Below are 72,089 nucleotides of genomic sequence, written 5' to 3' on the forward strand. Positions count from 1 at the left end.
ACTTTCGTAGTTGACCTTTTAAACTTACATGCTTTTCAGGCTAGACTAGTAGATCTCTTAGCATAGGAGTCTTCCTCTTTTAAGCTCATCTCTTTTGGCGACTATTCGAGCATTCAAGACCAGGAGCTGTGAAGACTTTCCCTTGTTTATTCAATTCAAGACTTCGGTACTTTAAGACAATCGTTCTGTCTTTTGAATATTAACTATTCTGGGTATACCCCGTGTTCTGTAATAACTATTATACTTCTTCTCTTATTAATGTTATTGGTTGTGTTAGAACTTGCTACTGTGTGCAATTGTGCTTATCTGTACATCCCGTATATTTCGCTTTAGCGGGGTGTTACAGTAGATCTGGTAAGACTGTCAGTGGGCCCCGCCATTTGTCAGTCTTCTTTCTTTAGACTTCAGTGTTCGACTTCAGTGAGAATGTATTCAGTGGGAATGTATTCAGTGGGATGATCTTTGACTGGAGTGAAGTCCAATGAACCAATCTGGTGGAATCCAGATTCCTGTACAAGTAAGCAGTTCACTAGCCTTATATTATTTCTGGACAAATCTTCAGTGGAGCTCCAGTTTTACGATATTATCAATATTAGATCTTCATACAATTAAGTCATATAGCTTATAATTTTCAATATTTACGGTTCAAAGTGTTATATTTTGCAAGTTGTAGTACAATAATCATAGGTTTGTTACTGTCATTATTAACAGAGATATGTTGATGGAATTGTTTGTTATTCCACAAGGCACATGCGAATATTTTGAAACCAGTTGTACTCATAATGCGATATTATTATGAAAGATAATTAAGAATTAAAATATAAACATAACTGTGATCCTGTACTTGACATTCAAGTATATGTATTTGATCATGATGCGGACCCATAACATGCATAGGTTTATTTTTAATCAACTGTCCTATGATAATTAGATAACAATTAGGATTATTTTTATTTTCTTTGATAACAATTGAGACTCTTAATTTGAGTGACAACTGTAACTTTAAACATTAATACACAAAACTAATATATAAAAAATGAAAAAGTTATGTACCTTTTTGATTGAAATATAGAATGAATCTTGATTAAAGTTCATATTGATCTGAATTTAGTATTCAAGTAACCTTCTGTATAAATCGTGTTTTGTTCTGTGATCGGCCCATGTTCTGTGATTTGTATTGTGTTTAGGATAATGATGTTGTATATCATCATACGTTATTATGTTTGGGATATGTATCTATAGTTCAAATTATGTTTATAATGAATATTAAACTAAATATTAATATTTATAATTTATAAAAATCAAGTTGATGGCTAAAAATATATATAAATTAAGTATTCAAGGATAAAAAGTGTAAATTATTAATGGAAAACAAAAATGTGTAAATTAATTAGACTTTTTCTACAAATTAATATAAATACTAATATAATAATATATTCGGATATGATTATTAGGATTTTTAATTTGTAGTTAATCTAAATGATGATATAAGCGAGAATCAATTTGATAAAATTGGGGGATTTAATTGGTTAATAAGTACTTAGTTCAACTGTCATATAATATATATTAAGATAACTATGTAATTCTACATGAAAATTGAAAAGGGAAGTGATAGTCGTACCATTTATTTTGATGGATGTACCACAACTGTGCATTATTGACTTGTACAATTAGCTATATAATTTGTACATTATAGTACATCCATCAAAAATGATGGTACAAATATCATTAAGAAAAGCAAAACTACGAAAATTGTGCCAAAAGCCTCGTTTCTAGTCTTCCTAATTTTCGAGGAAATTCCTCAAGTTCTCATATTATAAAAAATCCCTAGTATTGAATTAAAATATAAGGTGAAGATTCAAATATAATTTTTAAATTTTATTTTTGTTTTTACGGGTTAAAATATTTTCAACTTCACCCCCTTATGTTTAATTGAGAGAATCTCTTTCGCTCGGAATTGTGCCAAAAGCCATAACATAAAATCATCTCATGAAAACTTTTTATTATTATTCAAATTGACTTTTAGCCCATCTATCCATGGTGAAGTCCCTAGGCGGCTAGGCGAATGGTAACACAAAGAATTCAATTCGAGCCACTTTGAAATTACCTTCTAAAACTTGTGAGCCGGTGAACAGTAAACAAATAGATGGTTTCCTGGTTCTTCTTCAGATCTATGTATTATCAGATTATAAATGAAAGAATCTATAACAATAAGGGGGATGGAGTGGAATACGGGGAAGGGGTTTCACCGCGTGGGGCGCACGGTAACACCGCCGTCGGCAGGGGCGGATGCACAAGGTTTAGCATCGGGGGTATGGCCCCCAATAACTTCTCAATATATCCTATTACATGTAACTATTTATATATTATCAAAGGATTAGTTTTTGGATTGTAACTATCTTTGACCGAATGTCTATAGTAGGAAAAAACTAAAGTTGTGTGTATTGTATGTAAGCAACTTGAAAAAATGTTTATTGTATGTAAGAAAACATATGTGGCAACCATATACAGGTGTCACTTGTCAGATTTTAATTGGTTGAAACGAAATTGTTACATACAATAAACATTATTTCGAATTATTTACATACAATACACACAACTTTAGTTATTTCATACTATAGACATTCGTTCAAAGTTTCTTACATTCCACGAAACTAATCCCTATTATCAAGTCTTATTTCACTGTTTAATATTAGCTTCCCACCAGCTAAAAATATTGATGCCCACTTCTCAATACATATATGTTAACTTATGACTTGGTTTCGGCTATGTTTTAAATATAACTTTTAAAGAGATTCAATATCAAAGTTTATAACTTGAACTTAACCAAATCAAATTGAAAGAGTGTAGACTTTATCATGGTTGCCAATGAGTTAGTTTATTACTTTATATTTTATTTTAGTTAAAAAAAAAAAGCAAATATAGAGCACAAATAACTATGTAACTTAAGTTTTCTCATGCATGCCTTTTTTAGGAGTTAATAGACAACAACATGCTTAGGAGTTGATTCGACCTGACCCGTTTTGACATGCTAAAAATTGGTACGCTCGACCCGCTACCAAACCCTCTTGGTACATGCCCCCGTGATAGAATTTTCTGGATCCGCCACTGGCAGCCGGTTTAACAATGGAGAACGAGTGTCAAACTCGGAGAACTTCACTGTGTTGGGGAAAAGAAAAAGGGAGGAGGAGATTGATGGATGGAGATAGTGGGGGCCCCACTACTGTTAAAAAAAACCACCTCCATTTTGACTTTTTACCATTTATTAAAAGGAAAAAAATTAGAGAATGATGATGTGGAAATTGAGAAAAGTTCGATAAAAGTGACGTCAATGATTTGAGAAAGTTTGAAGAAACTTGAGGTGGAAGGTTTTTAATAATTAGTGATGATGTTGAAAAATGATAAAGATTGAGGAAGGGATGACCACTCCCTCGCCTTAAAAAAAAAGATAAACTTGTCAATATAGAAAATAGAATTAGTCCAACTGGTAAAGTTTGTCTTATACGAATAGTCTAAAATTTAGTTTATGACATGAGTAAATTTTTAACTATTTGACATGTGTGAGTAAATTTATAATTATTTAAGCTAAATTCAAAGTAAATTAAAGTAGAATTATTGTTATAAAAAATTGGAAAACAAAATCCCAAAAATTTACCATCACAGCGTACTGCAATTAAAGTTGGACCATAAAATTTTGTTTCATATAAGTTGTGAACAGTTGTAATTAAAAAATGAAGATGTCCTTTTCTGAAGTATGTTCGTTATACATGTGATATGAATTCCCGTGTCTCAAGCGAAAATAATTGAAGGTGTCCCTTTACGAAGGCGTAGGTTTTCCGTGAAACTGACCATCTTTGATATTTTAAGGAGATTGATGATGCTTATTTAAATGCAAAACTAAGCAATATGTCAAAATTGCCTCAAATTCATTTAAATTTGTTAATGACGGCGAACCAATATATAAATTCTTTTAACTAGCAAAACTAAGCAATATGCAAAATTGCCTCAAATTCATTTAAATTTGTTAATGACGGCGTACCAATATATAAATTCTTTTAACTAGCAAAATATTATATTAAAATTAAAACTATTCTTATTTAACTACCTCAAATATGGCTATGATAAGATTTCTATGTGTATACCCATAGAAGATGTCAAGTCAGTCTTTTAGTCCAACAGTGTAGTTTCATTCATTTTATCAACAAAATAATAACAATAATAATAAAAAATTATTATTATAATACAGTTATATTAATACAGTTAACACCCTTCAAATAATCATCATCGAAATAATCATCATCGGTTACTTGCTTGTCATGTGGAACGACGGTTGTAACGGCGGATGAGTGAAGACAAGGTGGTGACAGCTTGTTTTCTTAGGGTGGGGGGAGAGCTTCCCCGCTCCTCCCCTCCCCTCCCTGATTTTTCTTCTCCTCCCCTCCCCTCCCCGAAACCTAGGAGCACTTCACCATCTCTCTCCTCCCCTCCCCACCCTTTTCTATTTAATTTCATTTCTATTTATTTTTAAAACTAAAACATTTTATTTAATAAACTAAAACTAATACAACTTAAAAACACAAATAAAACACAAATACAACTAAGGCGTCGGCCATCCGTACTGCTCACAAAGGGCGCGTTTCTGCGCCAAAACCATCTACAACATCGGCCCGCTGAGGTGATCGTGTGGCCTGATCATGAAGTCCATATCATTCTGTCGCTGCTGACTCTAGACCATCCGTGTCATCTCCTCTTCCCGTTTCCTCCTAGCCTCCTCCGCCGCCATATAGCTATCCATCATCGCCTTCTGCATCTGCATCTTCTCCTCCCGAGCTCGTTTTTTATCCTCATTGTCGCATTTCAACTCCACGACCATCTTCAAGAACTCCTCAGATGTAGTAGAGGCGGAAGGAGTAGTCTGCTTACCCTTAGCTTTACGGCGGGGTGGCACTGGTCTAGCCTGATGTACTGGTGCATCATCCATGTCGTTCCCTCCCTCCTCTTCTTGGTCCAAGTGGTCCTCATTCAAGTCAATATGGACCGATGGCTCCCCTGATGAACGTACATGGACAGACCCTTCCGTTCTTGCCCTTTTGCTACCCGACTCCTCACAAATCCCCTCCAAAGTAAGAACCTCCGACCATTTCGGTCCTCCCCTCAAAACCTGCCACGCCTCTACATGCGGAAACCCGGACTTGTTATTGTATTTCCGCATATACAATGTCACGGCCGCCTTAAACACGTCCTCGTCACTTTGGCCACTCAACATCTTACTTTTCTTCACATTGTAAATACCACAAAAACCCGACACCTTATGCTTCAAATCCTTCCATTTCGACCGACACATTTCAGGAGTACGTCCCGACTCACGGTTCAAGTGTGAGTCCATCTGAAACTTCACCTTCTTCCAAAACGAACCCGCCGTTTGGGCGTTTCCGACGTATGGATCCTCAGAAACGTTTAACCAAGCTTTTGCCAAACACGCCTCTTCATCCTTCCCCCAATTTCGACACTCTCTTTTACCTTTAACCGAGACTTGGGTCTCGGGTATTGCTTCCTCTTCTTCCTCCTCGACCTCTTCTTTTTCTTCTTCTTCTTCTCCTTCTTGTTCTTCTTCTTGAACCTGTTGATTTTGACTCGCGAAGCGTGATGATGAACCACCCGCGAAACCCGAAAACCCGGCTTGATTGTCATTTGCGAAATTCATAAACCCGGTATTAATTTGTTGTACGGATTCGAAAAACAATGGATCCATTCCACTCAAGAAATCATCAACGGGTTGTGGCGTATACACATTTTCGGCCGTGTTTCTTTGCGAAGGAGGAGGTGGCATAACATCGCGATTGTTTGGCGGTGGTGGGTTTCTGCGTTTTTTCGGAAGATTTGAGAAATTAGGTTCTTTTTGTTTCTTCCCCCTATTCATTTTTGATGGTTTAAATTGATGATTTAGATTGAGAAAAAAAAAATTAAGAAAAAGAAAGGAAATGGCGTGCGCAGAACAGAAAGAAGAAGAAAAAAAAATGAAAGAAGAAGAAAAGAGAAAGAAAGAAGAAAGAGAGAGAGAGAAACGTTGGAGTGGGCCACCTTTTTTTTTTTTTTTCTAACGGTCAAATCGAGCGGCACAGGAACCGACACCGTGGTGCCCAAAGTGCTCCCCTCCCTACCGGTACCGGTAGGTCGGGGTGGTGTTCACACCGGTACCGGTCCGGTACCAGTTCCATGCCTAACCACTTCGTCCTCCCTTATGTCTATGGAAGAAAAATAACCATCTATTTGGATTATCAATAGGTGTTTAAATATCGACTTGTGGGCATTTTTAATTAGGAAAAACTTAAATTTATAAGATTTGTTAAAATTTTTCATAAAATGCTATGATTTTTTTATAATAATGATTTTGTTACACAAATTTGATGCCATATAATTATTTACCCTATTTTTCAGAGCTATTGGATTATTAAAAATTTAAGGGTTAATTTTGCTGAACAAGTGATGGTGATAAAATGCGAAATTATTTTAACAGCTTTGTAGATAGCTATTTATCTATCAAAATTTAATAATATGATATAATCAATACAGATTACAAAGAAAGAAACATGCTCGAGTAGAATCATTAATTATTTTTATTGTATGTAAAGAGGTAAAATTAAATATTACTATAAATTATCCTGTTTGTATATAGATTTGATGTTTTAAATGAAATTTCTTGTTTTGATTTTAATGTATTTTGATGTATTTTTAGCATTAAATCATGTAAATGAAAAGAAATAGAAATTTAAGTGGACTAAAAAACTCTTTTCATATAACGATGGTTTAAAAGAAATAAATTAAAAATTGTGTGGCTTTTATGACCATAATCGCTTTAATTAACTATGAAGACAGGTAAAATTGTGTTAATAAAAAAATATCCAAGTTTTTTTTTCTTTGTATTTTAAAGTACTTTTATCATAACATATAGTTTTTTGCTAAATTGTCTTAAATGAAAAAGGATATAAAATTGGGTGGCCTAAAATTCTCTTTTAACAAATGGATGGCCTAGAAGAAAACAATTAAATCTTTAGGTGGTCTATGTGGTTATTATCCCTAATTTTTTTTATAATTGAACACATATTAATAAAATAGTAAATATTCTAGGCACAACTAAAACAATGAAATTTCTTGTCTTCACATCCAAGTTGACCATTCTTCGGTCCTTATTACTTAATCTGCCTTATCCTATGCTACAACAGTTTAAACGGTGGCAAAGATAATAGGTTGACCTTTTTTGATGATGGCCTCAACTACTACTGATGTCTCGGTAGGAACGTGAGGTCGGGCCATCAGGGATATTGTTATCAATGGACTTAAGGAACAAAGACATCGTACTTTTTCATCTACTAAAATGATCTTTATCAAACAAGAATGGTCTATTAGAAGAACCATTATCAATAAAGAAAGACATAATGCTTTTAGAAATATATCATGTGGTCGATTTGTAAGTTTAGTACTCATTTTGTAAATAATGAGTGTTTAAGGGGAGATATAAAATAGACAAGTATGTATATAAAGCCCGTAACAAATGTGTTTTGTAATCTTTCACCCATTCTTAATTCCAATCATCCACCTTTCACTCTAATTCTATCTCAATACACACTTGTAACCGCCATTTGACATATACACAAATTCGCCATTAAAACACACACGAGCTCGATTCTTGTATTCTGTTTGTTTTCAAATGCCTTACTACAAAAAATAATAAGAATCTAGTCAAGTTAATTCGTGGCCCTGTTATGATACCATTTGATCGAGGTCTAGTTGATTCAAAAAAGTCAAGTATAATGAACACAGATTAGTTGTAAAGAGACAATGAATACAACTTAATTCAATCTTACAACTCTTTTAAGAACAATTTTAACAATTTAGGAATAAAACTTTAAGTACTTAAACATAATTGAATAAACCAAGTAAAACAAAAAAGAGAAAGAAACTTCAACACATGATGTAATTTTTCAATGTAACTCTTTATTAAGAACATATCTATACAAAGATGATTACTAGAATGTGTGGATGGAAAACGACAAGAATTTCCTCATGTGATTCGCATGTGGGGGTGTCAACAAACTTTTATAATCTTATTAGTGAAAAGGGTCGCTACTATGGGGATGGCTATTGTGATTTTCTCACAGGAATGATGATTTGTGCAAAAACTGCAGGGGCGATTTTTGTGCTTACCCCAATCATTATCATAATACTAGACTTGATGTGTATTACTCGTATTTTGAAGTTGATTCTGGAGTCAAGAGTATCTAGAAAATAGTTTTCTAGTTAATTGAGGTAGAGATTTATAAATAAAGGTTGAGTCGAACTTGAATCTAGTTTTGAGCTCCGAGTTTAGTAATTGAGTCCAATTCGAGTTTTGAGCTCCGAGTTTACCAATTGAATCAAGGTTGACCTTGGAAAAAGTTGACTCGATTCGACTACACTCCTATCTTTAAGATGCAACAATCTAATATATTTTTTGTAATAGGGATAGAATTCAAAAGACAAGGTACTTTATGGAGAGAATGAAGAGATTATTCATTTTTTATTTTATTTTTTTGCTTTATTTTTTTCTTTTTTCTTTTTCAATTTTTTTCATTCACTCTTCAATTAATTAATTCCAAATAAAAATTTTATAAAACTTCTAAAAGAAATTTTTTTTCAAAGGGCGTATCCGTAAGCTATAGACAAAGTTTGTCAGTATATGGCGGAGCCATGATGTCTAAGGGCGATGCCCATTAGGTAGATCACCGCATCACCGATCACATCCTATGACCTAGCATCTCCTATGACCTATGAATTCCACCAGATACCCCTTATTAATATCCTTAAGAGCGAAGCCTTTACTATACCCTTCTACGTATAACTCACTAACTTAGATTAGAATTTATATTTTATTTTATTTTTTTTTATTTTGGAATGTGTTAATTAATAAAAGAACTAAAGAAGTAAAAAAATCAAAAATTAATAAAAAAACAAGCTAAAAAATCAAAATTAAATCGTCTTTCTCTTCTCTACTAACAACCTTCTCTCAATATGTCTACGCTATATATATATATATATATATTTATATATAAAGCTAATGGAAGGAACCCTAACCCCGGTACCTCAATTGTATACCCATCGACTCACCCCGTATGAGCCATATGATGCCGATACAATACCTTCATCCGAATTGCCACATGATCTGGGCACCCCGAAGGATCGAACCCGCATATTTAAACTTCACATATGGGTCTAGGCTTCATTGATAATGGGTACTTTAAAGGAATTATTTTTGTGCCAAGCGGGGATCTTACCGGAGACTTTAAGGTCATCAAGCGTTTTCCTTACCCCTAGGCTAGTTCCTTGTTGGTTACGATATATATATATATATATATATGAATTTAAGGTTGTTAGATACCTAAGCTTAGGTGTGAAATACTCACTGATTATTTATTTAATCCATAAAAATCATAGGGGTCATGTAATTTAATTAAAACTCAACAAATATTAAAAAATTAGTATTTGAGGGGTTTCACACCTAAGTTTAGGTGTTAGACACCCTTATTTTGAGAGCCTATTTTTTTTAAAGACCGTGAGAACTTTTAAATTATGTATTGGATCACATATTTTTTTCATTAACATGTGAAATGTTATAAAAACATATATTGCAGAAGAAATTTTTTTTTCAAAACCTTATATATAGTCATTTGTGTACATATGAATGAAAACGTGAATATATTCATTCACAAACTCACATAAGGCTACTTTGAAGGTTTTTTTAAAAAGTTTCTTCTACAACAAACTTTTTTATATCATATCACATGTGAATGACCCAAAAAAAAACATGTGATCCAATAGATAATTTGAGAGTTTTCATGGTTCTTGCAAAACAAAATGGTTCCCAAAATAAGGAAAATATATATATATATATATATATATATATTGAATATATTCATACATAAAGTTTATTATGAATCTATGAAATCAAATTTTGGGATTGCAAAAATAAAAAGTGAACCAAAAGAAAATTGGAAAATGACACAAAATAGCTTTTTTCTTTTTTCATTTCTTTTTTTTTAAGTTTAATTTCCTTTGTCCTGATTCGACAGCGGGAGGTTTATCATATGTTGTTTTCTTTTTTAAAAAGTTGAATTTGGTTTGAATTTCGTGTCGCGATTCGACAGTGGGAGATATATCATATATACGTTGTCTTAACCGATTCCACGCTAGAGAGCCCCCTCCAAGTAGAAATGTCTATTCAAATACTTGATGGGGAAAAACCCTACTAATCCACCCGAAGGCATGACGATTAATAAACGTAAACCTTGTCCCTTAGACTTGAACCTGGGTATATATATATCCAAATCAAACTCTCACAAAGACAGTTCTTATATCTTATTTAAGACTTGAACACAAGACCTATTGAATAGAGAATGAAATTTTAACGAAGGTAATGTTCAAAGACGAGACAAACTAGCTAGTAACATATATAATACCAAAAAATTGTCAAGTAAAAGTATGTGAAATGTCATTTATTTTTTTCTGACTTGTTATGTGCGCGCAGAGTTAAAATCACCAACTTCTCGGGAATCAAATTATCTTTCCATACATCCCAATGATAGTAGTATCCTTAATATTAATTATGACAATTTCTCTTCAATAAATCCATATTAAGAAGGTAGTTCGAATATCAACTTTAATACATAGGTGTCGACATACAAAAGTTTGCTTCTGTTTTTACTTTACTTTTCCACCTATAGCTGGCTACGAAATTCAAAATGACATAACCCAAAGGACTAATTGTAAACACACTGGTGGGTGCATGTAGGCTGCAGTGACGTGGGACAAGAAAAATATGAATTGGAAAAAGACAATTCATAAAGTCCGTCCATCTAAAATAGTATGAGATTCTTGTTTGATTTGGTCGGATTTAAAATTGGATAATAATGAAAATAAATAGAATATGTCACGGGCTAGCTAGCTAGCGAATTAAGCACAATTGTCGCCCTAGCTAACTTCTAAGTTAATTTTCACACTATGTGCCCACTCCATTGTTTGGGATTTATGGTGCGACTACGAGCAATAATCTTATTGTATTAATTAACTTATACTCTGAATCGGTAATTTAAAAAGGGCTGACCTGTCCCCAATCTAATGGTTGATTAATGATAGATTGTGGTAGAATTAGTGATTGAAAAGTGGTTTGAGATAATTTTTTCTTATTTTGCGTTGTCATGGTAACGAGTGGAGTTGTGGTGGTTGGAACGACCAGTATGAATTAATGTTAGTGTTCTCGGTAGAAGCCTTGTGAAATAACAAGTATGGATAAGTGGTTTCACCCGCTTTGTCATTGTAGACATAGGTCAAGGATTCTATTCCCATGTGCATCGTGCAAGGCTGAACATCCCTTTCTATCTTAGATATAGTAGAACCTCGAAGCAGCCTCCCTACACCGTTGTAGTAGGAGTGGGCTATCTACAATCTACATCTTAACCTCCCACATACATGCACAATCGAAGTATTGAGAACCAAAACCCTTAAAATATGACATTGAGTACTTAGTTTTAGTTAGGTGTTCATATCATTTGGTCCATGATTCTATCTCATTTAGTTTCTCACTACTTTCTTAATTACTTGTAGTAGTATTATTTGGTAGCGACACATGGTTTTGTACTTTGTTAATTTTGTATTTTGAGAAACTAGTTTTATATGTTTCATATTTGACCTTTTGAGAATAAAAACTATTAATTATTGGAGAGGTTGCATATATGATACGGGATGGTCCCAGCAGCCATCGATCAATCGAATGAAGCTCATACAATCAATATGGATGCAATCATCAACTTATTTTATATCCAAGTTGATAGGATCTTATTTCTTATAATTTACTATGACGGTACTCACGCGATGCGGTGGTGGTAGTGGTGGTCTGTGACAGTAGCGGTGGTGGTGGAGTTGGCGGTGGCGACGGCAGCGATATATGTAATGGAGGCGACGGTGGTGATTCAAGTTCTCACGTCTATGGATAAGTGATAAACACTTGACTGCTAAATTGTTAGGGATCAACGAGTGATTTGTACACACTTGCTAGTTAGTGATTTATTCTTTTGTTCCGATAAGTTTACGCAATGAAGTAAGTGATCTCTACAAGCTCTGGTTCGAATTAGTTGAACATTATTAGCATGTAAATAAACATTGTATTCGCTAACTGTACGTATACGAGTATAAATTATTGATATGTTTCTACTTATTGGGATTTCTATCCTAACAGGATTTCCTAGAAAGATAGTGTTTTGCATGAACTCATGAAGTTATGTTTTTGGAGGCCCAGAGCCCATGTTTTATCCCCATATAACAATTGGGCCGGCCTTGGCTAGTTTGTAAATTGTAATTTAAAAGTTTGCTTATCATGCTTTTGTTTTAAGAAGATAGATATGCATGCGTATGCGTTGATTATATTTTTAATATAAATTCAGCAGTTGATATAGTAGCCATAAGGTAGCATGATATTCCCAACTAGTAAGTCAGAGTTTTATTATTTGTTCATGATGATATATCGTGAATGCTAGTCAATTAATTCATTTATTTTTTAGTTATTTACCGTATTGCAAACGTCATTATATATTTATATTGTGTTTATGTATGGATAAAGTCCTTTGTATTATCTTTTATTATACTAAAACACAGTTGCTCTAATAACATATTAACCAATCATATCTCTCGATTTCTTAAAATTCTCAATTTTGACTTTTATTGACTTTTAATTATATAAAAAACTAATAAGTTCTATCGAATTGGAGATAACTATTCCATTAATAATATATCATAAAAATATAAATATCTAATTTAATATATTTAATTTTATTATAAACACTATAAATGTTGACCATCTATATTATACTTTTTACACATTTTTTTTAACACTTTGTAACCTCACTAAATACTTAACTTATAATTATTACATTTCATAAATTTCATGGTAATTTTGTTATAGATTCTCACCATTTAATTAAGTAATAAATTTTCAACATACCATTTATATGTTTTTCCATAAACTATTAAATCTAAATATTAACTTATATTTTTTGGTTTAAATTGAAAAGTATCTTAAGATGGTAATAAGCAAAAAATGTCAAATAAAAAAAATACAGACAAATAATGTTAAAAAAAATACAAAAGATGAAATATAATATACCCATTTAATTTTTTATTATTACATTCTTTTAATTTCATTTTATCTATATTTTTTATATTTAAGTTTACATATTTAACAAGACAACTTATCTTGAATATGTTATAAACAACTCGTGTATTTGACACGGGCTTAAATCTAGTATAAACTATAAACTCAACAATGTCAACTAAACTAGTTTAACATGTATCCTAGAAAACGTAGTTTAGTAAATTTCAGACTTCGTCTTATTTAAAATTATTCTAATTTGTTTTATTTATTTTAGACAAAACTTTTTTGTAGTTAAGTAATGTTTCAAGAATCTGTAAGACTTTCACACTTTAGTTGGAATTATGAATTTACTTTTGAGGTTTTGCCAGTTGTCATGCATGAGTCATGACCTCTGAACTTTAGACATTTACACTTACAATATATGTTGGTTAGACTTTGAGGCTTCTCGCGACTAAGCATACGTAATGTGAGCAACACCCATCTCACAATCCACAGACTCAGTGTGTACATTTAATAAATTTCAGTGGGCAAACTTAAAAAAAATTTCTAAGCATATACGGTGCGGATTACAGCGGTTGATAACTTTAACCTAATCTATAAATGTTTACATTATCCGTTCTTTTAGTTAAACGAACATAAAATCTTGTCTTGTACGTTCATATATTTATTTATTTACTATAATAATAATAATAATAATAATAATAATAATAATAATAATAAAAAGATCTGTCAATCCATTGACAAACGGTTCGTCATATGCTATTAACAAAAAGAATATCTTGTTGGGCCCGGCGTAGTGAGTCCTGTTTTCAGTGATAGATTGGGCCCGGCGTAGTGAGTCACTGAGTCCTGTATATGTAGTTTGTTGACTTCTATAAGGGTGATGCTTGAGTTTTGCTCTTTTAGATATGTATATTAGTGTACTTCAAATATTGTTTTTAACTTTTATAGGTGCTCTCTACTTTCTATGTTTCTAGTAATATATGGTTGTCTACTTGTCTGTTTTCTCAATTTTCATACTAGTTTTTAGAAATAGAAGATGTCTTTGCAAGAGTAACATGAATGATCAGAAGACAATCTTCCATCCATGTTTCAATTGTTATTAGAATAATGAAAATGTAGCACTGGCAATGGTGGCAAGTATTACAAGAGTAACAAGTTCAACGGGACGGCTTTATTCAAGATGATCATGGGGTCTAATGGACATGAAAATGGCAGCATATTGCCTGAGCATCCGGTCACTGCAACGATCCTCTTCCGTCACACGATTCATCGTCTGCCGCACCCTTGTCACATACCGTCTCCACCCCAACTGTATGTTCACTGCAGCCCAAGTCCTCCAATTGGATGAGTAATATCTCACTGTCCGCTTCAACCTCTCATTTGCAAATTTGTAACGGAAATGATCAGTTACATAGCGGAGATGATTGGCATCAAGCCCAAACGCTTCCGTAGGCTCCAAACAAGTAAAGGTAGCAGAAGATGCAGGAAGCCGGTTTATAAAGGGTCTCCTCAGGCACCAGGATAAAAGCTCATCGCCTAAGTAGCCTCCTGGGTCTAGTATACTTGTTGCAACCACTCCTTTACTTAAATTTTGGCTACTTTTTACGCGTCCTTGAACTATAAACACCATTCTTTGAACTGGATCCCCTTCTCGTATGATCTAGATTTCACAAACGCAAATTATCAATATTAATCCATTTCAACAAGTTATTGTTATGATTTTCCGGGCCATTGATAAGAATAGGATTCGTGATACCTTTTCATCCTTTGAGAATACTAGTGGTTTAACACGATCACAAATGTTGTCCAGTATTAAGTTGTCTAAATTGTGGAACAATGGCACCTGTGAAACATAAAATGCAGATTATGAACATTTAATTCTTCTCATGGAAGTCTTAGGATGTCAATCAGGTTGGGTAACAGGTCATCCGATTGGGTCAGATTGACAGATCCGAAAACACTTATTTATCCATTTTGTTAATTTGATGACCTAAGGTGTTATATATGTTTAAAACCAATCTAATACGAGTATATTATAAGCATTTCAGCGTTTTTATATAAAGTACTTTATAAGGCTTTCTTTTTTTTTTAAAAATTTTTTTAACTCATTTGGCCCGTCAACCCATTGACCCGTTTGCCCTGTTTTTTCCCTGTTAAATCATTTAGCTTAGTCTATTCACTTGTTATACATTATTCATAACTTTAATTAATACACATATATAAGTAAATTGGCCGAAAGTGCCCTATTTTAACTTACCATCCGGACCAGATCCAGGCAGAGAAAACGTTTGATATCACGTCGAAGGCCTTCTGGCAGGTCTTTAATCAATTCCATTTCATCTGCACCTCCCATCACCGCCCAATTTTGACGTTCATAATGACGAACTCTCTGTCTAAGAAGCGATGGTAATTGTCTCCTCTTCATCCACCATTCCATATCTCGACATCTAAGTTGCATTTTTCTCTTTTTTGCCATAACAGCATGCAAGAATACCTTCATTATGGTAAAACAAGTCGTCAAAGTTAGAAAATTATTCAATCCACACCCTTTTTAGTAGTGTGTCATTAAGTCGTAACATGACAGGATCCTAATGGACCAAAAACCCAAACTTAGCGCGAACACCAAACTAACTTAAACCAGTTTGGTTCAGGTTCTGCAAGACTGCAATGGTTCTGTCTCGAACCAGAGAACTTAACCGTTAATAGCCAGTACTAATACGGTCTGGCTGCTTAAACGAGTTTTGTAAACCTTTACATATAAATGACATTGAGTGTTTACCTGAATATTACCGATCAATAACGTGAAGAGCATCAAGCCGCTTAACACAACACAAATACTAAAGATCACTTCCACCCAGTGACTAGTGGGTTCAAGATCATTTCCAAATGTACTAAGGCTCATAAGACCCCAAAAGATGGGATAAAGAACTTTAACCGTGAGCGAGTTGCTAGATATAACTGGAAGTGCCCATCTGTAAATGCCATAGTGGTATGGCCCGTTCACTTCTAAACACAACGGCTTTGTAACTATACCCATAGTGGTGTTTCCTGCACAACGATTACTGAATGTCCCCTGTGGCAACTTAAACTGGTAGCAAACCTCATCGGCACAAGACAAAGCTAGATTACAAACACTTTTCCTATTACATTGTTGCCTTAGGCACAAAACCACTCGTTGTATCGCCAAAACATACCAACATCCACCCGCAACCTATTGCAACAAACAAACTGGTTAAAAAGTTACAGAAGTTTTTTTTTTAACAATTTAACCAAAGTTAGACAATTTAATCATGTAAAAATCAGTTTAAAGGCTAAAAGGCAATTTTCTTTAAATTTAAAAATCAAGTCACTATTAAGCCTATCTATACTCCTTTATAAAGATTATGCACTCCCCTCAAAATAAAAATAGTTACTCATATGTCACATACGAAATTACTAAATTGCCCCTTAATAAAAACTCATTATGGAAAGAGTTTTATAAATTACCAACTTTGCCCTTAATGAATTAATTTATACCATAAACCCTTATTTTAATACTTAAAACTTTAAGCTCTTATCTTCTAAAAATTTCTACCTACACCACTTGACACTACCACCACCACGAATAGTACCATCACCGACACCACTAGACCGTCTTTTCCACCACCGCCGCCGCATTGCGCGGGTACCATGCTCGTTTATATTTATAAACATGAACTTTTATACATCAAACTAGAAAAACTAAAAAAATAATGTTGAGATATATAATGGTGAAGGTTACATGGCCTGTTTAAAGTACAGAATTATACAGATTAAACTGTTAAAACCAGTATCTTTGTGCAAATGGAAACCTAGACTTGATAATTATACCTTTTTAAATGTGTGGAATTGTTTACTAAGGTATGCACATTTATTTCTGTTCAATGGCTATTCGTATGAATACGAAACGAGATAAAAGTTGTACTTACATGAGAAGCGATAAAGTAGGCGATGAGATTAAGTGCAAAACCCCACCAAATGGTGCCAAAGATGTAGCCAGTGACTTTTGCCATCCTTCTCATTAGCGAGATCGAGTGGTAGACTTTGGGTAAGAATTGGAAAACGAAAAGCAGCAAAAGGGTGGTCATTATTGCCTTTATGCGCTCTTCACGTATTAACCGTGGCACCACTAGCCAAAACACTGCCTGAGAATACAAGTACAATTAAGATTCTTTCGTTAGCGCATTCAAATGAAAGACACGACTATATAATAACCATTTTGTGCATAACGCGTGTATTAAAATCTTCTGAACCGCATTTGTGGTCTCTCACATTTGAAGCATCACATCCCTCTTACTAAAATGTCTTTTGGTAACAGATTTCAATTGGGACCATGAAAATTTCTATTGTGACTGAACCTGTAGCGACAACATTTGTCGCCGCTATAGTCCTCATGTCACCGCATTAGACCTGGTCAAAGAGAGTGGACCCTTTAGATCTTTGTGGATCGGTCAAAGGCCGCTATATATAGTCCTCATGTCACCGCATTGGACATGGTCAAAGAGAGTCCTTTTAGAGTTTTAGATCTTTGTGACCATCTTAGGTCGCGGCTATAGTCCTCATGTCACTGCTTATGTTATTTGTGGATTGGTCAAAGGCCTATAAGGGCAACATACATCGCCCCATTAGACCTAGTATACTACATATTATATTATTCTCAAAGTTTAGCAAGCTAATCTGTGAGTATTTTATTGATTAATCAAAACTACTTTATCCTTATTCTGAGAGAGGTTTTGAATATCTAGCCAATTCAAATCAACTTTAATTTTTTTTTCCTTTTGAAATGGACATATAGCAAAGGTTTTGTCAAATAAGTTTTTTTAAAAGAATTATGAAACCAATTAATCCGTATTTATACGGACAAAAGCAGTATTTATAATTATGATTTAAAGAGCTAGAAAGGGTGAGTCCGGCAATGTTGATGTTTGGCATCATAAATAGTTAGAGATGTCTGACATAATATAGTAACAAAGCATCCAATGCCGTTTTATATGAGTTTTGGGTCTTAATATTTTAATGGTGTATGAGGGAGATTAAGATCCATGTCTTACTCCTATTAAGACTACTTTCAGGTTCTATTTGAATAAGAAATAAAAGAACCTCTAGCCTTACAAGGTATTTGAGTAGTCCATAACTTCTGTCCAGAAGCAAAATTGTTAACTACTTACCCAATTTTAGGTGGTATTTTCTGAAATGATATGTTTCACACTTATAATAAACTATTGCTCAGTGTGTTCATTTGTACTATTTTATACTCGAGTCATTTTTGGTGAATAAGATGAATTTTAGTGTACAGTCAAGGTACCCCCGTATGGAGTAAAAATGTTGGGTAATGTCTACGTCAACATGGCACATCAAGACAAAACGATATAATCATGTAGCAGGTTTGGTCATGCAAGCAAAACTGATTGCTTTAATCAAATATATGTATTTACTATTTTTACTTACATCATATTTATATATATACTAAAAACCAACTGGTTTTTTACAAGTTTCTATACACATGGTACAACTATAAATACATGCAACTTTAAACTCTTTACCTTTTAAACCCCTGAAGATTTTACCTTTTACATTTAAGTTCATCACCTTTTACTACTTCACATTTTAACTCCCTAAAGTTTTCTCTTTACTTTTTAACCCCCAAATTTAAGCTCATCATCTTTTACTACTTTACATTTTAACTTCCTAAAGTTTTCTCTTTACTTTTTAACCCTCAAAGTTTTTTCCTTTTACAGTTTAGCCCATCAACTTTTACGTCTTTACCATTTAACCCCCTAAAGTTTTTATCTTTTACATTTTAGCCTATCAATAAAATGCTTTATTGTTATAATGTCAAATAAATGTTTGTTGGTGACTTTATCAAATTTGTACCAAAACATTGTCATCTGAAAAGATAATCTACTTGAGTCTCGCCGCAAGGTGTGTAATATAATCTGCGGCAATGTGTTTAAGCATAATGAATCATTGTCCACAACGTTACTATAAAAGCTCCGCGGCAACGCCCAGGTGTTTATTTCTAGTGCATAATACTAATGACAAAGAATTCGCACGTACGATTTTTATTTTATTTTTTCCTTTCAATATCATTAGATATTACAAAAACTATCAGGGCCCCTTTTTTTGTTGCCTAGGTTACACTTTCGGAATGCTCATACGGGAAAGTTGACTCCTGGGTCTGGAACCTGGGGGTTGCTCTGAGAAACTCTTTCTTTCTCGTCCACTCAGGGGGTACGGACACACCTGCGCGGAACCTTTTATTCTCATCTAAATTTCTTTGAGGGCTCCTCATAGTGAATCTTTCACTTTCTTTCAATTTTGTCAAATTAGTTTTACTTCATTACTTTGAAAACTAATATATCTCTACTAAGGTTTACTTTTTTTTTTTTCTTTTTTTTAATTATTTGTTAAATTGAAGAACTAGCTACCAATGAAAAAACGAAGACGGCGGGCTTAAGGTGTCATTTTTGTTCTAAATATTCAAGAGCAAATCGACAAAACCAATGGGAGCTCAGGGGCATAATAATGTTGAGCTTCATCACCATATATTGAGATACATAAAATATATATATAAATTTTTTAAACTAGCTAGCTAATTTATATACATCTTTAAACACGATATCTTGCCTACTTTTAGAAGTAATGCGTATCAACTTAGGTTCTTTTAGGAGCCTAATATGTCCAAAACATACTTCACAAGTGTTACTAATAGACAAAGTCTTATCTTCACTAATCCATTCTTCAAATACCTATATATGTTATTCAAGAAAAAATCTCAATCACATGTACTATATTTAATTATTATTTTAATATTCTTATATGTTATGATATGATAGATGACTGATGATGTTATATATGTGAAACATTTTGATGTGAATCATCATTGTAGGTTGAGATGTCAACTTATTTGTTTTTGTTCATCTCGTTGTTGAACTATTTTATATATTACAAAATATTATTTAACATCAATGTTTACACTATTAATTTTTTTATTTTTACTTCTAAAGTATCTTCATTTATCATTAATTCATCAATATATTTGGGTAACAACGATAAGAACACTTAAAAAACATCATTTTGATGCATTAAAAGTCCATATAACTAACATAGTGCATAACTAATTATCATTATTTAAGTGTTTAACAACACATTGATCCGTCAAAATCAAAAAAATCACGTTTTTTGGTGGATGCATCATTTTGAAGAATATGCATCCAAGATGGATGCACAAAACAAAAAACATGATTTTCTTGATTTTGACAGGCCAATGTGTTGTTATACACTTAAATAATAATAATTAGTTAAGCACTATGTTAGTTTTATGGACTTTTAATGTATCAAAATGATGTTTTTTAAGTGTTCTCACCGTTCTTATTTTAAGATTGTTCTTATTTGATTGTCCCCCTATATATATATATATAGGGATGGGAATATAAGGCTGTCGGGTATCTAAATTTAGGTGTGAAACACTCACATATTGTTTTTTTAATCTATAAAAATCATGGGGGCCCATCTATTTATTCATTAAACAAGATATAATAAAATATTAGTATGTAAGGGATTTCACACTTAAACTTAGGTGCCGGACAACCTTATATTCCCTTTTCCCTATATATATTGTATATATGTATAACAATTACTCTCAAGTTTGGTCAAATAGTCATAGAACATAATATGTTGTGATCTTTACACCATTAAGTTTTGATAATACATAATTAAATGTGTTTTGTATTGTTGTACTGTACAACACAATATAATATATTTGATGGTGTATCGTTAAAAATTGATGGTGTACAGATCACCGCCTATATGGTTATCGTGTAATTTTTGTACCCTAGCTATTAATATGTTTCTACTGTGTTCGTTCACTTGTACATCTTTTTATTTTGAAGACATTTTTGGTGAAGCTATAGTTCAGCGTACTGTAAAAATACTACGGGTGGAGTACATTGATTGGTTAGAATATTAATATCTACGTCAACATGACATGCATAATGACAAAGCGAGCAGCAATTGGTATGGTCATCAGTATCACCAACAAATATTCAAAAACTTTGGTGTAAAATTAGAATTAAAAGTTTGAATTCTGATTCAAAAAAACCACAGATCTTTTTTTTTTTAACAACAATATTATATGTATTAACAAAAACTTCGGCTAGATACTGAAGTTAAAAAATATTAAATCAAATGTTTAGGACTAATGCGCCATATATAATGACTACGACAACTTAATCTTATTACACCGAGAAGACAACCATAAAAAGGATAAAGAAATAATCAAGTTAATTAAAAACGTTTTCACTGGTCTCCACCTCATTCTCAAATACGATGTTGTTTTGATGCTTCCACAAAACCATAGATATTCTAATAATGTGACGTACGTATCACATGTAAACTTAAACTAGTTAAAGTATTGATTTCAGAAACATCCCTGAAAAAAAAAAAGATATCCCATCCGGCCATCCCCATGCACAATATGACAATATGATATCATTCAAGTATTTAACCCTTTAATTACCAAAATAATGCTTTTTGCTTTCTATGGTAAGGATAATAAGAAAATCTATAAAGAAATAATATAAAAATATATAAAAAGACAATGATAGATGACAACATACATATATATACACACAGATCTGAATAAACTTGTATCTATTTTTAGATTTTGCAGTACTATTTTGGAAATTGAATGTGATTTTAAATTTAATTAGAAATATTTCAAAAAAAAAATGTTCTGCCATAGAAGTTGTGTGAATAAACAAATTTTTACTTTCTATATAAAAAACCCATGAATTATATTAAAAAAATTAAAACTATTTTTTTCTTTTTAAAAAAAAGGTGAATTTCGCTGAAAACTTTGTGTCGTGATTCGACAGCAAGAGTTCTAGCATACGTTGTCTTAACTGGATCTGTGCTAGAGAGCTCCCTCGAAATAGAATGTCTATTTCAAATACCTGATGAGGGGGAAAACCCTCTACTAATCCGCCCGTTGACACGACGATTAATAGGGAGTAAACTCTGCCCCTCACACTTGAACCTAGGTAAACCCAATTCAAGCCCTCATAAAAGGACTTCCTTATGTTCTCATCAATGCTTAAACTCAAGACCTCATGAATGGGGATGGTCTTTCAACCATTGAACTAATGCTCAATGATGTTACAATTAAATATTTAATGCACGTTAATAAAGCTATTATTAGCAACACTTCTATGAATTACTACTACCAACTATTTTATATAGTCTTATTAACTTTAACTATTCTATATATAGGTAAAACTTAATTTGTTTTCCTCTCGAAAGAGGAGTGAACTTAGGGTTGCAAAGTTAATTAGATGATCGAGCGGTTGAGCTTAATTCAGTGCATCACAAAACATCATTAATTAAGCGGACGAAAGCTAATCTCAAACGTTGACCGTTCCCTATGTTGATTGCATAACTAGCTAAAACCAGCTGAGTACTACGTAACAGTGTTACAATAGTCGATTTATATATATAAGCTCGATCGATCGATTGGAGAAAACAGTGAAAGCTTAAATGAGTTCAGGTCGAGTTCAAATTCAAATAACGTTTAAATATATGTATCTATTTCAACTTGTTATATATAAGAATTTCAACTTAAATAATGTTACAAGGATTTAACTTGTTAGATTTCCATCTTTTACTCCATACTGATCATTAAATTCTACTCTTACAACTAATATAATCAAAAGATGTACAATCAAACGGATCAAAATATTTTAGTTAGTTATAACATGATTAGTCATGTTATTGTTGTGTCAAAAAATTAATTTTTTTTAGATATATCATCACAACCTCTCACAAAATATCCGAGATAACCTAGAGTATTATGTTAGGATTTTGATCGTTAAATTGTACGTATTGTTAATTTGCATGTGAAATTCGACATAATAGTAACAATAATAAATCAATAATTGTAATCGTGAGTGTTACCTGTGGGACCGGTAATATGACAAATGCATCGTACCAAAAACCTTTGATTGACCTCAAATAATGCGAAGAGATAGCCTTTGGATCCCAAACAAGCTTTCCACATCCAACCACAAGTGACTCACGTGACACGTAAGCAACCCTAAACTGCAACCACATGTGTATCAAATGAACTCCATCAACCAACGTCCGTAACACTGCCACCACAGCAGCTAATGCACCATCCATGTATAGACATGGGAACCCACCACGTCCTATTGATAAAGTGTAGAAAAACAATGGGTCGACAGCTAAAGCCAGCCCACGTGCCAATAATATGAATCTGTTCCATCTTTGGACTTTTTTACTCCTTGGATCGTAGACGCGGCTCAGGAAAGTACTGGCTGAGCCGCGCCTGCGATCCTCTGTGAGGGACCGGTTTGGTACTATTTTGGAACCTGGTCGGTCCCTTATGGGAATGAGGGAGGAGCCTGCTGAGGCTTCCCATAAGGGCTGATGGGCGTGGTCGCAGCTGGTGGAGTGGAAAGCAGGCACTCCTACTTGCGTGCAAGCGTAGCATTCGGTTGTGTTGGAAATGGGGTTGTTTTCGTCGATTTCAAGCTCGTCGGAGCAGACGGGAGTAGTGGTGTTCCGGGGATGGAAGATGGAAAAGAAGGAAGGCATTTGTGAAGGTGAGTAAGGGTAACCATGGAAAGGGGGAAATGGTGGAAGATGGTAAGCTAGAGAATATAGCTAGAGAATAATGAAAGAGAGATATATATGTACGTATTATGTGTATGGTGATAAAGTGATGAGTTTGAAGTAAGGGCCGACTTTCTAATTTCGATATGTATAAATTGAATGTATGGCATTTATGATATGTCGATCTCATTCATTATGATACATTTAAATTTCTCTTTCCAAATTTTCTAACGGCAAAATTTTTACAATATTTATATCAAAAATAATCTGTAAAAAATGTTATATAAAAATTTAAACACCGTAGTTAAGATTTATAAAAATATTTTACTTTTTTATATCAATTAAATTTTTGAATTTTATTGTAATGCATAACTAATTTAATTATGGACTTTAGTAAGTCTGAGCATTTGCGGCGTCAATTTTAATATATTTAATAAATTTCAAATTCTTAAACAATCTTTAAAAAAAAAATAGAATTCTTTAATTCAGCATAATATTTACCGTTTTTATGTATAATTCCAAGCATATATTAGAATTTTGCAATTACTTTTAGTTCATGTCCAATAAAAAATAAACTCATATACTACTATTCGCATATTTGCATGATGCATCGACAACGATGGTAGTGGTGATCTTTTGTGATAGCAACGGCGGTGGCAGCGGCGACGGTGGTGCTTATTGGTGTAAAATTAATTAATTGATGTAAAATGGATAATGTAGTTATTTTATAAGTTGAAGTATTGATGTTGTAATATATTTTATCAAGGATGTTATAGGCTGATTTGAGAAAAATATTTAAATTAATTACTAAAAAAGAAGGGTAGCCGGTAAACTAGAAACATTAGCTGCTTTTTTTTAGAATATAGGAAGGGTATAGTATAACTCTTTTATTAAGGACTATGCATGGATTTCTACTTTGAATTATATGAAGTTTAATTTTAAAGACATTATGAAAAAGATATCAATTTATGAAAAAAGATTGAGTTGTGTTAGTTAGCCCGGCTTCAATCAGGACATTTTTACTAAAATTTTAAAAGCAATAAAAATCTAAAAAAAATGTATATAATTTTTGTTATTGATATACTATAGCTCGGCTGAAGATACTAAATTGATTAACACAATAATTTATATATATTAGTACCTATTGCATTAATAAAATATAAAAAGACATTTATGATATTATATAAAAAAGAATTTATTTTGTTTCTAATAAAATAAATAAATTTGTAGACATCATAAATAAAATAAAACATTTTGAAAATATTTAATGGGCTATTTATCTTTAAAATTTTATTAATTAGATATGACATTATAAATAAAATAAAAACATTTTAAAAAATTTTGTAGACATGCCACATCATAATTTTTTCTTAAAATAGTTTAAAAAACAATCTTTTTTTATTATATATAAAGATAAAGATAAAGATTTATTTTAGTGATAGTTTGTAATTACTATAAGAGTAGAAGTTATTGTTGGGAAAAAGTGCATTTTTCCACCACTTTGGACATCAATAAATATATGATCGTGTAACATATATCGTGAACCGTTTAGTGGGTTTTGTAGTCTCTGGCCAAGGCTACGTAACAAACTAAGATGCGTCCAAATTGGGTTAAAGGTGAATGAGATATCGAGTCTCAAAGTTGTGTGTTTGATGCATAAGTTGGAGTTAGAAAACTTTGTCCCACATTGGTGTGGGATATAAACTTTCACTAGTTTATAAGTGGAAGTTTCTAAGCTATGTCAAGATCTTGTGCTGTGTTTTACTCTGGCTCCTACCCCCGCGCAGGGGGGTTGCAGAAAACGGGTTTTTGAGTCAAAATTCTCTGAACCAATGCGTGTACGCACGACCTGCGGACACGAATGCAGCTCGAAAAATTGGGGCCCACGCGGGGCTCCTTTTTGCTGCGATCCGAGATAAACCCGACCCGGGTTTTGACCCGTTTAAGAAAGATCTAGAATAAGCTTATGGCATGCTTCTAACTCTGAAATTGATATCATAATTATCAGTCTTGTAACTGATAAATTAACTCACCATTATAGCTGCTTTATGGTCAGTTTTAATTAGCTTCTTTATGATATCAGTTACAGATTTGTGTGTATATAAGGACCTATCAGGTTTTGAAAGAAACACATAACAACACACAATTTCGTAGCACATACACACTGCTCTATCTTTTCATATTCGTTCTCGTAGCAATATCCATCCCTGTGTTCCGTTCTTATTTCAGGCAAGTGATCAACGTCCGGCAGTACGCTGCTTTAACCAGTGTACCCTGGGAACAGACGACGAATCTGTTTAAAGGAATTGTGTCAAACACAAGCCCGGTTCTTCTTTATTGTTATTACGTTTCTTTGTCTTGCAGGAACCTTTTCAGTTTGCTTCTTTTATTTAGTTCTTCCATTCTGTTCTTAGTTTTATTGTTTCATATTTTCGTTCATATTGTTATTTTCTAAAGGAATTACGTATATTATTATACTGTATTTCCAACCGTTATAATTTTGTCTATATCAATTAGTGAGTATAAATGCTATCACGTACATATGTGTTGTAATATATATGTGTGTACATATGTAATACATTTGCTCATATTCGGTGTATAATTAATTGTACATATATACTTCGCTCTCAACTTTCATATTGTGCGCATACATAATTGACCTAAACACATACTATTCCAATAAAAGATTACAATCAGACTAAATTCATTTTTTTTCCATCTAAGATAATGAGTAAGGGGTAATGACTATGGATACGGACAACCTGACTACTATTTCCTGCATGACGACTAATTAATGGTAAAACTTGGTGCAGACTCATTCCATTTCGACCCTGCAGGTTGGCTTTAGATCAGGTTATAAATAAACAACTAACTTGAATTTTTCTTAAATCATTAATTGCCAATGGGTTGGTGACCCGTTGGTAAAAATCAAACAGGGTTCGAATCTCACATTTTACATTTATAGAAGTGGATTATTAGGGAGGTTTTCATCTCAGGCATGTGTTATTCAAGCTCCACATACTACTCAATTGGATGTTACTTTGTGTCTCAAATGTTAACTACTTATTATTAACTACTAACTACTAACTCCCTGTAAAAAAAATTATAAATAGATAAACACAGTTTTTCTGTAATAAGTTGTCCAAAGAGGCAAAGATGACGAGTCTTTATTTCATTAATTGATCTCAAATAAAATCATTAATTCATTAATACATCACATAATCCATAATTTATCTTAAGAATGATTTGTTTATAGACAAATCTTGATTTGTACTCATTCCGTAGTCACAAATAATGAAGTACGTGTACATACGTAACGGGTCAATCCATTGGGAAGCTCAACACTTGCTTACAAAAATTTATAAAGATATAAGGGTCACACGAATGAGAGAACGTGAGATAGAGTCGTATGCAAATGGATGAAAGAGACCAACATTTCGTCCAACCTACAAAACAACTTGCTCTCTTACTGAAATCCATAAACATTATTATGGGCTATCATATCGTTAAGAGAAAATAACATATTTATTCATTTCTGAATTGAACTTGGTACTTTTAGTTCATAGGGTGAAAAAAATAGTAAAAAAAATCCTAAACTTAGTACTCTCTTTTCATTTTTCGTACCCGCAACTAATAGCGTTAAGTTTTAATTTCTCCGTTAAGGTTATCCACATTCGTTAGTTTTTTGTTCAGTTTTCATCCTTCTCATTTTTTTAAACTTTTTTTTATTTCATTTTGATAGTTTTAAAACTACCCAACGGTGTATAAATCATATTTGACTGAAGGGTAAAAAACAAATTACAATTTTCAACATCCATCTAGATTTTAAACATAATAAAAAAAATAGGTAATGATGTATTAGTTTAGAAAATACAATATACTAACAGAAGCATTAGTATAAATGTGGTTTGGTTTGATAAATTGTAAAGTTCAATAATCAAAAATGTTAGAAAATAATATATGTACATATGTTTAATAAGATATGACAATAACAACTATAATATTAATTTTAATAATAACTAAAAGTATGAATATTTATTGTTTATTAATGATATCTTAAAAAATAAAAGTTTAAATAAATATATCCTAAAAGAGATATGCGTCATATAAATATAGTGTCATGCGTCATTTAAAAGAAAACTCAATCGTATTTTAGTGGTTAATAGAGTTGACCTATTATGTGTTTGATTTTATTTAATTGTGTTATTTGTAACTTTATTTCAATGTCTTTTTCGATAAATCGTCATGCGTTCATAGATTTTTGTACTTTTAATTTTTTGTATTATTAGATATTGGCTCTACTCAATCAATAATTTATTTTAAGATTTGTTACCTATCCTTTTATGATTTCTACACTGCAGCAGTTTTAAATTTATCAAAATGTTGAGGTCGTGATATTTTATTAATTTAGTGTGTGATATTATTATATCGATAAATTAATAAATTATCAATTTAAAGAGATTCATGTATGACGAACTTGGAAATGCGGTAGCTTTGAACCGGCCACTCAAAAAGAAACATTACAAAGCGGTAACAACACTTGAAAGCAATCCTCCTAAAAATGAATCTAATTATGTGATCACGACACTTCATATAATCAAAAGATGAAATTAAAAAAAATAAAATAGATTATTGTTGTCATCGTATTTTAAAGTTTTCATAAAAGTTATTAAACTAATTATTAAGAAGACATATTGTATTTCATATATATTATGTTATGTTATATTATATGAGTTTGTTAATAACAACTTTTAAGGTTGTCAACATTAACTATTTTGATGTATTAAAATTTTATTTTGTTATCCAAAAATTTAGAGTGTAGTTTTTTAATATAAAATATTACTTTTTGAGTATGTAATAAGTTGTTAATGATAACTTTTAGGATAGTCATTATCAATTTCCATCTTATTTTATCTATATATGAAAAATATTAATTACAACCCTTAGAGTTGATACTCGTTCCGATCCTCAAAATAGCTAGACTCAGCAGACAGGTATTTTTTCTTGCCAGATTCTCGGCAGACAGGTATGGTTTTTTTAAACAATTCTCATTTCCCGTCTTGCACATCTTTGTGGCCGGAGGTCCCTATGGAAACAGTCTCTACATATGTGTAGAGGTAAGACTATCTACAACTTACCTCCCCCGTATCCCGTGCAGGGATTGGGTTGTGTTGTTGTTGTTGTTGTTGTTGTGAGAGTTGATAACAATATATTAAATACTTAAAACACATCCATTATATACTAAAATTCACTTCCTAAATTTTCTAGGAGCAAGATATAAATTTTAATGTAACGAATTAGTTGACAATCTTAAAAGCTGTAATCTATAAACTACTATAAGTGGAGTTGCCGTTCATAAAAAATAAAAAATAAAAAATAAAAAAAATGGAGTTATGCAAATTGCCAATCGAATTCTGAATTTGGACCACTTTGTGCTTGTAGTACTTGCAAAATAGTACGGAGTAGTTGACGGCAACGGGTCCATTTTAAAAAGCCAACACAATAATCTATATTTTAAACAGCCAACATAATAGCTATTGGGGTGTTAGCCTAGTGGTCAGGGGGTTTTCCACAAAGTAGTTTCCTCCTGAGGGGTCTCAAGTTTGAATCCTGCTACATGCAAATGTGGTGAGGGGGCCTTAGCAATGCTATACTCATCTAACACATGAGGAGCAAACCCTTTAGGACATTGTCAGGAGATAAACCGGCGTGGGCGCATCCGCGTGAGAGGTGTTAGCCATTTATCCGTTACTGCCTTTCAAAAAAAAAAAACAGTCAACATAATAATCTACATTTTATTGAAGGAAAATGATAAACCATTTTAGAAATTAGTTTAAAAATCTTTTTAAAATTAAATTAATGTGATATATGGTATCTACTTATTCTTTTTTCTAATTTTGTCTCATAATTTTTTCATATGTTATCATTAAATAGTTATGAGATTTTTAAGTTATTTTGTTAGAAAAATTAATCATTTTTCTTTGATTGGAAATAGTATAGTAGCTAGGTTTTTCATTAGACCATATTTATCTTGGATTAAAGTTAGGAAATACCTATATTATGTAATACAACTATATACAACTTTTACCTTTAAATATAATAAAAGTACAAAATCATTTATTGACCAGTCATAATTTTCCAATCTTTAAAATTAAAAATTTATGATATCATTATAATTTATTTATAAATTAAAATTCATAATAATCATTATCCAAATATTTTATTATTTTAGTATTTATATTAATATTTGTGGAAAAAGTCTACTAATTTACACTCTTTTTATTTTCTATCAATAATTTAGACTTTTTAACCTTAAATAGTTAATTTATATTTTATTATAATTTGTAACTATCAACTTGAGAAGATTTTTTTAAAATTTTCATCATTTAGTTAATTAAAATTTTTTTAACATATGAAATATTGTATACAGAAAATATTCAAAAAATGAAATACAATACATGTGTTCAATATTCTAAAATTATATCCTTTTAAATTTGTTTTTAAATAACATTTAAATTTATATAGTTAATAATTTATATTAGTTAAAATGCTATAAACAATCCGTTTATTTGACACAAATAAATGTAGTACACTAAAAAAAATACATACTATTCCATGATAATCGTGATTATAATATTTCGAATTTTCGATAGATGCAAAAACATATAGTTACAAACTTACAATATGGATTAATACACTAACAAATTTTTAAATGGTGTTGTTTCTATATGTAATTAAGATAATTTAACTTAAAGCCTTAAAGATAGGGTAAGCAAAGTTCGGTTTGGGTCGGTTTTTGGTTAAAACCAAAAACCAAACCAAACCTTTCAGTTTTTGAAAACCATAAACCGTTGGATTCGGTTTTTGCTCGGTTTGGTTTCGGTTCGGTTGCGGTTTTTAATCTTTCCTAAATATAGTTGATGAATGGTCTTCGATGTTTGTTTACAGATTGGTCGAATACATTTCTAAGGCAGGGGCGGTACTAAAGGGGGGGGGGGGGCAAGGGGGTCCAATGCCCCCCTCTAAATTTAAATTTTGTCATTTATTTTTAAATTTTTCATAAATTTTTAAAAAATTTCTATAGGTTTTTAACATTTTGCCCCCTTTGGAATTTTTTCCTGGTACCGCCTCTGTTCTAAGGTTATATTTCTAATGGTTTTAATTAATAATTTTGCTATATTATCAAGTAAACATTGACTCTTAGGTTATTTGCTAATTTTAAACACCCCCCTGTATATTGCTAATTTTTGCGTACAGTTATCTAAACTTTCAAAGTAATGTCTTGTTACAAATTTGTTATATCATTACAGTAATTCCAATAAACCAACCATTATAAAACACATATATTGATGGTTTTATAAATATATGGCCAAAATAATTTGATATAATAAAAAATGTAAAATAAAATGAAATGAAATATATATGCTTGCTGTTCGGTTCGGTTTTTCCGGTCGGTTTTTGCATACAAAACCGAAAACCGAAACCGAACCGATCCGTTCGGTTTTTAGAAAACCAAAACCAAACCCATTGGTTTCATTTGGTTTCGGTTTTCTCGGTATAATTTTTTTAATTTTTTTCGGTTTTCCGGTTCGGTTTTTTTCACCCACACTTAAAGGATGTTCAGTGGCGGCTTAAGGTTTTTAGAGGCCTCAAACGAGATTAATTTTGGGGACCTAGTTCATTACCATATAAACTAAAGTAAAAAAAAAAAAAGTAGTCCGTCTTTTGTTATTGAACTACAAGTAATAAAAAAATATGCAGATGTTGATGCAAAAATCAAAAAGGCGTTACTGCAATGCAAATTATATAATGATACTTAATCCAAAATTCAAACACTAAGTCTAATATACAAGATTTTGAGGCCTTGAAAATTTGGGGGCCTAAAGCGATCGCCTAATCCTATAGTACTGTTGAGCCACCTCTGGGATGTTAGGTAGGCATTGGCTTCATTTTGCACATTTCTAATGATTGTTGGGGACACATAGTTATGGAAGTTAATTTGATTGTGACCGATCAGTTAGTATTTAATATATCATAATTTCTTGTTAAATCACGTTTTCAAAGTCTTCATATGAACAACACCTCGCTTCTTATTATAAGGTATAGCAACCTTTAATTTCTTGTTGCGTTTATGGTTCAGTACGTTATATCCCGTATAACCAACTGCACCACATATTTTAGCATTCGATCAATTCAAATAAAAAAATTGATTTTAAAATATTCATCTTATAAGGACAACAGCTCTTGTGTGGGCTCGAGAGCTTATGGGCTATTGGGCCACGATGATGACCTATTCTATAACCTCTTCTAACTTCTAGAAATGCTTGGAGCAATTTCAATTGTCCATCGATCATTTCAGGAATATATGTTGCTCTTAATCTGTATATATATGAAAATATATTGTGATATACAAAAACAAATCTTTTATTATACTAAAGCACAATTGCTCTAATAACTTATCGACCAATCATATCTCTCGATTTCTTAATGTTGACTATTGTTTTCAATTTTGACTTTAATTTACACCTTTTGGTTTTTCATCATAAATTTACACTTTTTACCCGATAACTTTAATATAATAATTAAATAAAAATAGCTAATATATATCAAATAGAATAATATATAATCTTTATCTAATAAAATAATAAGTAATATATATCCAATAATATGTTATATCATATATATATATATATATTTAATTAATTAAAAATAAATTAAACTTAATGTAAATATATTAAAATTTTAATAGTAAAAACAATTGAACTAATGACTTATTGACCAATCATATCGCTTGATTTCATCAAATTGACTCTCGTTGATATCATCGTTTAGTTGTTTACATCATTTTATAAAATTAATATAAAACAATTAACTAAAATAATTATTTTTACAATGTTATTAAAATTGGTTTCTATCTACAAAGTCCAGTTTCACACACGAATAATTGTACATTGCAGTATCTCGAGTTAAGTCGAGAAGGGGCTTTAAGCTGTTAATATGTGACAAAGATGAGAAGACAAGAAACACTATAACAAATTTCGTTCATGATAGAAGTCTTTCAAATGATGAAGGAGGGTATATGTTTCTAATTTTCTTTTATTACATTAGTTTTCTTTCTTTTATCTTAACATTATTGACATTTGAATTGAATACTTAGTATCTACTTATATCTTCAACTCTGAACTTATAAGCTTTTATGAGTTACATGTAATAATATTTAATATTAATAATGTCGGAAGTCTCGTGTCCAGTGTTGGACACGGGTCTAAAATCTAGCTGGATTACTATTGTATATAGGTTCGCGATTGTTTTCATAAATCAAAGGCATTTCTTTAGATGCATACTGTATACACAAAATTTGAAAACGAACGAAATGAATAATAGGTCCATAAGGAATATATATTTAAATAAATGACAAAAACAATGGATCACATTAACAAAGTTATTACGTCGACGCCTATGATCGAGCCTACGACTATCGATCGGTGTATCACATCAGCTATTAAAATCGAAAATAATAACTAGACTCTAAATGGTATGACTAAAATATCACATAAAATTTTAATACTAACACATGACAAACTAGTTTTAATGAACTTCCATCATTAATTTGTCGTTCTAAAGTTGTTTTTAGGCCTTTTAATTTGAAACCTATTAATCATTACACTTGAGAATAGTCACATTTTGTGCAATAACCGTGTACGTGTGCATCCTTTTTCAACTCTTGAAATTAACAAAAGTAATTATGTAAGTTCAGACCAATATATAGCATAATCAATGTAAAAAATAAAGGAAAATATTAACAATAACTAATTACATGTTTGAAAATTTATACATTATATATTAAAAATCATTTTCTAAATTTTCTAATAAGAAAGTATAAATTTTAATGTATTAAATTATTTAAATTTTATAATAAGAAAGTACAAATTTTAATGTATTAAATTATCTAGGGTGGTCGTTAATAAAACCCAAAAATAAAATCTAACTACTAAGAAGAATTAATAGTTTAATATTACACTATCAATTTCATCAGCGTGTATACTTTTAAATTTTTTTAAAATTTTTAACAGCACCTCAACGGCTCAATCACCCTGTGTACGTGGTGATGGCTTCAACATACATACTACTCGATTCATAGACGATACATGTAACCTCAACCATTATTGAAATATTTAGGTAGTATTTTATAATGAGTTTTACAAATTAAATGAAAGTCGTACGTGTCTCAAAATCTTAGTATATAAATGAGGATTAGTCGATAGCCACAAAAAAAGGTAGAGGAAGAAAACAAAAGCAAATTATAGGAAAAGAACAAAGGAATACTTGGATGCCACCTTTATTTTATCGTCTTTCAATCTTTCTGGTATCGTCCCGTATCTGTATTTTGCTATCAGGGGTGCTTCGAATAATTAATTCAAGTATATGTTGATTGCTTATTTTATTGTAACTACACAAATCAACTCTGACAATGTTTTAAATTTATTTATCAACTTTTAATAAGATGTTATCTAAGGTGAATTGAAGAAATTATATTTAAGTTTTTCTTTATATAAAACATCTATCTATCTATATATATATATATATATATATATATATATTAAAACAGTTGAAATCCTGGCCTTCTAAAGCCTTCTTCCAACTTAAAACTAACTTTAAACATCGCCACATAGTATTTTGTCATACGTGGCATCTCCATATTGTTTTTACTATATTTACCTTAAACTAAATAAAATAGTAATTAAATTCTAAATAAAAACTATATGCATACAATTTTTAAAAAATAAATTACGTATGTAATTAAAAACTATATGAAAAAATTAGATCCAATAGAAATAAATATGGTAAAGATATTTGACAAATTGTATAGTAAAAAAAAAGTACATCAATACGAATGTTTGGTGACAACCTTAATAATCAATTCTATAAAATCTCATTTTAAAAAATATTACTTAAATAGAAATTCATAATTATTATTCCTTTCATCTTATTTAAATATACAAGTTTGACTTGCAAAGTAATTTTTAGTTGTATTATATAATACTTGATGTAATATATATAAATACATTGAGTTTTAAATGTATTTTCATTAATATAAATTCCACCAATGATTATATAATACACAAAAAAAATATATATATTCATGGTCAAAGTTTTAGACAGAAAACTCAAAAATCAAACTTGAACATTTAATATGGAGCAGAATAAGTAATAATAATAATTTATATAGGATGTATTATTTATGATTTTATAGGATTATCAAATTAATAAGTTAATTAATTTGTCCATATATAATGTAAAATTCATGAATATCCTTGATAATATTTGCTTAAAACATTTGATTGTGTATATAATTTTGGCATAACCCATTCAAACTCACAAGTTATGGTCATTTATCCACCACCTTAAATCAAACAACTAATATATTATAAGCAATCTACCTAAAAATCGAAAGAAAAACTTTCGTGGTTTTACAAACTGTGAAATGTTAATTTAGTGGTAGTTGAAGCAGACAACCATTGTGTTGTATATATCCACGAACATCATCCTCCCCCAACTCAACCTTAGAAACTCCATTTGGGCGTCACCTATCAGTATTGGTATGTTATACGGTTATATACCATCTTTGTATGGTGTCTAATTTAATACTCATGAATATTTTTACAAACTAAGTTTGTGATAATACATCAATTTTAAATTACCGCATATCGTGCGAGTCAAAAACCTCGTTTATATATATTTCTCTATAATAAATACTTCCCATCGATTTCTTTGAAATAAATACTACCAATCGATTTCTTTTAAAAGACGCAAAGTGTTGTAAAATAAATAGTATATCTTAATGTATACTAAAATTTTTTTTTTTGACCTAACTTAAATTGACCAATCATAACTTTCAATTTTTCTAATTTAATTAAATTACACATGTCATAATATAATTTATACTTTTTGTTTTACATCATCAATTTACACTTTAAGTCCTTTTTCTTAAACTTTATGGAAAAAAAATACCACAACAAAAACTACAAGCAATTTCTATGATTGTATTGATAGAAACATTGTTACAACAACAAGCCTTGACATGATATTGATACACGAACAAGTTAAACGTTTTCGTCAATAGTCCAGTACATTCTGCTACTTTGATTTTCATTACATTGTATACTACATTATATATATTTGAAGGTTTTTATTTCTTTTATAATTTTAGTTCCATTCTTGAATTGGTTTATTATTTCACATCTTTTCTTGGATTACATATATGTGACTTTATCATTAATATATCATAAACAATCCGTGTATTGACATGGGTCTAAATCTAGTACTAATATCTTATATAGACGTATATATATATATATTAACAAACTGTACTAACAAAATGGTGGAGGATGTGTGTTTAGCACAAAAGTTTTAAGTAGTTCTAAAAAAAAAAAATAGAAAAAAAAAGTTTTAAGATGGAGTTGTAGTTAGAGGCTTGGAGGAGGAGCTTCTATATGAGACTAGGAGTTGGTGATTCTAAGATTTTTAATAGGCCAAAGTACTTTTTTCGTTCCTGTGGTTTTTCGAATAAGCACGTTACATCATCGCCGTTAATTTTTGGCTAAAATCGTCCATGTGGTTTGCATTTCGTCCCTGCTGTTATAACTTTGCCGTTAAACACCTCACATGCAAGTCACGTGAGGGGCATTTTCGTCTTTTCATAGAGTTAAGTGCAAAAAACGTCTCTGTGGTTTATCGTTTTTGCATTTTTCGTCCTCACCGTTAACAATTCCATGAAAAAATTTCAAAAAAAAAAAAAAACACATAAATTACCATACCAATTTAATCCAAACAAAACAAAAATCTATATACCTACATTTGAGGATATGCTCAATCACTTTCAAATGCAACCACGTACATACAATATTTTAAATATCGGTAGTATACCCGTAATACCGGTATCGGAAAATACCCCGCTACAACTATTTCTGATATTTTCGGTATTGCCGTTCCGGTACTTCTGGTATTCACATTTTCTATTTTTTGAATTTTTTCAAAATTATTTTTACAATACTTTAATGTTATTTTTTGTAATTTGTTATAAAGTACCTATTTGTTTTTTTTTTTGAGTGAATTCTAATTATATTTTGACTATTTTCGTTATATTGTAGTAACTTTTATAACCTTTTAAAAAAAAAAAATTAAATTAGTTGTATGGCCGGTATTAAAAAAAATTAAAAGTTAACGGCGAGGATAAAAAATGCTTATTCAAAAAACCACAGAGACGAAAAAAGTACCTTGGCCTTTTTAATATTAAACGGATATCCAAACAAAACTACTATTTTAAATGGAGTTTATTTTTAAACGTTTAGGGCTTTCAAGCTCTCAAAAGCTCCTTGCCAAACACATCCGAAATTAATCTCTTCATATATGAATAAAAGATCTTATAAAATAATGAACATTTATTTTTTATAATTTTGATAAAGAATTTCTTAATTATAAAGTTTTAAGGGCTAACATAACTATTTCGATAATTGACTATATTGATATATATACTACTTAATAAAACAAACGACAAATTTTTACCTAAAATCTTTTAAGCCTTTAAAAAACCCATTTTTCCCCTATTTTTCAATAGTTTTCTTTTATAACTACTCTATTTTATCAGAAATACCCTTAATAAAATAATTTACTAAAGTGATCTCTCAACTCTTGAAAAAACTGCACTACCGTTTTTATATCAATTACATTTATATCGATAACCATACCGCCACTATCACCACCACCCATCGCCACAAATACCACACCTCTACCACCGCCACTACTACCACCATTACCGTCGCATCGCTCAACCTTTCGTCTCGTTTCTTGTAAAACCTAGAATAATTTAATTTATTTCATTTGAACGATTAGTATTCTCGACAACTTGTTTTGTATCCTCTTGGCATTTTAAATCTCGAACTAACGATCCATAAGGACTTTCAACATCAAAAGAACTCTATTCATATTCGTTTGACCGTAAAGAAGTACCTCGTATTGCATCTCCAAACTTACATTATATCAATATATGGTATTTTTAAAGATCGTCATTCCACCAATCGAGCATAATACCTTACACTTTCAATTTTGCAAGAAGACCAATTCATCTACAAATTTCTTATGCATTCAAGTGTATGGACTTGAGGTCTCAAATTCTTACGTCATTTCATTTTGGCCAGTCATTTGTATCTTAACGCTTTCTATGCAAGCATACTTACATTAATTATCCTCATCATATTTATAAAATTTAGCGTTATGTAATACAAATCATTAACCGCTTGATGTCAATTTCATTTCTTTTGGCTCCATGACTCTCTTTACATGTCATAAGTCATTGAGATCTCATAATTTTCATGTAGCGTGAGCTTTTTTGCTTGATCTAACGTACATTCCCGAATATAATATCAATTTGCTAGTTAAGCGAAAACAGCGTAGCCTAGTCTAGCCCAGCCCAGCCCAACCCAGACACTGCATCAAGCATGTAATTCGTTCCAGTACAATGTGACTTTACCCAACCAGGGTCCGCGCAGGTTCTCAATCAGATAATTTGAGCCCAGGACAGGACCATGGTTTTCACATGGAACGACCCCATGAAGTTGGGCTATTGCTATGAAACAAAAGACAGTAGTGTATTTGACATAAAACGTCCTCATTGTTACTACTAAGTACTAACTTTTGATTGCATGTTTGAATACCGTTTATATTTCTCTACACATGATAGAGAAAGCAACTTGACTATTTATTCCCTTTTCCTCTTTACAAAAGCTCAAAACAAAAAATTTTGAACCATTTTCAACCGTATCACCATAACTTGAACTATATATCCATTATTTATAGCTTGATGTTTCTAGAATTGATACTTAACGATCCAAAGCAGCATTGACCATTGCAGTTTGTGTTCGGCTTACTGATCTCCCCGTACAACGGCCAACACCTACAAAAGACGGATTTCTATATTTAGAACATGCACCTCGATTATGCAACACTAGGGTGAAAGTTCTGACCCGTAATAACGGGTCAGATAAAAAATATTAGCTTAAAGAAGTTAAGTCAAATGGGTCAATTGTTGACAAAGTGTACTTCTAATTACATCATAAAACCTCCTAAAATTTATAAAGAAAAATGCTAGTATTATTGAAATGATATAGTTTGTGTAATAATATTTGACACTATAGTTATATAGTAAAAATTTTGGATAAAAATTGTCTGGGTCAACCCAACTAAAACAAATTGTGAATTGTACAGAACATATGCCTTTTGACTTGCTACCCATCCATTTTGACACTAAACTGAGTGAAGTAATGGAACGACATTCAACTTGAATGATCACACAAATCATGCAGTGATCATACCTTACTGATTGTAAGATTGTAGCTCGAGTCGTTTTTTAGACACGATAATGCTGCTCGTGCCATGTGAGCCACTTGTGGATCATTTGCCTCTGGTAACCTTTGATCCAATAAGGAACTTAGCAAATTCTTCTCCAGAAGTGGCAAAGCCTGCGTTCAAACATATATGGTTGACTCTACAATTGTTAGAATTGTAAGAGGGATTGGGTTTGTTTTAGTTCAGGCCCGACATCCAAATGTGCCTAATTTGGTTCCTTTGAACCAAAATGAGTCAAAATATTGAAGTTCAGCTCAATCTTGTTTTGATGTTGGACCATTTTAGTGATGAATCGCTTTTAAATTATTTGTTCGTCTCTAAACTGGGTTATGTGAGTAAGTAATATCAGAGTCAAGACTCGAGTAACTATATCAGGGTTTATTGTACATGGTCCAACGCAATTGGACAGATGAACTAGAGCGCATTAGGTTTGTGAAGCCATGAACTCTAAACCAATATCAAGCTTCTTGACCGAATGGAATTGTACTATACCAGTTTTCGCAAATTGAAGACCTGGCAGTTGCTATACAAAAAAGTTTTTAGAACAATTAGGATGCTTTATTCATTAAAATAGACTTCGTACAAGTTTCAATCAGTTCGATACCTTTGACCCATTCGAGCCGTTTTCTTTGAAGCAAACTTTTGTTTTATTTTAATGTTTTTTAACCCTTTTGAGACAAAACCTGACCTCCATCGACGATTCATCAGTTAATGGGTCAAAACTGCCATATGTAGTTATGGAGATCATGAACCTTACCCAGTCAACGAGGCATTGACCCTCTTTCTCAAAGAATCGCCTACTTTGTCCCGTTAAGAGCTCTAACAAGAGTACCCCATAATCATTCACATCAGCCCTAACTTCCGCGTTCATATCGATATTTTTGCCTCTTCACTCATCAAAAACGCAGATCACTTAGGTTTTGTTTAGATGTATAAACATTTTTCTAATATTTCAATTTCAATTTCAAAAAAATAGAAAGAGTTTCATACCTTGCCTCTACAAAACCTTAGAAAGTTCTGAAAAGGCATTTACTGTTAAGTTTGGAAAACACAAGGAGTTTCCAAATTGAAAAACACTTGAAAACTAAAAACGAGTTTTCATATTTTAGTTATAAATCAGAAAACTGAGTTTTCTATTTTCAACAAAAAATTTAACAAATCATTTGAAATGTTTTAATTTGAAATCTTTCTAGAAAACGCACATGTTTTCTACAACACCTTTAGTCTTATTAGAAAACTATAGTTAAAATGAGATTTTGCTGGATATTTGGTTTGGAAATCAATCTTACTTTTCTGACAAGCGTTCGTTCAAAGGATCATCTTCAAGCTTCACCTGCTTTGTTGTCTCGTAAATCCTAAGCTTTAAAATCATTAAAGACAGAAAATTCAGGAATGAACAGCATTGTGTGAAAAACAATCTAGATGTGGCATTTGATCCATGTAACTTATGAATGGGTTTATGCTTTAAACTCTAACTGATCAAACCGCTAAAAATGCAGAAGTTAATTAATACGTTAATGAGTCAAGCGCGGTTAATATTCACCAAATATGAATTACTAATGCATGTAACCTTGTAAATTACGAGTAATTATTTTAGTACCAAAATACCCTCCGTCCCACTAAACTTGTCCACTTTTAAGTAAAAGTTTTGGCATTTTGACCCATTACCCAAACTGCCGCCTTGCTGCCACCTACAATAGAAACACAAAAGAGCCAATAATAAGTTCATGTTACCATGGCAGAAGAACCATTAGAAAGCACAACATTATATGAAGCCATGGATAGATTTACAATTGAGCCAGTTACAAACTCCTCATGAAGGTATCGGATTCCTTCACCGACATCTATTGCAATACCCCACCGTGTGTTCCACGAAAGATCTGTTGCTGCCTTATCACCTACAAATTTTACTATCCTATATCAGTAATTGGTGCCTTATCACCTACAAAATTTACTATCCTAATTCAGTAATGGGGGCCACAGTTCTTTTAAATTATGTGGTGGCAATTTTGACCCACTTATCCGCGAGTTAGTTGATTGGTATAATGCTTTAACTATAAACAGGGCCAAATAAAAAAAAATGAGTCTAAACGTAAACAGGTCAAATGGGGTCATGGTCGCTCGAAGGGTATTTGTAAAGCAAATAACCTCCTAAAAGTTCTTATTTGGATTACAATATATCATAATGTTTATTATCATAATGACTAATTATTTATAAACTAAAGGTTCTTAACAGAATTGTTTGGGGCCGAGCAAACTCATTTCAACTTGAACAAAAATTATTTGTTTTGACCCATCACCAAACCTGCCCATTATGCAGCTTCTAATCATGATGTAAAAAAGTGACTTACACAACAAGCACGCTTCCAGTGAACCATTAGGACAATCATAGAGAAATAAGATTGAATCACCAATGCAACTATAACCAATTAGATTTAAGATGTTCCTATGGCGAACACGAGAAGCAATTTTAAGTAACCATACAGTTTGATCATCTGCAGGGAGACGCATGACAACAACAGGAAAGTCTCCAAAAACGCCTCTATAGAATATTTTATGTTGATCTTTGAAACAAATATTGTTAAATCCATTTGTGATTTCTTCAATTTCACCCAAAGAGAACGCTCTTGGGAATCCTGTTCTCCTTGATAACAGATGTGAGAAAGGCGTTAATGGAATTTCATCTGGTGATTGTGGTTCTTCTACAAAGTCATCAGTAGTAAATGGTTGATCATCGATTTTTCTACAAACAGTCTGCCATTTTTCACTATCTGGACCTGTGATCTTTGATGGGATTAACGTTGCTATGCCTTTCGTCTTCAATAATGCTAAATGGCAATTTACATGCTTCTGTATATATTCTTTATCTTTCTTGAAGTATCTACAATTCAAAAAAAAAAACTCACTGATACAAATTAATATAAAGTTCCAAAAAAAAAAATCCAAAAATTTGAGAAACTGAAACATGAAGTACCCATCTAATACAATCCATTGAGGATCGAGCTGTTTTGCTTCATCAACGACTACTTTCTTGGATTCTAGCCCTGCAGTTAGTCTTATATCTAACTTCACCTGCAGCGAGGAAGATTCAAACGATACTTTGATATTGGCTTTAATTTAGTTAACTTTAGAGATGAAAAGACTGGCAAGCTCGGGCTGGTTGTGTCTACGAGTCAAAACGTGTAACTCTTAACATGGCTCAAGACCAGTTAGCTAGAGTTGAGTTGACCTGCAAGCTCTTGTTTTTTATACATTTTTGTAATAGTGCACTAAAAACACAATAATAAAGAACTTTCGGCATTTTGAACATACTTGGGATGAATAATGGCATTTTTGACCCATTTAACCTGTTTCAACCGCTTCCTTTTTAGCTTAACAACCCATTGGACCCGTTGTACAAAGTAAACAAAAACCTATACTGTAATATAAATGAAGCCTTTTTCCGTTTAAATAGACGATGCAATGTCAAACTCTAGTCAAGTTATTGAAATTAAAGACAAACCTCCCTCTTTTTACAATGGTTGTAGTGGGGTTCAAGAATTCTTTGGTATTCCCTCTTCTTTCTCCCTATCTCTTTTTCAAGTTCAGATGGTGTCATTTCCCCAGGAGCTGAGAACTCGAGTTTTATATCTGATTCAACAATTCATGTCTCATGAGTACAATGTTCTCTCCATATAACAAAAGATAAACAGTTTATGGACCATTGGGTAAGCATATAATTCTATGATATTGAGGTCTCTAAAACATGTCTTATAGTCTCTGTCTTGATCAAAACTGCAGGATTTTTGACTCTTCCAAATTCCAAAAAAAAAAGAAAAAAATACCAAAAATATCTGATATTTATCTGCAGGTAACACAAGAAACAAAAGCTTACAGATTCCTGAGGTTCCAATTCCGAGATGAAAAGGCAAACAAGAAGGATTAGATTTTTTTACAATCTCTGGCAACACTCCTAAAACAACAATGGTATCATTTGGGCCAACAATATATTTAATCGCCCACTCCAACGCGTCCAAACTTCCTTTTCCGGGGTTTCCATCTATCAGCACTATTACAGTTTCTCCAGTAGCCCGTGAGATTGAATCCAACGATAACGAACCCATTTGTAATATTCGGGGAACAAAAGTTTGATTGGTGGATATTGCATTAAAAAAATATATATATGGTGTTTAGGAGATGGATTCAACTATGTTTTCTTAGTTACAATCGTCACTCATGAAAATAGCAAGGTTTTCTCTTGTTCATTTGCAATTAGAAGTTAACGTAGTAAGCTATGTTTTGCTTTCTTTGCATGCGATACCTTAATCTTTGATATAATATCAAAGTGAAGGGACCAAGGGAGAACCAAAAAAGGGTAAGTTCTATGAGAACCACTAAAAAAAATATTTCTAGAGTCGAGGGCTACGCCCGTACCCATTCAAACCGTAACCATCTCTTGAATCGCGTCCATCAAATTCATACTATTTCCATATACGTCCGGTGACAACCCTTTTAGAACGAATGAGTGGAACACCCGTACCGTATCCATACCTTTTCATCACGTAACCCATATGATTTGTTTTTTTTAAAAAATAGGTTTTTGTTTAAAAGAAAATAAAAAACAAAAAAAAAATCCAAAAATAAAAATTAAAAAACCCACAAAAAAAAAAATAAAGAGGAAGGGAAATTTTTTGTTTTCACATTAACCTTACCTATATTTGTCTTTTACCCATATGCACGTACCCCAACTCAAAAATAATAAAAAAATTCTCCAATTTATGTTTGATAATATTCATAATAGGATCAACTATATATTATGTGAATATAGTTACAAGTGTTTTGTCATGAAATTTAAAAGTCGTTTTTATTAAAATTTGATCGTAAATATATTTTTTTGTGTTATGTAATACTTGATAAAATTTATATCTATAAAAATATATACAAAACTCAATTCATCATATAACTTTTATCAAATATTGTATAATACAAACAAAAATGTTTTAAGTCAAAGTTCTAAGAGAAAGACTTTGAAGATACAAAATATGACACTTATAGAGGGACGGAGGAAGTAGTTTACAAAAAATTTATGATTTAATTATAGTTTTTGAATAGTATAAGAAAAAAATCTATAGACTTATTTATATAAAAATAAAATCCGGTCGATTACCATTTTTTTCAAAAAACTAAAAATGTAGATAAATTAAAAAATACACGCATATAACTTATGTCACGCGTCGATTCAGAAGTCTATGATCCTATCTTAGTTTAGAGATTTGGTAAATACAGAATTACATTGTTTAATTTTTCTAAGCATGGTTACAGTATGTCGTTGAGCAAATCTAAGTACGAGTCACAAGAACTAGTTTATTTGAAAACTTCCAAACCAAATGGAAGATCATTACCATGAATTAACTATCTAAATTTATGTTGAGTAGAATACATACTCATCATAAATCTTGAAATTCGTTAGAAATCCAAAAATAGTGATAAATTGTAATTAAGATAGTGGACTTACTTGTTGTTAAATCATAGATATATGATAACTAAGGATGAGGAGCTAAATATAAAGTTTAGCATGTGTAAGGACTTATAGTATAAATACTCCTCATTCCTTAGGCATCATATATATACATGTACATATAACTATTTCAATAACACCCTTCATAATTTCCTGACACATCTATCCGTCTAAAAACACACACACACATACTCTCTCTCAATACACACACTAAACACACCAAGAACACACACACTTGCATCCACCATTGTGGAGATCGAATCTAGAGTAGAAATCGTGTTAGAGAAGACTTTTTATGAGGTTGTTAACAAACGCAAACCCAACATTAACTATTTTCATATCTTTGGGTGTGTTTGCTATACTTTGAATGATCGGGAGAATCTTGGAAAGTTCGAGAAGAAAGGTGATGAAGGTTACTTTGTTGGTTATTCCAAGACATCAATTGCCTACCGAATCTACAATCGCCGAACAAATACAATTCAAGAAACAATGAATGTTTGGTTTGATGAGATATCGGGCATGATCTTTGAACAAGAAAGTTTGTTACCAACAAGTAATGATCCAAGTGCTTCAAGTACTTCATCAAGGACTTCTACTTGAGCATCCAAATTCAAGAAGTTTCCAACTCCAACAAGTGATGAAGAATTCTACAATTCTAAACCGATTCATGATAAAGAACCTCGAATCATCGTTGAACCATTTCAGACAAATAATCCAGTTCCGGACAACAATCATGAATCTTCATCAAGTTCTTTAGAGCAAGGTGCTACATCTTCTAGTAGTAGTTCTTCATCCTCTTCTAATGATTCTTCTTCAACACCCTCTCCTAATAATTCTTCTCAAGTGAATGTTCAAAAACAACCTACCCAGTTTACTCAGACTACCAATCCGATAAACACTCCAAATGTGTATGTGCCACTTGACTTCGATCATCCATCCTATGAGGAAGCTGTTCTACCAAGCTATGATTCCATCTCTCAACAAAACTCAGGTTTTAATGATGATGATGTTGATGTTCAACAACAAGATCCTCTTCCTCATGATCGCAAATGGTCACGTATGCTGAAAAATCATCCTACTAATCAAATTATTGGAGATCCACAAGCCGGAGTATCTACTCGTACTTCAGTAAATGAGTGTCTTGTTGCACTTTCTCTCAGCAACATCGAACCCAAAACTGTCTCTGAAACTCTTCGTGATCCAGAGTGGGTTAAAGCTATGCAAGAAGAACTCGCTCAATTTGAAAGACTGAAAGTATGGAGATTAGTTCCAAATCCAAGAAAAGATGAACCTATTGGAACAAAGTGGATTTTCAAGAACAAGAAGGATGAGAATGGAGTAGTAGTAAGGAACAAAGCTCGACTAGTTGCAAAGGGTTATTGCCAACAACTTGGTGTTGACTTCGACGAAACTTTTGCTCCAGTTGCAAGAATGGAAGCCATTCGGATTTTTTTAGCTTATGCCGCATTCCGAAACTTTATTGTGTTTCAAATGGATGCGAAGACAGCTTTCTTGAATGGTGAACTCAAAGAAGAAGTTTACGTTGAACAACTAGAAGGTTTTGTTGATTCTAAAAGGCCAAACCATGTCTACAGGTTAGACAAGGCTCTCTACGGTCTTAAGCAAGCACCCCGCGCATGGTATGATTCCTTAACTACTTTCTTGATTAGAGGTGGCTTTACCAAAGGCACAATAGACCCTACCCTGTTCATTTGTAAACAAGGTAAACATGTTCTTCTTGTCCAAATATATGTTGATGACATTATCTTTGGGTCAACCAGTCAAACATTTTGCCGAAACTTTTCATCTTTAATGGTTAATCATTTTGAAATGAGCATGACTGGGGAAATGAACTACTTTTTGGGTCTTCAAATCAAACAATTACCAAATGGTATTTTTATATCACAAGGTAAATACATAAGTGATATGTTGAAAAAGTTTGATATGACTTCATGTTCTTCAATTTCTACCCCAATGGTTGCTCGAACAAACATAAATGCTGATAAAAATGGGAAACCATTTGACCAAAAGAGATACAGAAGTATGATTGGTTCATTGTTGTATCTCACAGCATCTCGCCCAGATATAATGTTTGCAACATGTATGTGTGCTAGGTATCAAGCTGCTCCAACTGATTTACATTTTCAAGCTGTGAAACGAATATTTTGTTATCTGAAGGGTACACCCAATTTAGGTCTTTGGTATCCAAGGGATACTGGATTCAATCTAACTGCTTATTCAGATGCAGATCATGTAGGTTGTAAGCTTGATCGCAAGAGCACTTCCGGTACTTTACAATTTTTAGGTGATAAAGTTGTGAGTTGGTCTTCCAAGAAACAGAATTGTGTGTCACTATCAGCAGCTGAAGCTGAATATGTGGCTGCGGCTAGTTGTTGTGCTCAAGTGTTATGGATGAAGATGCAACTAACTGATTATGGTCTGAAATATGATCATATCCTTATCTATTGTGATTCTCAAAGTGCAATTGCTATTACAGTCAACTCAGTAAACCACTCTCGATCAAAGCATATTGATGTGAGATATCATTTTCTCAAAGATCATATTGAGAAAGGTGACATCGAGCTCTACTTTGTGGGCACTGACAATCAGCTTGCAGATTTGTTCACCAAACCATTGGACGAAAAGAGGTTTAATTTTCTTATCTCCAAGCTTGGCATGTTAAATCTTGAACCTTAACTTATTTTGTTTTTAATACATTCTTGAAATACAAAATTTGAAAATACAAAAATCAAATACAAAAATATAAAATTTTAGAAAAATAACAAAAAGATTTTCTTTTTTTAGTGGTTTACATATACTATGTATGTAACCCGTGCTTCAATGATTTATTTATTTCAAAGTGTCTTATACATATTCTGTGTATAACCCGTGCTTCATTGTTTTATTTATTTCCAAAAGAGGCTTTCATAATGTCTTTTGAAAACCCTGGGCAAAAATTATTTTTCCCGCCAAAAGATTTTGTTACTCTCCATTGTTAAACAAATTGTTTTTTTTTCCAAAACTCTCAATTGTTGATATGAGAAGCAAAGGATTGAACGCCTTTGTGTACTCCCTAGTTGTATTATCTTGAACAATTGATTGAGTTAAAAGTGTTTAAATGATTTATTTTGCATCCAAGTTGTTGATGTAAGATGCAAAGGATTGAACGCCTTTGTATACTCCCTAGTATTCTTACTATGAACATTGCTGTTGAAGTAAAAATTTTGTGTTTCCAAAATTTTTTTTGTTCACTTTAGACTATCAAATTTTTCTGTAGATATCACAACAAAGATTTTTTTTCACAAAAACCAATTTTTGCTCTACCTTTCTATGAAAAACATTTTGATATACCTTTGCGTAGATTAAGGGGGAGTTTGTGATTTTAAAAATTTCAAAACTTCAAATGTGTTTTCAAATATTTTCATACACACGTTTGATGATTTTCAAATGACTTTTTATCAATTGAAGTTCGTTGATTAGTTTGCACTTGAGCGATTCGTTCACTCCATGAACTTCATCATCACCGATAAGTTCTAACCCCGGAGTATTCAATTCTTTCATTAGATAGTAAGGGTATTTTGAGTGATGATGATTTCGTGCAAATAGGTTGGAGGGAGTAAAGTCGAAAAGTGAGAGGTTTTGGTGATATGTTGTGAGAAAAGGGTTAAAAGAAATGATACCCTTCCCCAAATTTCTCAAATCGCCAGGTAAAACACATTTCTATCGGATGTCATTTGTTGATATCTTGATAAAGACTTCATGGACCAAGTGAAGCGATGCACATCTTTACCTAACCATTCAAGTGTTTCTTAACAAATACTTGTTTCATTTCTCACGGAGATTTGCACATTTCTATTGACTCTTCATTTGAAAGATGTTGATATTGAAAAAGGGAGACATTCTGCTCCAGTCCCCGACTTCATTTGATCACATTGTGTCTAGAGCTATCGTGCTTGATCATTCATTTGATCATTTTCATTTTCTTAAGACACATTCGAGTCATATCTTTGTGATATTATTGCTTATCTATGTGATATAGTCGGAACATTTGTAGTGATATCTTAATTGATATTCCACGATGATCAAATGGAAATCCTACCAATACTAATATCTTTTCCAACATTGAACGTAGGTCTCATAGTTGCATTTATGTGATTATCGAGTGAACGAGAAGTCTAATAGTGACCTCGGTTAGTACCTAAAAGTCTTTAAGGATAATAGATTATGGTTATCGAACGCCTTGGTGACACTGACCATGATTTATATTCTTTGAAGCAATCTTATGGTTGAAAAGCTGCAAGACCGAACTATGTTAGAACATTGCTTTGTGCATATTTCAATGATACATAGAAAATCCAAAAAATGTTATACATTTCTATCGGTCATTTCATTAATCTTTTTGATTTTTGAACATGTTAACGGATCATTCTTATCCGGTTTTTCCATTTCTCTTCTCACAGACACAAAAACCACCAACACCATTCTATAACGTTTGTACCAACAAATTCAACCTTACTTTTTAGTTACCCTTAGGATTCTTTGGGATGGGCTAATGGTTTGAGTTGATGTGTTAATACTTTATATTTCTCCAGGCAAATCTTGTTTTAACTTGTGTTATTTCTTTTAGTAATGACATTGCATAATGACATTGGATCCCAACTTTGTCATTATGAGGGGGAGAAAAAGATTATGATTGAATTTTTAGCTTGATTTGTGCTGTAGTGAGTGTATGGAGGTTAGGGATGAAGATAAGAGAGAATTTTTAGGGTTAAGGATGTATGGGATCAATGGAAAAACTTACAATTAATGGAATGAGACCAATGATGAGAGGATATTATCTTAAGATGGAACAAATGTTCAAAGATGCTCCAAAATATTTATACTCATGAATTGAGGGAGCATGATCACTTCATAGGAGATTTATCCAAATCTCATTCAAATATTTACTCTCCAAAGTGTTCAAGTTAAATGTAACAAAGATCAAAGCTACATCAAGGGGGAGAGTACCAGTTTTTGATACTTTAATCCAAGAAAACAATTTTTCATTCAAATATCGAAGATTGAAGAACCAACGCCAAGTTTATACCTTCCGCATTTTCAAAAGACAACTTTGATTCTTGGTTCAACAATTTTCAAAGTTTCAAGACACACTTTTTATTCTCTGTTCAATTAAGAACATTGAGAATCACCTTATGTTTTAACATCAAGAAGTCCAAGACCAAGATTGATTCAAGCTCTCCAAAGACAATGAGAAAGCTTTGAAGTCTTGTTTCATCATACCAATTGTCTTCACCACCGGGCTCATCTACTTCATTCCTACAAGACAAAATAACACGTACTTCATCCATTACAATATATCACTAAGGGGGAGAATGTTAGAAATCCAAAAATAGTGATAAATTGTAATTAAGATTGTGGACTTACTTGTTGTTAAATCATAGATATATGATAACTAATGATGAGGAGCTAAATATAAAGTTTAGCATGTGTAAGGACTTATAGTATAAATACTCCTCATTCCTTAGGCATCATATACATACATGTACATATAACTATTTCAATAACACCCTTCATAATTTCCTAACACATCTATCCGTCTAAAAATACACACACACATACTCTCTCTCAATACACACACTAAACACGTCAAGAACACACACACTTGCATCCACCATTGTTGAGATCGAATCTAGAGCAGAAATCGTGTTATTACAAAATTGTGTTCCAAACAACATCATCATTACCTCAAAACACATCAAGTATGTAAGCTAAACATGTTTTGTTACTATTGGGTCGTTTTTCCTTTGGCCCATGAGGAAGAAGCCCACAACTTAAGCCCATATCCAAGAGTCCCTTTTACTTTTGTTGACTTGTATCTTTAGGGCATCAGTTGATAAAGGGTTCGTGCAACCATTTATCAAATTAACACAATAATAGAAGAGAGAAAGAGAGAAAAACAGATCAAATTCCATCAGCTCGTTTTTACCCTGCAGCAGCACAGAAAACCTTCGATCCTCTGAGATTGAACTGTTGGACGGTTCTCATTTTTGGACAGTAGCTTCACAGCATCTGGGCCAACATTCTGGACCGTTGAATTCGTCTCAAGAGGTCTGAAGCTCAAATTACATTGGCTGGAACAAAGTGCAGGAAATATGGTGATATTGTTCTTCTTTTGTCTTTGTTTTGTTTCCATACATCTTGATGCTTTATTCCAAGTGTATGATGATTGTTGTATGCCTCTAGTTTATCTAGAGAAGGTCTGATTGTATTGCTCTATTATTGGTGGTAGTGGAGTTTAAGCGGCCTAAGGGTCCCGTGGTTTTTACTCTCTCTTTGAGAGGTTTTCCACGCTAAAAGTTGTGTTTGTGTGTGCTATTGTTTGCTGATCTTGTTACCATTAGGGGCTGATTTTGATTGCATTTAGGGTCCCCTATTTGTTAGTTTCATCTTAGGTTCACACGGGTTGGGAAAGGTTGCCAAACGAAGGGGTTATTTTCCGATTTGTGTTTTCTGTTGTGGCCTTATTTTCCATCAGAGTGGCATCAGAGCTAGGCTGCTTATTTGTGAATCAAAAGTTGTTAGAAAGATGGAATCTAATTCAAGTAGGATGATTTTATTGAATGGTTCGAACTATCATGTTTGGAAGACAAAAATGGAAGATCTTTTATATGTGAAAGATTATTACTTACCCGTATTTGCTATAGATAAACCTGAGAATAAAACAGATGCAGAGTGGGAGATTTTGCATAGACAGGTTTGTGGATATTTTTGTCAGTGGGTAGAGGATAATGTTTTGAATCATATTATTGAGGAGAAACATGCTCGTACTTTGTAAAAGAAGCTTGAAGAGTTGTATGCTCGAAAAGCAAGGAACAATAAGTTGTTCTTGATCAAGCAGTTATTGAAGTTAGAGTACTGAGATGGCACTCCTATTACAGATCACTTAAATGCATTTCAAGGTATTGTGAATCAGCTTTCTGGAATGGGCATCATGTTTGATGACGAGATTCAGGGTTTGTGGTTACTTGGTACATTACCAGATTCTTGGGAGACTTTTAGGACATCTTTCCCAACTCTGCAAAAGATGGTGTTATTACCATGGAATTGGCTAAGAGTAGTGTTATGAATGAAGAGATGAGAAGAAAGTCACAAGGTTCCTCTTCACAGTCAGATGTCTTGGTCACTGAAAGGCGGGGGAGAAATTAGAGTAGAGGTCCGAGTAACAGAGGTAATCAGCGTGGTACCAACAGTTCCAGTTCCTCTAAAGGAAAGTTTGCTGATGTTGAGTGCTACCATTGTGGTAGAAAAGGGCACACACAAAGATACTGCTGACAAGCAAAGAAAGAGAACAAAAAGGCTAACTACAATAATCAAAACAACAACCATAAGAAAGATGCCGATGGTAATGGCAATACTGAGGTTAACTCTATCACTGATGAGTTCTTTGTTATGGTTAATGTTGCTCACGATGACTCGAGTTGGATTTCTGATAGTGGTGCTACGTGTCATGTTGCTACACGTAGAGATTTTTATTTATCATATACTCCTGGTGATTTTTGAGTTGTTAGGATGGGTAATACTAAATTATCTAAGATCGTTGGTATTTGAGATATTTGTTTGAAGTTTAATACTGGGATGGAGTTGGTTTTGCGTAATGTAAAACATGTCTCAGATATGAGACTTAATGTGATCTCTGCAGGGTTGCTTGATGGCTACTACAACGGTTTTGGTAATGGTAAATGGAAATTAACTTTTGGTTCACTGATCGTTTGGAGAGGCGAAAGAGTTGTAACATCCCAAACCTTTTTACGTTGACCGTTAACTTGTCGTTAGTGGCCGTTAGCTAATATGTGATTTATATGTGTTTCTGTGAATTAAATGATTAACGCGAGATATGTGTTAAAGTGATTATAAGTGATGAAAATAAAGTTAATAATGATTAATGAAGTCATTTAATGTTCCCGATAAGATATAAGGGTCGTTAAGTGTTCCCGTATGCGTTAAACGAGCAATTAAGTGACGAAACGAGTTGTAAGAAATTGCGAGGGCTTAAATGTTAAGTTTTGAAAGTTGGTCCAACAGATTTTAGGGTATATTACGTTCTATAAGCCTCATAATCAGTTCATAATCCTTAGAAACTTACACACACAAAACCCTAGGCCCCTCCTTTAAGTTTTGAGCAATTTCGGGGTGATTCGGAGGCAGTTTCTTCTAGTTTTTGATCTGTTTATCATCCTTACAGGTATAACATCATTCTTTGATTGTTAGTTAAGTTCTTTAGTAAGATTTTGTCCAATCAATTTGGATCTTAAGGGTTGGGTATGAAGGATTTCAATTTGTTATTGTTTATTAGGTTTTTGGTAATCAACCGGTTATAGATTTGATGCAATTGAGTTCTGGATCGTTTTATGAAATCAATTGGTCATTGAAAACATGTTTTTAATGTCATTTTTTAGTGTATAAGTCATGGGGTTAACCTTGGATGTGTTTGGATTCATTTTAGAGTGAAAAAACATGCAAAATTGAATAAACCTGCAGGTGGTCATGTCATGACCAAGATGGTCATATCGCATCTCAATTACAGAGGTGGCTAAAAATGGGTTTTTGGTTAATGGTCATGTTGTGACCATGGTGGTCATGTCGCATCACGAGTCCAGAATGCAAACTACTCGGTATTTGAAAAGTCTTAACTTTCAAACCGTAACTCCGTTTTTGACGAATAAGCTATCAACGGAATCGTGGGAGAGTCTATTTTCCAATGGTATTGTCCTTTAAATATGAATTAAAACTAAAAGTGTTCAGATGATTAATATAATGAGCGAAGGTCAAGTTTTGTCAAGTTTAGTGAACTCTAATCTAATGGTTGGATCTTTGTTGAATCAAGCATTGACATGGGTCAAGTATTTAAAGCTAGGTTATGATCATAATTAAGAAGGTGATTAGATTGTTAATCTGATTCTAAGGTGATTAGATCTTTGTTGAATCAAGCATTGACATGGGTCAAGTTTAGTGTAGTTTTCTCACGCTGGAGGCACAACAAAATGTAGTTTTCCATAATTAACCTCAGAATCAGATCATCTTAAATGTGTTGGGTTTTCCGGGTTATGTGGGAGGTTATATGGGACTATTTGCATGTTGATATGATGACGTTAAAAGTAAAGGTAGTTAATTGTATGTGTAGTGTGATGATTACAATGATGTTTCCATGAAGTGTTTATGATATATCTTGTTGAAATGATTTATGTTGATATGTTGACGTTTAAAGTAAAAGTAAGTATGTGCATATGAAGTATGATGATTATAAGGATGTCGCCATGTTATGTTTATGATATGTGATGTAATGTAATGTTGATAAAGTTGTTGATATGGCTAAATGTTGATAAGTGATGGCTTATATGTGCACTTAAGTATGAAATGTCTAGTTCACTAGATAAATGAAAAAATGTTATGTGATGTACACGTTTATGAGATTACATATTTATTGTGTCCCAGAAGTGTATCAATATACCAAAGTATAATGAACACCGACAGTTGTAGAAGGGGTGAATACAACTTTTCTTTTTCCTTAACTAACTTTTTATATATAGTTTTAACGACTCAAATATTAATATAAGCAATGTAGATAATATGAATCAATAAAACAGTAAAGCAGTAAATAAACATTCTTGAACATAGATTGTGGTTTTCAAATATAATCCTTTATTAAGATAAAATTTGTACAAAGAATTACAGGGTTGTTGCGGAATAAAGGTAACCTATAAATATCTAAACAACCCTTTGAAATGACAAACACCAAACAGAAAAGTTGTCGCTTAATAGAAGCAGCCCAAGTTGACTTCTCACAGACTGAGCTGTGTGTAAGAGCAGAGAAAACTTTGTGTGAAGAATGATTCAAAGGAATGTCACACATATGCATACAAGGAATGTGACTTTTATAGGCGAAAGTCATTCTTCTCTTGGTATCCAATTAAGCCACGTATTGTTCTTCTGTTGGACGATCAAAGGAATATTTGATCGTGCCTTCATTGTACTTGTGGTTCCCAAAACCTGCAGCACGTCATTCTCCAATAAGAATATGGACACACATATGTATTTCTGTCACCAACCTGGATTCCAGGAACCTTCCTAGTCACGTCATATGCCATTATCAACAAATCCAGGTTGTAATCTTCACCTGATTGTCAGACACAGATTGCTCGTTTGTCAAGAGCAAATATGTCTAAGTGTTTCTAAGCAGACTGCTAAGTCTAAGCTGACTTCCACTACCATCTTGGTCTTCTATCTTCAATCCTCCTCTTTGACTTGGATTGAATGTTATAACAATTTGATGCAGCTTGAATAACACTTGCTTCCATAAGATAAACATTTATAAAGTATGAAGCATGATCTGGGTCAGTTACAGATCGCAAGCTGTGTCAGCTTAGTCTGACCCAGATCAAACTACAAGAACCAAAAGATTTCTAAGTGTTTGTATATCAGATTTGTCATCATCAAATTTACAATAAACATTGGGACTCAACAATCTCCCTCTATTCGATGATGACAAAACCAATCACACTTTTCTAACTATCAGCTTGCAAAGAATCAAATAAAATATTACTAACAAATTGTGACCTTTTGAATCTTTTGGGTTCTTTTCAATCTGATATGAAACATTTTACAAGAGAACTGATTATATATACACATTAAACATTAGAAATAGGAGTCACAAAAACATATTACAATTCAAACTTATTGACCTCCTAAAATGTCAACAGTTTCTTGTTTAACTTCAAATGAAGGGGCAACTTTAACATCTACATATCTATCTAACCCTTCATCAATGAGAATCTGCTCATACCCATTACCTTGCTCACCAAAATTAACACAAAATCTGTATAAGGCAAATAGGTGCATTGTTGGTACCTGTTTGATCTCAGTAGTTCTCTGAAAAACAAGTTGCCCTCTTGCATTTGTGTAATATATCAGAAATCGTTCGTGTTCGGGTGCGGAAGTAAGGTGTATAACAATGGTGGATGTGTATGTGTTAGTGTGTGTATTGAGAGAGAAGATATGTGTGTGTGGAGAGCTTGGGAAATGTTATTAGCAAAATGTGACAAAAGGTTAAAAAAGGTTAAGGCTTGAGGGATATTTATACTCTAAGTAAAATACATAAGCTCCCCCTCAACCTTATATTAAACATACAAATTACTAATTTAAAGAAATACAACGAAGCACTATTTTGAATTTCTAACATTCTCCCCCTTAGTGCTTGGTTGTCTTTCATCGGTTCCTCCTGTTTCTCCTCCTTCTTTTCTCTGCTCGTCTTTTCTTGTTCTTTCTTTTCTGGTAATCTTGAGCTACTTTTGATGTTGATGGCTTATCATTCATAGAACTCCAGAAAGCTCTTTTCTTGTAACTATTCCAAGAGTCATTCCAATACCTCTTAGGAATGAAATGCCAGTTAGCACCATCTGGACGTTCATCGGGCAATCTGATGTTATCTTGAAAGTTAACTGGAGGAATATTATGAGGACCTCGTTCATGACTTGGATTCCAAAGAACCCATGAACCTGTCTCAGTATGAATATTTCCTTCTCTTGGTCTAATTGTTCTGGCAGCAATAAGATCTCTAATCCTTTGACGCATATCAATGGTCTCTTGGATCCGTCTTATGTGTCTTTCTCTCTGAGTCTGGATGTTTTGATTTTCACAAGGATCAGGATTATCATGTATGGCTCTGAGGAAGAATAAACAATATTTCAAAGTGCCATCTGAATACTTGGGAAAATCAGATGCACGGACAAAGATTTTTCCTCTGAAGCTGTTGATGAAAACAAATCCATCCAATTCTTCTATTAGATCTCCAATCTGATAAGAATTCAATTCATATCCTCCTGCTCTCTGATTTGGTCTCGTGAGATTGATTCTTCTTGTTCTCCTTTCTAGACCAATTTGGAAATCATTAAATTCATAATATCTGATTAAAGCTTGAATGTGACTCTTCAGAGCTTCATAAGCAATGAGTTGATCTGGAGTCTTTATAATCAGATGAGCATATTGATTGTAGAGAAAGAGGATGTCAGAGATTGGCAAGTATTGGAAAGATTCTTCTTAAACAACATAAATGTGACCATCAGCTCTGCGAACTCTAAATGGAACAAGTCTTTGGTTCTGATACTTGATAGGAGCAATCAATGTTAACACACTTGTAATTGGACTCTGGAACTGATTATACCACTCTTCACTTCTAACTGAACTTTCAGCATTCATCATCTCTAAGTATGCATCTCTTTGATTTTGATGTCTGAATAGAAAGAATGCTCTTAATCTATTCAAGGTCATGTTGAGTCTTTCCTCAGATGACCAATAAATCGGGAAGGCTCTTTCTTCAATGTATCTTGCCCTGCATACTAATTCTTCAGGCCTGGTATTCAAATCTAGCATTTGTGTATAATTCTCATAGAAATACCCTTCATTGATTTGCCAAATTCTGTCTCGAGTAATTCTTGGATGTCTAACTCCCATGCTAAGCTCTCTTGGAGTATCAAGATTATTTGTATCTCTCAGATCATAGATAATCTCTTCAAAGATATCTTTCTCAAATTGTTCTTGAGACATAGCTGGTCTTGGTGGAGCATCATTAGAATCATCCGAATCAGAATCACTATCATTATTAGTCCCATTCCCTGGTTGAAACGGATCAGGATCACTTGATTGATCGGAACTTGACATTGTTGAGTAATAATGAGAGATGTATTTAACAAGCGGAGGGAAATCATCTGAATCAGAATTATGAACTTGATGAGCTTGAGATGATGAAGGAATATCTACACTTTGACTTTGATCATGCTTTTCAACTTCTTCTTCAACTTCTTCCACATTTTCAAATCTTACTTGCTCAGGTATCTCTTGATCTTGATTTCCTTCTGTTGTATCATTTTGAGCAACATCAGCAACATTTTCTTGACCACTTGCTTCTTGTGTTATGTTATGACCCTCTCCACTATCTTGAATATTCTCCCCCTCGGGTTGATCATCAGGATTTTGATCATCCCGACTCCTTAAGATATTGGCCGGTCGACATTGTTGTTCAAGCTCAGTGATTCTCTTTTGAAGAGCTTCAGTTTCAGCTATATGCTTAGTGTCAGTACCCAAGAAATGGAGATATGAAAGAACTGAATGACATATGGCTCTCTTTGGTGGGTTTAGATTAGGCTCTTCAGATCTTAATCTATGAAGGACTGCCATAATGAGAGTATCAGTGGATATACCACTTTCATGAAGCCGACTAGCAGTATAGTCATTCAGATAAGCATCACTAATATCAGATTCTAACGAAGATGAAGAACTTGAAGAATAATTAGGAGAATCAGGATCAGGAAATGATTGTTGAATTGGAATAGTTGTGGTTGATATTGATGTTGGTGAAGCTGGAATTTCTGGGGGTGTTGGTGATGTAATTGGGGATGATTGAATAATCGGTGGTGTTGATATGATTGGTTGAGAAGACAAAGGAATAACAGTTGTAACAGTTGAAATATGAGGTATAGAAGGTGTTGGTCTAGATGGAGGTGGAGAAATTGGAGTAACAACAGATGAACCAATTCTAAGTCTACCACCAGTAAGCAATCTACGTGGTGATGAACTGGTTTGAGCCATGGGAAGTTTACCAGTAATAGTGTATCTTGAAGCACGTAATACACTGTCTTGACCTTGTTCAATTCCTTCAACCAAATGAGTCACTAAATTACGAACAATCGGTGATAGTGTCACAACAACTGTAGATTCAGAAATCGGAGTATCAGGAGTAACAGAAACTGGCACATCAGTAGTTCCAAGTGGTTCTACTGAGTGACCTGACGACATCATAACTGTCACAGGATTTCCTGTTGGTTCAAGAGTTTGAACAACAGTTGATGATTCGGCTTCACAACCAGAATCTTTTGGAAAGTGGACAAACATAACACCGGTGTCACTTAGATCAACCGTTAAACCCAAAGCACGAATAGCCGCAGCAACTGCTCGAGCTCGAGAGAGTTCAAACTGTCGCTGAGCCAATTCAGCTACACGGGTGCCTTCGTTCAAAGCTGGCATAATGTTAGCAATGGATGGACTTCCAAACAATCCTCGAGAGGGCACTGAAGCCGAGCTCTCTATGTTTGTTCCGGCAGCATCACTTAGATGTGCAAATGGTACAACAATCGGTGTAAGTGTCTTAGGGGTTCTAGACAAACGTGCAGAAAACGATAGGCAAGAGAGTGGCAGATGTCTCTTTAGCTTCAACATCCACAGACTCTGAAGGAGATTGGGATGGATTACGTGGATTTTGATGCAATAATGAGACGTCAGTCTGTAGAGAGACTTCCGAATGGCTAGAGGAGGTTTGACCTTGCAAGAGTTGGGAGCTCTTGTCTTCTACCCTAGGTCGAACCCGGCGAGTATATGTGGTTTGGACTAATGGAAGGCCAACATTTTCTTTTTGCCTTATACCTAGCCCTGACCTCTCATCCTCTCTAACATTTTTGACTCCTCCCTCATTTCCTCCTTGTCCCTCCGGGATGTCCATGACATCATCAGCAAACTGATTGGCATCATTATCAGATGAATCAATATCAGAATCAACTACATCCTCTGGTTCAGCTTGTTTGAAATGATCATACTCAAAGCGAGATCTTTTAAATGTTTTCTTTTTGATATGAACAGGAATGGACTTCTTGCGGCCTTGAAAGTATGTCGGTGGAGGAGATAGTAAAACAGTTGTAGATATTGTTGATGAAGGAATATGAGTTGGAATTGATTGTGATTGAGGCATTACTGGGGGTTCAGGGGTGATGATTTCTGGAAGTGGTGTTGATTGAAATGGTGATGAATGTCTTTGTGGTGATGGTGTTCTTGGTGATGGTGATCTTCTGATATTTGAAGTTTTAGGAGGTGGTGATCGGATAGGTCTTGGAGTCCCAGACTCAGAGATAGTATTCTTAGAAGATGTAGGAGAAGAAGGTTCAGCTGGTGTTTTTCTTTTCAACTGCTTTTTCTTTGAAGAACTTCCCTTCTTCTTCTTCTGTTGATGCACTTTCTTACTTAACTTTAACACAAACATTTCACCATTCTGTTTTTTACTCTTTGGCCTACCTGAACTGGATTGACCCTCACTCTCTTTTCTTTTCCTCTTAGACCCCTCACTTGGCAACCTATGCACAACTTGGGTAGGAACCGGGAGGTTTACCGGTCCCAGAGTTGTTCTAATCCAGTCCAAGTATGCCTTCTTGGCATCATCAGAATCAGGAACCATATCAAGTAAGAATGATGGAATCAGGTAGGAATAGTTAGGAATACCAGAGTTTCTAACAAACTTGAAAGGATGAGTAACAACTTTCCCTGTTTCAAGAAGTCTTGGAATATGCTTCTTGTTCCTGATTATACTGCGAACAATTGTTGAGAGAAATCTTATGAAAGGAATATACTTCTTGGGAGCAGATATTTTTCCATTTACTGCAACTATCAGCTGATCCCAAAGAAGTTGAGCAATATCATAGTGCTGATTGAACACAAACCCATAAAATATGTACAGCATTGTCTGGGTCATGTTATCCATTCCTCTTGTATATGGATGAAAACAGCTGCTGAGAACAGAAAACACATAGTACCAAATTCTTGGTAACTTCTTCAGCTTGAAATCAGTTGTTTTTGTCAAAGGACCGTCATAGCCAAGTGATATCAAGGCAGCAAACATTACTTCATTTGACTCAAATGTATCATAATCATTTCTCCCATTTGAGTTTGCTTCTGGTAGCCTTAAATATCTTCTGAAATCATCTAAATTGAATTCAAAGTCATATGTAGTCTCTCCAGAACGAAGTTCAAATTGAAAATGGCCTTGTCGACGAAGTTCTGGAGATTTAACTTTGGCTTTAGCCCTTGAAGAAGATGGATCTTGTGGTTGCACAAAGATAATAGATCTCCACATATCAAATAAATGTGATTCAGCAAGATCAACATCTACTGTGAGAGCATGAGTAAGAGGATGATTGTGGAAGATTGCTGAAATGATTGGAAAGCCGCGAGCATTGAAAGGATCATTCAGATATCTATTATTTCTCATATTGATGGAATTTCCCGCTGTGAGAATTTCTTCAATCGATTCATTAATGGCAATCTCTTCATCATGTCCAACCTCTTCTTGATGATCCATTATTTTTATATTTTTCTGATTTTAAGACATAAAACTTTTAACACACACAAAAAAATAATATTTGAATAGCAAATAACAAGGTTCACACAAACAAGTTATATAAGATACAAAGAGGTTCACAAAGGCGATCAACTCAGTGTATCCTTTATAAATCATTTGTTATGAGAAAATAAACACAGAATAGTTAAACACATATTTTCCATATATAAATTTACAAAGAAGTTCACAAAGGCGATCAATTCTTTGTACTCTTATATACTTTGATATGTATAGAACTTTGAAAATAAGATATAATCATATAAGTATGATATATTTGAGAATAATAAGGAAGTACACAAAGGCGTTCGATTCCTCGTATTTCAAAATATATGACAATTATATGATCATACAAAGCAATTTGTCACACCACACAAGAATAAAAGGAAATAAAAATTTTGAAAGGAAAATTTTTTTTTCTAAGTATAGAAAATCAGAACGATCTAAATTAGATCGTTCTGAGTAAAACTCAGTTAAAAGGAAATGAAACGATCTAAATTTAGATCGTTTTGAAAGCTTTAAGGAAAAAATAATGAAGTATGGAAAACTGAAGGTGAAACGATCTAAAAGAGATCGTTTTAAACCTTTTGAGAGAAAAAGTTTAAGAGTGGGAAAACGGAAGTAAAACGAATAGATCGTTTTAAGTTTCTCATGAGAGAGAAAAAAAATGTTAAGTATTGGAAAGAAAAAGTAAAACGATCTAAAATAGATCGTTTTAGGTTTTGTCAGTTTAAACACACTTTTGAAGTAAAGAAAAATGAAACGATCTAATTTAGATCATTTTAAAACCTTTAAGAAAAACTTCACTTCATTTTTGAAAACATAAAGTGACATCAAATACATGATCTCTCTTTACATTTAAAAGTATCAGATTTGAGCGAACCGAATTCATAAGAATTCAGTTACCCATCAATTGAATTCCAAACACACTTTCAAACCACACAGCGATCAGACCCAAGAACGATCCAAATTAGATTGTTTTGGTCTCAGTCTCAAGGGATTAACAATGAAATTACATGAAATGAGAATCAAGAATGGTCTTTTATAAAGTCGTTTTATTTCCAAGTCATTTAGAAGCTAAATGACATAAAATAACTTTGCCAAACACGAAATATTAGCCAAACAGACAATTACTTCAGCACACACAATGTATGAAAATGAAATTTAAGCATAGCTAAAACATTTAGAAACATAATAACCAACATCACAATGACATAAACCATCTAAAATGAACTTAACAGAATTTGAAGATCAAACACTGATCATACTTTCACAAAAACAGGGGGGAAGGGTTTTGAATTTTCAAAATCATCAAATAAAGCATTTAAACATGTAACAATCATTCACACTTATCCTAAACATACTTCTAAGGTACATGATTAACATAGAAACACTAACAGGCATGAGAAATTCAAGAAAAATCGAAAAATGAGATCTACATTCAGTTTCGAAATAGTACCTGTGGATGTGATTAGATGATGATAGTGTTATGGAAAGAAATGATGACAAAAAGATTTGCAACAAAACCCTTAATTTTGTTTTGATGATCAACAACAAAGATTATGATGATGATATTGGGTGTGTGAGTTTACGGGTATATGTGATCGGATAAAAGACAATAAAAGAAGATTTCCCTCCTTAAAGAAGAAGATAAAGAAAGTGGGTCGGGTCAGGCTGACTGGATCGGGTTTGGTTATCTGGGTCGGGTATGGATTAAATCGGTATTGGGCTCAATTGTTTTTGGGCTTTTTCATATAACAGAATTTAAAACAACAATAAGAAACAAAACAAAACAAAACAAACAAAAAATATTTTTATGAATTTTAAATTTTCAAATTTTATATTTAGTTTTTCTAAAATAAGAATGAGTTTCTAATCAAATAGTGCAAATACACAAACTCCCCCTTGATTCGTGAATTATCCTTTTACTCCCCCTCAAACATTGCATGATATAAAACATATTGCACGTAAGCATAACATCAATGTTTGACAGATAATGAATGAAATTAGAGAGATGGAGGATTTTTACAAAACATGCAGAGGCAAGTAAGTGTATTGGTAATGAGCACTTATTTGAGATGGTTTCTTTGAACAGAAACTCATTCCAGAATCATGTGTTGAATATTTTCCAAAGTGGAAATACGTAACACAGACCTTTATTACCTACAAAAAAAATTTAAGTTGTTCTCGGTACCCACTGTTGAATGGGTCCTTTTGGGTTAGAAAAATTGGTCATGGTATACAAATGAGGTTTACGAACAAGAGGTTTACTAATTGAACTTTTCACTTGATGGTGATTTTTTGTTTTATTGTTTGAATATTTGGGATTCTGTTTCTTTGGAGTTTTAACAATGAACCAACCATACTGATCCCTATAACTAGTTATACCCTTAGATGTTTCTTTTGTGAGGAAAATTTGATTAGTTTTTGACATCTTGGATATTGAACTATGTTTAGAGATAGTTTTAAGAGCAGAGGTTCTAGAAACAGATGAAACATGAACCTTAATGGTGTTCTTACCTTTGACAGCTGGTGCAAACTGACTTTTGGGTGAGTAAAATGAAGTTGGAGCAATCTTAGATTTAGATTCCTTCTTTGGTTCAATTTTAGGCTTTTTGAAAGAAAGTTGTATAACTTCTTTTTCAATTTTTGATTGACTTTTTGGTTGAGAACCAGTTTTTGTAGTCATCTTTTCAATCAATGCTTTTGCTTTAGCCTTACGATTTTCAGGAATCTCAATTTTATGCTCTAAAGTCACTTTACTTTGGTCATTAGGTGTGATCACAGGGGTTTCAAAAGAAGTTACCTTCTTGACAGAAGCAAGACGTTTAGCCTTCAAAGTTTGAATTTTCTCTTCAATCTTGAAAAAAGATGATAACATTGTTGTGGACATATCTTGAATTTCTTGAGAAGAGATGCTATCATCCTGCAGTACTTTTTTAGAATTCTCACTCCCATTGGATGGAGTAGAGCAATCATCAGAATTATGATTAGTCATCATATGGGTAGGGGTGGTCTCACTTACCTTTGGGGAATAATCTTGAGTTTTCAGATGTTCAATGACCTTTTGTTGAGACTCAATTTTTTGTTTTAGGTTTTCAATTTCTTTTTCCAATATGGTAGTTGGAATATAAGCTCTGTGAGAAATTGATTGTGAAGACACTTGTTGAGACTCATTTTCTTTCACTGAAATGTTGTCTATTTCTTCTAACTCATAAATTGATCTGTTATGAGTTTTCTTGTAAGTATCATTAAGAGCAACATAATCAATGTTTATTTGAATTGGTTTTGGTCTTTCAACATTATCTGACTCAAAGTCATCCTCAGATGGTCTGATGAATTCTTGAATCATGCCAAGGCGAAGAAATTTTTCATCATACAAAGCACCAAGATCTTCTTTTTGAATGTTTTCTCTAAATGTGCTGGATTCTCACAACCTAAACCAAAAAGAATTCTGATCTATCAATTTTTGATTTATTGTAATAAGCAGTGAAATCCAAAAAAGGATTTTGTTCTATTTTGTAGATTTTATCTTGGTAGAACAAAATGTTTGCTTTCAAATCCTCAACTTGCTTTTGAAGAGTTTCAATTTCAACTCCTTTGAGAAAACAAGAACTGTTTAAGTCAGAAATCTGTCTTTCATGTTTTTCACAATTTGGTCTCATATCTTTCATTTTGTTTGTGAGAAACTCAACATCTGCTTGTCTTGCATTTGCTCTTATCCATTCATTGGTTTTCTCAAGCTTTAAGGTCTCAATGGTTTGCTTGAGTGAATGGACAGTCTTTTCAAGGTCTTGACATTTTTTGGTTAAATGGGCATTGGGTGAAACAACTTGAGAACTGTTACTTGACAAATGCATTTCTTTCAAAGAGTCATAGTTAACTTTGAGAGTATCATGAGCTATTGAGAGTTGAGAAAAATCTTCGTTAAGTTTATCAAACTCTTGTTTAGCTATGTTCAAATTTGTTTTCAAAGTAAGATTTTGCTTTGTCAAAGTATCAGTAGTTGTTTGAAGAGACAAGTAGTCAGTTTGAGTAAAAAATTGTACCTCTCTAGATGAAATGTCTGAATTGATGTTGATTGTTGTCATTTGAAATGATTGATTTACAACTTGAAAAAGAATATTTTTTTTTTAAATTTTGAATTTTATAAAAAACTTGAATTAGAAAATGAAACTAGAACGATCTAAATTTAGATCGTTTTAGATTTTTGGAAAAAATTTCTAAGTATTGAAAAAAATGAAACTAGAACGATCTAAATTAGATCGTTTTAGAATCTTGAAAAAATTTTCTAAGTGATGGAGAAGAAAGAAGAAAGAAAGAAAAAAAATGAAATGTTCTAAAAGAAATCGTTTTGAGGAATTGTAAAGAAAAGTTAGAACGATCTACATTTAGATCGTTTTAACAATTTCGGGTGAAAAATTTTCTAAGTATGAAACTTTGAAAATTTGGGCAGAGTAACACAATGATTTGGAAGTTTTTTGAGCAAAACCAATCTCAAGGAGATCAGTTATCCAAGGAAGTGTGTGATTCCCAATCACAACAAATTCAGAATCACGATCCACACAACACACAATTCACACATAATCACAAAAGCTAGAACGATCTAAATTAGATCGTTTTAACTTCAAAATGGCCAAAAACTAGAACGATCTAAAAGAGATCGTTTTAGTTCCTCCAAAAGAGATCGTTTTGTATACCTGCAAATACAAACAGAACAGACAAAATAGTCGGTTTTTGATATAAAATTGGTCAATTCTCACTCAATTTTGAGAACTAGGATTTGATCCAAACATCAAAATGCTCAGAAAATGATTGCGCACAACCCTAGAAACAATTCCATATCTCAAATCAACTTAATTGTGAAAATCAATTTTTGATCAAATTATCTAAAATTTTGATTTTTAATCAAAACTTTGAATTTGATTCTGAAACTTAACAGAATGTTTTGAAATATGATTTGGAATGTATTTGTGAACAAAAACTGGAAAATTGAATGATAATTGAAAGTAAATTGTTGAAGAACAGAAATGGTGGCAAAAGTTTGCTTTGAACACGAAGAAGAATTTGAACAAAAATTCAACGAATCTGTATTGAATTTGTTCTGGATCGTCAACTGATTGTTGTTTTTCTCTGATACCACATGTAATATATCAGAAATCGTTCATGTTCGGGTGCGGAAGTAAGGTGTATAACAATGGTGGATGTGTGTGTGTTAGTGTGTGTATTGAGAGAGAAGATATGTGTGTGTGGAGAGCTTGGGAAATGTTATTAGCAAAATGTGACAAAAGGTTACAAAAGGTTAAGGCTTGAGGGGTATTTATACTCTAAGTAAAATACATAAGCTCCCCCTCAACCTTATATTAAACATACAAATTACTAATTTAAAGAAATATAACTAAGCACTATTTTGAATTTCTAACAATTTGCAAAGTACATCCCATGCTCAGGCTCAGTAATGTGCATTCCACACCTTGCATTTGGTATACCACCACTTTCTTCTTTCCTTTCTTCACAGCTTTTCTTTTGGATCCTATGGCTGCAAGGTCTTCTTTTTCTTCCTCAATCAGTGTTTCTTGAAGAACCTTGGCAACTTCTGGATCTAATTTCACTTCAGCCAACTTTTCCTTTTCTAGTCTGTCTTCCACCACCAGTTTATAAGCTTCCTTAACTGACATTTTAAAAATAGGTGCTTGTAGAACAGCCAACTCCCAATCTCTTTCTTCTTGATATAAAACCTTCACACCACTTGACCCAGCTTCAGTCTTTCTTTTCTTTAATTTAAATTGAGACAAGGTGAATGTATCATCATTTGAAGGAGATTCATCATTTATTTCTTTAAGAGCTGTGTCAGATTTAGAAGATACAACTTACTCAGGGGCAACTTGGACAGACTTTCCTTTGTTTACAACTTTTTCACCATCTTCTCCCACAATAACTTCTTTTTCATCATTAAAAACTTTTTTAACTCCAACATCCTTTGTTATATCTCCAATTCACCACCAGTGGTCTCCCCCTCAATTTCACCACCCTCCTTCACAATCTCTTCATCTGCAGCTCTGATATTATCACCACCAGACTCAGATTCTGGCATTTTTATCTTCTTAGGTTCCACATTTGAACCAAACACAACCATCCTTCTATCATTAGCCTCCCTTTCTTTTCTGGCTTCTGATTCCTTTCATCCAAGTTCTTCAAGTACTCAGCAATGTCTTTTTCCACAATAAGTATTTCTTGCTCAATCTCATCATTAGTCCTTTCACTCCTTTTCTTCGCTCCCTTTTTGTCATCATCAGTAGGGAAGGAGCTAATAGGAGTAGCAAAGACACCACTGAGTTTAGTACTTATTTGATCAATTCTGAAGTTGTTGATGCTCCAGGCCCTATGAAGATCAATGCAGTCATTGTGAAGGTTGGCAATGTTAGTGTTCACACTTTTTGAAATGTCCACCAGTTCTTTCTTAAAATCAGTTTGATATTGCTGGCAGTTTTGAGTTCACTGGTGACATCTCTTGTGAACTTGATTGTTGCTTTTTCAACCTGACTCATAATGCTCTTGTGTCTTTCCTTTTCTTCATCTATTGCCTTTGTTAAACCATCAAGAGACTCTGTCAGTTTTACTTTGGTTCTGCTGCATCAAGTCAACTGCCTTCATTACACTTTCTTTTAATACAGTTTGTTCTTGACACAGTCTCTCCACCTTCTTGTCCGTCAATTCCTGATCCCTTTGGATCTTAACCAAGCCTTCGACCAGCTTTGAGCTCTCAACCTTATAGGATGAAGTAAACTCATTGAGCTGATTTACCAAATCCAAGAACGAGATAGTGGCAGCTTGGGAAGAACTTGCAGTTGGCCTAAAGGCCATTGACTCTGGAAAGAGCAGCCTGCAATCCTTAAAATTAGGGTCATTAGGCTCATATAGAAGGGGGTGGAGGCAAAGGGAGTTTTGGTGAATTTTCTCATGAGAGTGAGTCTCATGAGCGAATTTGGCATAAATGACAATGAGTTGATCAACCTGAGAAGGATTGACATTTGATTCAGGCTGATGGCCAGTGGGAATTGGTTGATCTGGATATTGATTAACCCCTCTACTAGCATCTTCCATCAAAGCATCCCTTGAGGATGGATGGGCAAACTCATCATCGAATGAAGAGTCACTTCCAGAGATAGTGACTATATTCTCATTGACATCGTGAGGACTATCAATGGTTCCCTTTGCTACACAAGGGGCTAGCATGACCTCTCTAAAGATAGCCATGTAACCTACAGGATCCCTCTGTCTAAGGACAGATGTAGACACAGATCCTGCAGGTGTAATGTTAAAGGTAGATGATTGCCCTTCAACAGTGGTGTGTTGTTGCACCAAAGTATCCCGAGGGAGAATTATTGAGGCTTGTATCTCTCCTTGTGATCTAGAAGAGACATTGGCAGCCTGTGCCGACTCAAAGTGTAAGAGAGAAGGAGTCTGACCAACTTGGGGAATACAAGCAGTGTCACCTTGGCGTTCGATACTTGCATCCTTTAGCTGATCATCCTCATAAATGATGTGCATTGACTATGACTCTTGTTGGATCTGGGCTGGATCCACTGTTGTCCCTTTAATGATATCATCAACCTTTTGGGAAGCCGATGATGGTGAAATTGGTGGACTCACAGTATGTCCATGGGAGGAGGTCTTTGTTTCAATACCTTCACCCTGTTTGAAGGGTTGGGCAGTATCAGGTGTTCCCTTTAACTCGTCTACACTCTTTTGGGAGAGTGTAGATGGGTGTAGTGATTTCAGTTGATCAGCTTGGGTGGCAGGGACAGCTTCGGAACGTTCCTCAGCTTCCAACACACCTTGGGGGCCTTTAAGTCTTATTATTGTTGATTTGTCAACCTCAGAAACTAATCCAGATCTCTTTGAGCGTTTCTTTTTGACATGGTGAGGAACTAAGTTCTCAACCATGGGTCTTTTAGAGGCGGATTTTGAAATGGTGAATGAGGGTGTGGCTAGAGTGGCTGATGATTTGGCTAACTCTTCACCCTCTTTAGAAGAAGAAGAAGAAGAAGTAGATTTGGAAGAGTTTAAGGGTTCAAGAGGTTGTGTACCAAACTCTCCTGATTGGCAGATTGAGTGTAGGACTCAGATCGCGTCGAAGGAGAGGCAGCTTCCTCTAATGCTTGTTGTTCCCTTTCTCTTGTTCTGTAAAAATCAAGATAAATCTGAATTGCTTGAGTCAGACCCTGCGCAGTTACCTTGGGACTATTAAAGATGTTAGAATTTATGGCCTTACATTCCACAGTTTGGCCAGTTACCAAACTGAAGTCACCATCAAGAATTGCTTCTATGATAAGTGCAAGAACTCTACCATAAGGTATGGTAAAGGTCTTATTGGTGACTCGGCCTACTAAGTCTTTAAAAATCATTTCTGCATAATCTACTCTGGTCATAGTGACCATGGAATGAAAAACTTGAAATTCCAAGACATTAGGCTGATCAAAACTGCCTGCTTTCATTTGAAGAGTTTTACAAATTTTACTTAAAAGATAAATCCAGATGCCAGTTAAAAATTTTATTTTAACAATTGAGGACAAAGAACCAGTATAATCAACAAGTGCCAAAATATTTTTGGCCTCAATGTAGGTGGCAACACGTGCGTAATCATCTTCATTCATGTAGGCAAGTTCAAAAGCAGACCTAAGTCTATTTTCAGTAATAAATACTTGTTTCTTCGTTGTTCCAACCACACAGCTTGCCCAAAATTCACCTAAGATATCTTGAAACACCACGTCTGGCTTTTCAATCATCATCTTGCCAAACGGATGATGCCATAAAAAGGCAACAATATCATCATACCCTTCTGCCCAAGAAAAAGGATGAACATTGGCACAGACTAGATTGACGATCTTGATTTTACTTGTATCAAGACCGGCCATACTCATAACTACATCACTTCCCACCACATATGGTGAAAGTTTATTCGCCCTTACTGGAGCTGGGTAAAGGACTCCCGATTCCGATGAAGAATCATTATTATTATTGTTTGATTGAGTAGAAGCAGATGATGAAGATGCCATTGATTATTAATGAAATTAAGAAAGAAGGTTTAAACGATTAGAAAATCAATGTAACAGGACATAGATTAGATAAGCAGAGATAAGAGATGAAGAGTGAAAATGCAATTGATTTGGGGATTAGGTTAAATTGAGTATATATAGTTTATTATAATTAATAATATTCAAAATAGCCGTTTGGAGGAAAGAGAGAGAAAGTTTTTGATTGGTGGAATAACAACTAGTGGGGGTTCTTTTTGCAGAAACAACCGTTGCCACCACACTTGTCATTTACCAATAGAATAAAATATTGAAAATAATAAAACGCACTGAGATATTTAATAACACAAATAACCACTAAGATGGGTCAGACTCAGTTTACTCTCCTTTTTTAATTAAAACAACCAAGTATGAGGGAGTAGTTTGAGTTGGACACAGCTTACCCTTAAATTTTGAGAAATAATTCAAAGGGTCAGATTTGTTATTACTTACCTCACTACATCTTACGTATTCAACATGCCAAGCTTACTTATAAGATAATTGAACCTTGATTCATCCAATGGCTTTGTGAATAAGTCAGCTTACTGATTATCTGTTGGAATGAAATGGAGCTCAACATCTTCTTTCATCACATGATCTCTGATAAAGTGATATCTGATATCAATATGCTTTGTCCTAGAATGAAGCACAGGATTGTTGGAAATTGTTATGGCACTTGTATTGTCATATAAGATTGGAGTCTTTGAAGTAGTGACACCATAGTCTTGCAACTGAAATTGCATCCACAAAACTTGTGAACAACAACTTCCTGCGGCAACATACTCAGCTTCTGCAGTGGAAATGGAAACTGAATGTTGCTTCTTGCTGGACCAGCTTACTAGTCTATTGCCAAGCAATTGACAAGCTCCTGAAGTACTTTTTCTATCTATCTTGCAGCCTGCAAAGTCATAATATGAATATCCAATTAGATTAAATCCTGAGTCTTTGTAATACCAAAGACCCAGATTGGGACTTCCCTTAAGGTATCTAAAGATTCTCTTCACAGCTTTAAGATGTGATTCTTTAGGATAGCTTGATATCTTGCACAAAGACATGTAGCAAACATAATATCAGGTCTACTAGCAGTCAAGTAAAGTAATGAACCTATCATACCCTATAAGCTGTGACATCAGTAGGTTTACCACCTTTGTCCTCACTCATCTTATCACCAGTTCCCATAAGAGTTTTCATAGGTGAGCAATCACTAAAACCAAATTTCTTTAACAGATCTTTAACATATTTTTCTTGATTTATAAAGAATTCCATTTTTAGTCTGTTTAACTTGTAAACCAAGAAAATAGTTAAGTTCACCCATCATGCTCATTTCATACTTTTTGGACATTAAGTTAGAAAACTTTTTACAAAGTCTTTCACTGCTAGACCCAAATATTATGTCATCTACATATATTTGCACAAGCAGAATATCACCATTGTACTCTCTTACAAACAAAGTCTTGTTGAACTTGTTTTCTAACAAAAATTTAGACAAAGTATCATACCATGCTCTTGGAGCTTGTTTGTGGCTATAAAGAGCCTTGTCAAGCTTAAATACATGGTCAGGATACTTTGAGCTTTCAAAACCTGGAGGTTGTTCAACATAGACTTCTTCTTCCAGCTTCCCATTCAGAAAAGCACTCTTTACATCCATTTGATAAACCTTGAAGCCTTTGTGAGCAGAATTAGCCAAAAAACATTCTGATGGCTTCCAGTCTTACCACAGGAGCAAAGGTTTCACCATAATCAATCCCATCTTCTTGTCTGTATCCAAGAGCAACCAATCTAGCCTTGTTTCTGGTCACAACTCCCCTTTCATCCATTTTGTTTCTTTCCAATCACAGTTTTATGATGAGGTCTTGGAACAAGTTCCCAAACCTTATTTCTTTCCAACTGAGTTAACTCATCTTGCATTGCACTTACCTAAGATGGATCTGCCAGAGCTTCAGCAACCCCAGTTGGCTCCATTTTACTTACAAAATCGACAAACATGCAAAAGTTGATTGTTGCCTTTCTTCTTGTTTTGACACCAGATAATGGATCACCAATAATTTGGTTGATTGGATGACTCCTTTTCCA

The 72,089-nt window shown here is 33.2% G+C and overlaps 2 protein-coding genes across 2 annotated transcripts; both read right to left on the bottom strand.

Annotated features, from left to right (window-relative positions):
- Positions 1-14,222: 14,222 nt before the first annotated feature.
- LOC122599290 (cyclic nucleotide-gated ion channel 2) lies at positions 14,223-23,925 on the bottom strand. The gene is made up of 6 exons (XM_043771780.1): positions 23,153-23,925; positions 17,131-17,346; positions 15,963-16,394; positions 15,441-15,677; positions 14,940-15,026; positions 14,223-14,843 (listed from the first exon to the last, which is right to left on the bottom strand). Exons 1-6 carry the CDS (start codon positions 23,810-23,812, stop codon positions 14,355-14,357), a joined length of 2,121 nt encoding a protein of 706 aa, XP_043627715.1. The 5' UTR covers positions 23,813-23,925; the 3' UTR covers positions 14,223-14,354.
- A 15,734-nt stretch (positions 23,926-39,659) lies between these two features.
- LOC122601354 (receptor-like serine/threonine-protein kinase At1g78530) lies at positions 39,660-41,746 on the bottom strand. Its single transcript, XM_043774119.1, has 5 exons — positions 41,587-41,746; positions 40,970-41,133; positions 40,525-40,595; positions 39,924-40,122; positions 39,660-39,758 (listed from the first exon to the last, which is right to left on the bottom strand). Exons 1-5 carry the CDS (start codon positions 41,744-41,746, stop codon positions 39,660-39,662), a joined length of 693 nt encoding a protein of 230 aa, XP_043630054.1.
- Positions 41,747-72,089: the final 30,343 nt, after the last annotated feature.

Source organism: Erigeron canadensis, chromosome 5 (assembly GCF_010389155.1).
Source record: "Erigeron canadensis isolate Cc75 chromosome 5, C_canadensis_v1, whole genome shotgun sequence".
In the NCBI taxonomy this organism is placed as follows: domain Eukaryota; kingdom Viridiplantae; phylum Streptophyta; class Magnoliopsida; order Asterales; family Asteraceae; genus Erigeron; species Erigeron canadensis.

Coding starts and splice junctions, on each gene's coding strand:
- LOC122599290 (XM_043771780.1), bottom strand. CDS start 23,812: ATGCCTTCCTTCTTTTCCATCTTCCATCCCCGGAACACCACTACTCCC. Junction 17,347..23,152: donor TCATATTACCGGTCCCACAG/GTAACACTCACG, acceptor TTGTATTCTCAG/GCAGTGTTTTGGCTAGTGGT. Junction 14,844..14,939: donor TATTCTCAAAGGATGAAAAG/GTATCACGAATC, acceptor TGTGAAATCTAG/ATCATACGAGAAGGGGATCC.
- LOC122601354 (XM_043774119.1), bottom strand. CDS start 41,746: ATGCGTCTCCCTGCAGATGATCAAACTGTATGGTTACTTAAAATTGCT. Junction 41,134..41,586: donor ACTGGAAGCGTGCTTGTTGT/GTAAGTCACTTT, acceptor TAAAATTTGTAG/GTGATAAGGCAGCAACAGAT. Junction 40,123..40,524: donor AACGAACGCTTGTCAGAAAA/GTAAGATTGATT, acceptor TGATGAGTGAAG/AGGCAAAAATATCGATATGA.